We start from the raw sequence: 72,089 nt of genomic DNA, 5'->3' as shown, positions 1-72,089 counted from the left end.
CTAGGTTTCACTGTAGAGATGGGTTACGATACATTTCGAAGCTTCGACACATTTGCTTCGACAGTTTTAGTGTTTCAGACTCGCTCTGCCCACCACTAAGGCAAGGATCTAAAGGCATGGTAAGACTAGACAAAAAAAAAAAAACGCTTCGCAATGTTACAGGTAAACATACAACAAGACTCAGCATTGTGTGTATGAGAGGTGTATATATAGTCCATGTAATCAGTTTATGAGACGCTTCCGGCTGTGTGTGTGCAATCAAGGAGAGAACTGGAGCTGGTGTGTGTGTAAGGTGGATGATGGGATTTGAAGTCCAGTTCCATGGCAGAGTTCTCCAGAGATCTGCAGCTGCTAGATCACTGGTGATTGGGACAAAAACAGTGGGAAATTCATAATTACTTTCTAAGGCTCTGTTTATGTCTCATAAATGTTTTTGTTAATTCAATTAAAAGAGGGCAATGCTTTTCGTCGATATCTCGAATGCGGTTCACTTTTCACAGCCTCGCAATTTCACAGATTTTTTTTGTGCAATTTGACATGCCTTTTTTCTACAGCACATTGTGTTCTGTATCCTGATTGGCTGTAGACCATTGTCAATCAATCTCCTCCTTGCAGTGTCTCCTGTACAGTATAGAATTTTTGCCAAATTTACATCAATCTTTGATTGCTAGCAGTGTGACTCTGAAGTGCTGTACTGTATGTTTGCAAGCTTTTCTCCCCATAATGTTGATGAAACGTTCTACACTGTCAAAGGCACCTGTAATTGCACCCAAAATGCAGAGGAAGATGCTAAACATCACACAAAAAGTTGGACTTCTGGACATGCTACAGGAAGGTAGAAGTTACGCAGCTGTAGGACGCCATTACGGAATAAATTAATGAAGATCAAATGATTTTGATCTTCGGTTTCATTCTATTATATTGGACTTATTTTTCTACGAAGGTTTGAACTTTGAGAGTGTTTAAACAAGAGAGAAAAGTGTGAAGATGTTAATGCCTGTCTAAGAAAAGTGCATAAAGTGTGTAGTGTAGTGAGGGCTCTACAGCTTTAAAACCTCCTGCCTGTTGTGCTGAATATGTCCTACTAAATGAAGTATTGTAATGTTACTTTTTACTTACATTAATTAATTCATATACAGTAGTATTTTTAATTGATTTATCAGTAACTTAATATTTATTAATTGTAAAAATGTTCAAAAAAATTATCAAAAGCGTTTATTAGTAAGCTTCCACAAAATTATATTTAAAAAAAAAATCTGAAAATGCCTCTATAAACACTTGCCCATATAAAACGCAAGAGGGCTTTCTTTTAAGGTACAGTATTTAAATTGTGTCTTTCAGAAAAGTGGTTTTAAGTGAACAAAAGAAATGGACTGAAATAGTGTCTATTTGAGAGCCGATCAACCACAAAGCATCTTAAGACCAGGTGTAAACCAGACGTTTGTCTTGTTCACTTAGGGCACTATTTCAGTATGCGGTGCTATGGGTACTATTTCAGGAAAGTGACAAATGACATACACGGTTTCAGAGACAGTTTGTTGCACACATGCCAGAATTAGAAGTATCGCATGCATATTATGTGTTTTTATTAGGGCTGTCATATTGAAAGCATTAATAATGTGTTAACACAAATTTATTTCATGGCACTAAGTATGTGCAATCAACGCAACATGTCTTTTCTGTTTGACCAATGGACTTGCAGGTTGTTGGAAAAATATTCAGGCAGTAAAAGATGGAGCACCAATTGGAAATGTTGGATGATTAAATAGTTACAAAAAGCTGTCGTATTTAAAATATCAATTAATGACGAAGCATATAGCTAAAGCTAAGGTCACACCGGGCTTTGTGTGTGCGAAAATCTGTCATGCGGCGCTGCGAAAAGGGGCGGGATTAAACAAGATGATTAGACATTAAAAAAAGCAAGTGAACGCTCCATGTTTTTAATTTCTGCCCAGAGAGGTCCTGTTTTGATCCTCGATTGGTCTCATGCAGTCAAGTGATGCGATTTCGCAGGTTAGAGTTCACCAAGCTTGAACTTTGCACCGCAGCAACATGCGAAACTTGACGCATGACCCTGCGTTTCCGGTCTGACGCATTCGCGTGCATATGAATGGAAGTCTATGGGAAGAAATGTCAAGTGTGACCGCAGCTTTATGCAGAGAACGCTTTTCTGTTTCCATGGACAACTCCACATGCAATAATGCTAGGATCACACTCAGCTTCTTTAAACTTCTGCCTAGAATTTTCATTTTGGTGCATCCCAATGAAAAAAACTATGTTTCAGTTTTTTTGTTGAGTCCATGATGTTGTTATGCAGTTTCAAAATGCAACTTTATATTAATTTAAAGAGCACCTATGATGAAAATCATCTTTTGTAAGATGTTTGGACAGAACTGTGAGCAGGTATAGTGTGTCCACAGTCATATTGGGGTGACATAAACACAAAAAGTCTATTTTTTTAAACTTCCTGACGTAATAATAGGATCCAAATCCCTCTCATTTTGAGGCCCACCGCAACGTGACGTAGAAGTGCAGTTTCCCCACCCACCAAATTGATTGACAGATGCATATTAACATGTCTCCGTAGTAAAGCGCATAATCATATTAACAAGACAGGATGTGCCCAAAGCAACTGGGATTAAAAGATCTGTTCAGCTCTCTGTGATCATCTGCACCTCACAAATGAGTTTTACAAGTTTAAAACGTTGTAAAAACAGTGCATGTTTGTAATAAAGACAGTAAAATCGCTACGTAATTCAACGCCACAGCTACATAGTGTCAGTACAATTATAAAAGAAGAAGCTTCAATCACGGTTTGTGGATGTTAAATCAGGTTTATTTTATACATTAGCATAATGCATGTCTATACAGCAGTGTATATTAACATGTATCCTGTCACATTTGCCATGCAAAAACAGTGCAAAGCTAAATGTGTGTGCACACATGCGCGAACTTAATAACAACAATGTGACTCATCATTGCAGAAAGGCTTGAATTAACTCAACAACAAATACATTAAAAGAGTTGGGAAAGTTCTTACTGTAGTAAGGGACATCTGCTTCTGTACTGTTTATCTACCTGAAGGCTCCACACACCAGAGCAATGCAAACAGATCTTTGACACGCACGTGGGAAGGGTGGGCGGGGAGAGCCAGTTCATTTGCATTAAAGGCACAGGCAACAAAAACAGCTACAATGTCCTAACAGCTCAAATTTCTCCGATTCTGAAAGGTGTAATATATTATCTGATGAGTGTTTTGAACTGAATCTTTACAGACATATTCTTGAGACACAAAACACTTATCTTAAATCTTAAAAAAGGGGTAAAATAGATGCACTTTAAAATACATTATGGTACATTCATAATAGTTAAAATGTGTGGTTAATTTTTGTTTAATCATGACTTAACTCATGGCAATCGTGTGATTAATCACAATTAAAGAAAATGTAATCAATTAACAGCTATAATTTTATTAAATTGATTAGTTGACTTTACTTAAAAAAAGATGAGTAAAGCTGTTGCTTTAAAGTGAGGCCTATAATGCCACTTGTGATGTAGATGTAAGATAGGAGGTAAAATAAGTCTCTGATGCCCTTACAGTGTGTGTTTGTGAGTGAAGTTTCAGCTCAAAATATTACACAAATAATGTAACTGCCCCTTTTAGGCTTTGATTCAAGCTGTGCCGTTTTGGTAACTGTCGCTTTAAATTCAAATGAGATTTTGCTCTTTTCAAAAGAAGGTGGAGCTGCAAACACCTATGTGTCAGCATAGTGGCAGATTTAAAACTCTAATGTCGAAAGGCTGCTTTCACTCAGGGCTGTTTATGCTAATATGTCACTAATGGGCAGGAAGAATGTCACTTAAAGTGTATCTGCAGATTGTTTTTATGAAGTGTGATTATAAAAACTATTATTAATTAATTTTTATCATTAGAGGCTGGTTATATGTACACACTGTTGCCACACAACTGTATTTAAACCGCTTATAAATAAATTTTTGCATATTGTGCCTCTTTAAATCTGCCTTAAGCGAATTAAGTCAGCTTAATAGTTTCAAGTTACACTGACAAATAAAAGCTAAAAAACAGAAGCATTTATTCAGTGAATTCTTTTTATTTTTCCTGAACTTAATCAGCAAAGCTTCATTTCTTACATTTTAAGGCAACAGGAATTTCAAAATCCTGTGCTTTTCATAAGAGAAGTGAAATATGTGTGTTGTGTGGACTTAACAAGCGTTTTAAACGGGTTGTCTACAGGTTGTAAATTAGAGTGTTTCCTTAGTAGGTAGGATTAGCAGTAAATGAGACCACTTTGTATCAGCGCTTGTAGGGATGTGGTTTTCTCAGTTTTTTCTTTCTTTTTTTCTTATTGTCTTAAGATTAACACAAGCATGCCATACACTCGTGCACAGTTCTGTGAAAATGGCATCTCCTCATGCCCACCGATGAGCACATCTGTTCTGCAAACATCAACCGCATATCGGTGGTGTGAATCTGCTCTGCTCTGTCTGAGTGTCTGATACTGGTTTCAAAACCTGAATGAGATGGAACTGAACAACAACAAATGATCACACGCAATCATGAATGGCAAACAATTCCAAGAAATTACAGACTTTGTGGTGTGTGACATTATGTATTTCAATAAATAATATTTTTTGCATTTTTTATCTGAAATTGTGATTCTAAAAAAATTATACTAGTATTTTTTTATTATTTCAGTGCAATATATATATATTTTTTTTATTAATAATTATTATAAATAAAAGTGTTCTTGTTATTATACAATTATTATTCTAAATAATCTTAAATGTAACTGGGAAACAATGTTAAGACAACTAGAGTGATATGCTAAGATCATTTAAGAAATCTTTTGCTTGAATATTAATTTGATATATTAATTTGATATATTTTGATATATATATATATATATATATATATATATATATATATATATATATATATATATATATATATATATATATATATATATATATATATATATAATTTATTGTACAGCTGCCTATATTAATAATCTCTGCTTTTATGTAAAATTTTATATTATAGTACAGGGCGCTTTTAATTCTTGAATGTTTGGGCTCCACACAGGGGCGTTGCTAGACATAAAGCTCAACTGGGGAACGCACCCCCTTCCACCCCTAAATACACTATATATATATATATATTTATTATTATTTTTTTTTAATAAATATTTATTATAAATAAAAGTGTTCTTGTTATTATACAATTATTATTCTAAATAATCTTAAATGTAACTGGGAAACAATGTTAAGACAACTAGAGTGATATGCTAAGATCATTTAAGAAATCTTTTGCTTGAATATTAATTTGATTTGAATAAACTTCTATAGACAATTCAATAAAATACAAAAAAAGTAGCGTTTTTTTTTTGGCGCGCATGTTAACTACCGGGACTCGCACCCGCAGAAGAGCAGCGTGTGCGAGAGGCGCACGGGTTCTCTGCGCACACACGAAGATGCGTCAGTTTGCTTTTTTGATTACACTGCTTTCACCAGCGTTGGTTCAGTTGCACATAGAGAATAACGTCTTTATTTCAGAATTACCACTCTTAATAAATACACTTGCATATGAAGTAAATCATTTCTCAATGCATTTACTGGGGCACTGGAGATTTTTACTGGGGCACGTGCCCCAGTAAATTGGGTCTAGCGACGCCTCTGGTTCCACACAATCAAAGTTAAACAAAACAATTAAGTTGTTGCAAAAAAAAAAAACTAAAGAATAGTGTTGTTTCAGCTTAATTTTAATATGTAGTTTGAACAAACAGCGCAATGTCATTATTTAAATGCAGGGCAACTGGAGTCTGGAACACTTCTGAAAAAATGCAAAGCAGATATTTGTCTGACTGATTCCTGCAAAGACCCCAATGACAGGCAGATTTCTACACTGATCCCGTCTGTTAGTCTGAACACCCACCCAGTGACCTACTTGGACCTAGACCTTGACCATGACAGATGCTCATCGTTCTCAAGCCCTCCGATGTCCAGACTGCAGACCCAGCAAAAATTTTGTGTTTAATTGACATCTAATAGACATCTAAACGTAGACAGTTTGACTAAAACAAGGCTAAACTTGGGCTGTCAGCGAAAATCTACTAGATATCTAAGAATAAGCCAAAATAGTCAAATAGACAGATTAGACAGACTTTATAGGTGTAGTCATTCATTTCTGTTTATTTGATTTGATTTGATGTTTTGGTCTATTCTTAGTATTTTCACTGACAGCCCAAATCTAACATTGTTTTAGCCAAGATGACTATGCTTAGAAGTCTTTTAGACATCTATTAGACATCTTTTAAAAACAAAAATGCGTGCTGGGGATCTACACAAATTGTTTGGCCAGAGGAGAACTGATGATCCTGGCTGAGCCGCCTGGTTTCTCCCAAGGTTTGTTTCCCATTTCCATCAATTCAGTCAACTTGATTCTGCCTTAAAGGGGAAGTGAAGCAGTCAGTCAAGTTTACATTATTACAGTAAATTGGTTTCCATTTAAATAAAAATATATTAAACAAACTCGATTACTGTAACCATTTTGAAGAAAAGGGCATGTTTTACTATAGCTTTTAGTGCAAGGGAGCCGCCATATTGGAATATTGCTGTGTCTGACATCACAGGGTTGGTTCTGTTCCCTCAGCTGAACAGATACAGAGGAAATAACAGACCGAACACGGAGACTAGACAGCCTAATTTAACACAATGCGTGTAGTTGTGGATGTGCATCACAGAGCTGGAGCAAATACAATCATCATTGGTTGTGCCTAATATATACAGTACAAAATATTTATGCGTTTTCTATTTGTCTTTTTTAAACTTGTTTGAGGCTCTTTGGTCCATTCTCTCACTCTGGTGCAGCACTGCCTGATGAGGGGATTTACATTTGGACCAAGGCCCCGTTTACACTAATACGTTTTTGTTTTAAAACGCATAAGTTTTGCTATGGTTACGCCACCCATCCAGACTACGCCGGAGTTTTCGAGCGCCGAAAACAGAGCGTTTTGGAAACACTGAAGAGGCCGTTTTCATTTTGAAACGCTGCTGCTCTGTCTCAGAGTGGATGGGGAAAAACGGAGACAACTGAAAATGAAGGCGTAGCTGCAGACATTCACCTCTCGGATTGGGGCTTTTCCTGAATATTAGCCTACACACAGTTCAGTCTTGCATTTTTTCCTTGTAAATTCAGACTTCGCAAGTTTGATAAGAAAAACAAACTCCCGAGGACATGTCGGGTAAATCTTCAAAGGGAAACGTGTACTTCATAACCAGCATTCACATCACCCTGACTACATTGTTTCACTATCTTAAGAATAAAATGAAAACATGATATAAGGAACTGCCTATTTTCATTTTGATATTACCTTAACAGACACCAAAAATGTTGAAGCGTCGTGTAGCTACTTATTTATTTGATCGTCATCTTCACTGTATGCATATTTATAACAAAACAGAGCCTATAACATTACTGCCTCCTTTCATTTTCATTGAAAATACAAAACATACCCTGTTTCTTTCACTGAATATCAGTTTTAATAATCAATAATGGCCATTATAAAAGTATAACGTATAATAAGTTTATACAATACAATGCGCTCATCCTAAACAAGTTACTTGAGAATTACCTGTAATTCATTCAAAAGACCAAAGTCAGGGAATATGTCGTTAGAAATAGACAACAAGATGAATTCAATATCACGTTTAACAAATATAGTGAGAGTAGATCCAGCGGTAGATCATTGATGAACAGTCCGACGAGCACAGCTCTCATCTGGGTAGATATGCTGCAGCACATGCTAGAGTGTGTGTGTGTGTGGTCACGTGATGTGCGTTTTTAGTGGTGTGGTGTAGACGGAGAGTTTTTCAGAAACGCTGGATGAATCGCTAGTGTGGACGTGGATTGTTTTTATTTTAAAAGCCGTTTTAAAACTAAATTGTACTAGTGTAAATGAGGCCTAAAGATGCAATTATTAAAATGATACAAGATGCTTTACTAGGTCACGTCTTTGTGGATTATGTCAAGGCATATTCCGTTTTCAAGTTGATAAACTAAATCTCTCAACATGTACATGAAGGACGTAAAAACCTGCCATGTGAAAAAAACATGCCGATTTTAGTTCAAGAGTTCACAGTTAGCTCACGATTTATACATAGCTTGTTTGGCGTGCTGTCCTGGGAGAGAGCCCTGAGCTCAAGGGATCCTCGAGCCCAGGGCTCCCTCCTTTCACAGGGCGAGGGAGATTGAGCTCAGGTCGATCTGAAACTCCCCCGCTGCTGAGGCCAAGGTGAACTTCTTGAGAGTAAGACATTAGAAAAAAAGATTTAGGCTTATTTTATCTATAATATAGAGCACAATTGGATGGTGGGAGGAAACCGGGGAACCCGGAGGAAACCCACGTGGACACGGGGAGAACATGCAAACTCTGCACAGAAATACAAGATGGCCCAGTGAAGATCCAACGCCATTGGTATTCTTGCTGTGAGGCAACAGTGCTAGTCACTGGGCCACCGTGCCGCCCATTCTGGATAAATGTGGAAGAAGGGGAGGAGGAGGGTTTCTTCCAGACGTAGATAGTTGTAGAGAGGAAATGAGGATATATATAGTGACTTGGGATCCTTTGATTGGAGGATCATGATTAGCTAATGTGGACCAGCTGGGTCAATTATAAGCACATGCTCCTCTCGAAATTAGTTTAAAATTAAACTTCACTTTGCAAGAATAGCTTAGATGTAGCTAAGCTACTTTTGCTGAGTAGCTTTTAGCTTAGCTTGCTACATTTGCCAGAGGGTAGCTTTTAGTGTAGTAAAGCTACATTTTAAGAAGAGTAGCTAATAGCTTTTCAGGTAGCTTGCTGAAACCATGGTTAAAAAACCAGACAGGCATTCAGGTAGCTTAATACAGAGAGTGGACCAAAGTGAATCAAACAATAGGTAATCTCTCTCAAAGAGAAAATAGAAAAGACATTTATATATCTGATGCTTGTATTTGCACCAGCTCCCCATCCACAACTACACGCATTGTGTTAAATTAGGCCGTTTAGTCTCCGTGTTCAGTCCATTACTTCCACTGTATCTGTTCAGCTGAGGGAACAGAACCAACTCTATGACATCAGACAGAGCGTTAATCCAAGATGGTGGCACCCTAGCTTTAAAAACTATAGTAAAACATGCCCTTTTCTTCAAAGTGGTTACATTACTGGAGTTTTTATTTATTTTTTTATTAAAGTGGAAACCAATATACAAAATAATGTAAACTTGCTTGACTGCTTCACTTCCACTTTAAGGCTCAGTCATGCAGAATTCATCTTTGCTTCTAAGAACACAGGACGCAGAAAAAAGCGCAGCTTAGGTACATGAGATGCGATATTATGAACGTGATGTAATAACAACAATAACAGACCCATTAAACAGTGGAATATGTTATGATAAGTACTTGAAGGTACAACATATAACTCATATATGGATATGTAAACAAAGCAGCAATGAGCACCTTCTCCGGCATAAAATAACGGTAAATAAATCAGTTGTCATGCCACCTTTTTTACCATAAACAGAAGCTTACAACATTTACCCCACCTCTGAGCTCTACAAGTTTAGTTCAATTTAGTGGCCTTGTTTACTTTCTGCTGTCCAATTCAGTTCATCTTTATTTCTATAGCATTTTTACTATGTAGATTGTGTCAAAGCAGTGTAACAGAAGTTCTAGTAAATTGAAACTGTGTCAGTCCAGTTTTCAGATTTAAGTTCAGTTTAGTTCAGTTCAGTGTGGTTTAGTTTTCACTGCTGAAAGTCCAAACATTGAAGAGCAAATCCATTGATGCGCAGCTCCACAAGTCCTAAACCAAGCAAGACAGTGGCGAGAAACAAACTTCACCAAATGACGAAAGTGAAGAAAAAAAAAACATTGAGAGAAGCCAGGCTCAGTTGGGGATGACCATTTCTCCTCTGGCCAAACTTCTTGTGCAGCGCTTCAGTCTACGCACCGGAGGCTGGAGAATGCTGGACGTCCATTGTGGAGAACTGCAGGTGTGCATGAGCACAGGCGGGTGTTCAGGCTGGTCCACGGAATCAATGCATGCTCTCCACTCCTCCAACATGGCTGACTGATGACACATCATGAAAACAATCTATAATTTAAAAGCTCATTACAATTATTCCATACTTTAATAGAGGGCAAGTCCTTAAAAAATTATAAGTGAACTATCGTGTTCAATGGCAATAAGTTTTAATAACTCATTATATCATTAATAATAAGTTCTGTTAAATGGCATCGATTCAAACAATCAACCAATGACATTCAGAGTTTATGGTAAATTCAGAGAGATACTGTCATCAAAACAGGTTTTTCATGCACCTTTCAATTTTGAGATTCATTAATATTTCTTCAGCTAGTCCCTTTATTTATCAGGGGTTGCCACAGTGGAATGAACCACCAATTTATCCAGCATATGTTTCACAAAGTGGATACCCTTTCAGCTGCAACCCAGTACTGGGAAACACCCCTACACTCATTCACACACACACACACACACACACACACACACTCATCCACTACGGTCAATTTAGTTCACCTAATTCACCTATAGCGCATGTCTTTGGACTGTGGGGGAAACCGGAGAACACATAGAAAACCCACGCCAACATGGGGAGAACATCCAAACTCCACACAGAAATGCTAGCTGACCCAGCTGGGACTCAAAACAGCAAACAACAGTGATTTTTCAGTGTAGTGTATTATAATAGCACTTTATCAATTCGTGCAAAGTATAGTGCATATAAAAAATTTTTAAAGGCCCTATTTTGCATCTTAGCAATTTAGACATTACATTTCTTAACATAATCAATCACATCTGGGGAAGTATGATGATAGTTATTAGTTATTTTAAGCTTATTCACCTGCAGTGTGCCTTGAATTTAATTGAAACCTTTTAAATTCTAGTATACCATATCGCAATTTTTGGAGTGACCTTTTTTGAACTGTTTTGCATGTGAGAGTTATTGGATATGAGTGGCGTTGTGACTGTTGGCTGATCCCAAAAGCATATGACAGTGGATCTTGATCTTATTTCAGGTGTTTTTATGCATTATAGCATCTGCTTATGAGCTGTGATCAAAGGCGTCTGTGAGGATGAGATGCAGGTGGCCTGTCCTAAAGTGTACAGACGACAGAGAGCTGATAGCTTGTTTTTTTGAAACACTAGCTTCTTGTCACAAAAACATCTAAAAATGAGGATTTGAGAAACACGCTGGATGTAGTAATGGAAAAAGAAAAACAATCCATGATACTTCAAAGGAACACTCTGCTTTTTTTGGAATTGTGCACATTTTACAAGTCCCCCAGAGTTAAATTGTTGAGTTTTACCATTTTTATATCCATTCAGCTGATCTCCTGAACTGGCGGGAGCACTTTTAGCTTAGCTTAGCATAGATTATTAAATCGGATTAGACCATAAGCATCTTGCTCAAAATTTTCAAGAGTTTCTATAATTTTCCTATCTAAAGCTCGACGCTTCTGTCATTAGATCGTGTACTAAGACTGATGGAGAATTAAAAGTTGCAATTTTTAGGTCGATATGGATAGGAACTATACTCTCATTTTTGGTGTAATAATCAAGGAACTTTGCTGCTGTACCATGCCTGCAGTAGGGGCAATGATATTATGCAGCACCTGAAAATAAGCCCCAGCTAGGTAACTAGCTATCAACGCTGCGTAATATCATTGTGTCTGCGGCAGCCAAGCTTTAAACAAGAAAATTATCTAAACTCTGTTTTAAGTTTTTAATCGAGATGCTAATGGTCTAATCTGATTCAATTATTTATGCTAAGCTAAGCTAAAAATGCTCTGCCAGACCCAGCGTTCGGCTCAATCGATTCACAAATGATAAAACCCAACTGTTTAACTCTAGGGGCTTGACAAATAAGCATATCGCAATTTTTTTTATTTTGCGTTCAACTGAAGAAACTTAAACAGGTTTGGATCTAGTGAAAGGGGTAAGTAAATAATGACAGAATTGTCTTTTTGGGTGAACTATCCCTTTAAATAATGACTGATCAATCAGAAGCAGCATCATATCTTGCACATAAAGGATATAAAGTAAAGCTGCTTCCATAATGTCCAAACTTGACATGCCTGACATTGAGTTTATGGGCCCGGAGGAGCAGCCTGTCCCGGTAATGAGAGGACAGGATTGGAGCGCCAACGTCTTTGATCTTGGAGCTGGTGTTATACCATACCAGTTAAAACAGAGTACACACACATCAAACGCTGCGTTATATCAGCACTGAGTCAATTTCAGGGTCAGTTCTGTGTTGTGGTTTGGCAGAGACTAAAAGGAAAAGAGAGAGAAAGGTATGATAATGACAATACAACAATGAATGGGGTTGTGAAGGGAACATTCCTGCCTTACCCATAAACGCCTGTAAACCTTTTGACCTTTGAACCCACAGCTCTTACTAGTGTCATTTAGATAATGCAGTACATGTTAGCATACTTAGATTTTAGTCTGTCTCTGTCCTGTAGTTTACTTTGGTGTGCTTAAATTCACAAAATGCCCTCATCACTTTGTTTTCTCTCTTTCAGCTTTTTCTTTCATCTCAGGTTTTCCTGTTCACTGAACAGACAGGTTATGGAAGTAAAACCTACATTCGTTTTCTTCTAAATGAAATGAAACTTTTAAAGGGGTGGTCCAGAGTGTATTTTTAAGGCTTGGTTGTGTTTAAGCAAACTATGTGTGTGCTTATGCTTTATTTGTAGATAATCACATTATTTTGATTATATACAGCCACTCAGCCACATGAAAATTACTGTCATATTTCCTAGTTCCACTGAAAAGCCCACCCTCAAGAGGCTCTGATTGGTCAGCTAACATAATGTGTTGTGATTCGTGGATCAGCTCAGTAAATACTGTCTATCAGAGTAGCTGTTAACAGTATCAGTTTGAGCCTGTATCAGATTCAGAGTACACAGCTGAACTTCACGCCTGCTCTCTAAAATAAAATCTGACAAGTGATTATAAGATTCGGGTTATAAGTATGTGTAAGTAATATGAAATGTTCACATATCTGTTGCGAGTTTGTAAGAGAGACACTGCAGCGCTGGTGAAGACTTGTCAGTGTTTACATCAGTTTGATGGATAAATATGAATTTGTAGCTAAAATGTTAGCCGTGCCAAACAGCATTTCCCGTTGGTTACATCCTTGAAGTCCTTGCTACAACATACTGTTAAAGCTAGAAACTATGCATGCAAAAGATATATTTTAGAAAATAAAAATACTTACAGTTTGTGACTCACAGTCCATAGCTTCATCTATTATGGTTGGAGGAGATTTAGCCGAATTCAGCACTGAAATGGGAGAGATTCTGGAAGCTCTCCTTTGTCAAACGCTAGCTATATATTTTTTAAAATTTCTCTGGAGCATAATTAAAATTGAACTGTAAGCACTTCTGTCTTTGTGCCGTGTCCTTTAGAAGCCCAAATACAGAAACAGAAGAAATAGCAGCGTTTGAACGGCATTTTAGCTTTCTCTGCAATAACATTACATCGCCTCTGGCCACGCCCCTTCACTGCGCATGATGTATACGCTAGGTGAATGCTTGTAACCTGAAGCATTTGTGATCTCACTAAAAAGGATGTTTTTGTTTTTTTTTGTAATTAAAATATGATATCGTAGTGGAGCACCCTTTAAACCTGGATGTAGATCAGTTGTATATGCTTTTTATATGCTTCAATAATTAAACTTATATGTTTGAAAAAATTGTGGTTCATAGCTGAATTTGTGCACATGAACTACATTACCCATGATGCTGTACATAAGATTCAACCAATCAGAAAACTGCAGAGAGCAAAGTGGACAGAAGAGATGTTTAGCTCCGCCCACTCCCATGAAGCACTGAAAATGGTGTCTTGTCTTTCAATGCTCTCAAAAGACTTTAATATAAATGCAAAGCTGGTTTGGATTTGAACTATATTATTTCTACAGATACAACCAACAATGTTAAATGAATATTTTTTTAAATTTCTCTGTTGTTTTTAGTTAATTTCTTCATTGTAGTAAATATTTCCCTTATTAAAGCCATTAAGTTCACAGTCTTGTATTTTTGTGCAATTATTATATTTCCTTTTTTTTTTTTTTTTTTTTTTGCATCAAAATTAAAGGTTGCAATGTTGTGATCCTGCTTGAAGCTGTATGATGTGCTTTATGATTTTAGTTATGACTTTTGATTTAATACCTTAATAAAATACGCTGTTTTCACATGATGTCATTGATGGTGCATGAATTTCAGATGGAGGGCAGGAAGTGAATCTTTTACATCAGAATCAAAATGTTTCTGTTTTATGTCATTTATAATTGTTTAAATATGCCAAAATAAGAAATCCTTAACAGCTTTTATAGACTTTCAAAAGTTTTTGCTCAGGGGAGGGGAGAGAGTTTAAGAAACTGGCTGAAAAAAGGGAGCTTGTAATAAACGTTTTTCCAATACATCCATGTGTACAAACTTTTTTGAATGCAATAATTCATTTCACAGCACTAATATAGATTATATACAGGCCATTATATACAGCTATGTGTATAAATATGTTCATGTCTTACATAAAAATCAGAAACAAACACTTATACAAAATCCAGGGGAATATAAATAACGCCCTGCCATGTAATCATTGCACCGAAATCTCCATCTTGTTTTGCAATAATACATGTTTTTAATGGCGTTTTGGCACAATAAACAACCGTAACGTTAAAGTCTATATGTGCAGCAGCGGTGAATGTTTGATGATGATAAGTTAATCGAACAAAACAAAACCCTTGCAACAAAACTAGATGGTTATTATTGTGGAGCATCTTTTCATCCTTACAAAAAATAAATGAATACTAATGTAGATGATGTGTCCACGATTTTGTATGCTTTCATTTGTTATTGTGACATCTGGAAGATATAACCCTATCCGCATGGGGAAAAAAACTATAGTATGTATAATAAACATGTTTTTGAACCACATTGTAAAGTGTATAATGTGTATAACTCTTTGTTAAAGTATGCTACCGAACACTGTAGCATAGTAAACTGAAGAACTGTAATAAATAGTGTAAACTGTGATGCATTTGTGATGATGTAGCGTAGAAAACTGAAGCCTATTGAATTTATTATTACAGTTGTACCACAGCAACAATATTATTACTACAACAGTTTAATTCAAGTAATTATCTGTAGCATGCTTCCAAACACTACAGTTACTATTTATTTATAGTATTTAATAGTACAGTATATCGTCTCAATGACAGGCAAATATATTTTAGTTCAGTAGAAAACTCGTCCCTCTTCATGATATAAGGATCATGCCCAACACATGTGCTTATTTTCTATTTATATCTCCTTTGAAATATGGTAATAAATTGCAAAAATACGGACTTTCCTCCATCTCTCCCATTCAGTTTTTTTACTTTCTGCCATCTATCTGAATTTCGTGTGTCACCAGAACCACATGATTGCAAACAACCTATATGGCTTCTGGAAAAGTGGGTAGTTACTAATGCACCCTATTGCATGAGTTGGGGGTAGTATTATCTTTTTGTCCAATCAATGAAAAGCAGGGGGAGTGTTCAGAAAACCTGTGTGAAAACAATAGTTGTTGTTAATAGTTATATTATATTATATTATATTATATTATATTATATTATATTATATTATATTATATTATATTATATTATATTATATTATATTATATTATATTATGGCAGCATGGTGGTGCAGTGGGTAGCACAATCACCTCACAGCAAGGAGGTCACTGGTTCAAGACCCGGCTGGGTCAGTTGGCATTTCTGTGTGGAGTTTGCATGTTCTCCCCGTGTTCGCGTGGGTTTCCTTCGGGTGCTCCAGTTTTTCTGTTCAGACTGTTTCTCTAAAGTACAAAAGTCTTCAGCCTTTAAATTGGCATTAGCCACTAACTTGCATTATATTAATCATGAAGGACCACGACTTTAGCTAAACATAATCTATTGCCTATAAGTAAGGTTAATAACTAAATAAAACACAATAGTAAAAGTAAATCTATTTTAATTGTAGTAAATTGCAAATGTCTTATAATTACAAACATATTTAAACACATATGATTTTCAATAGCAGCTACATTAAAATCTTGCTAAAGAAACTGATTACATTCATCAGTACTCTGGATTTTAGAGAGACAATGAAAATAGCTATGAAATTAAACATGAGTTGAAAGCATTTAGGTGCATCATAAAACCATGCTACGACAACTAATTGCGTATTATATCATTTTAAAGGGGACCCATTATGCCTCTTTTTTACAAGAAGTTACATGAAGCTCAAACAAAATAATGTTTTACTCCACAAATAATGTTTTATAACTCTTTGAAACTGCCCCGTTTAAGCGTTGGTTCAAATTGTGCATTTTTGGTTACTGTCACTTTAAATTCAAATGAAATTGTGCTCCCAGCAGTCTTTTTAAAAGAGGGTGGGCTACAGATCTCTATGTGTCAGCATAGTGGCAGATTCAAAAACAAAACTAATGTCCTATGCCAGGGCTGTTCAATTGGCGGCCCACGGGCCGAACCCAGTTCCCGAGGCAATTTGTTCCGGCCCTCCAAATAGTGTGACCAAGACATCAAAAATACATTTAGTCCAGTCAATACAGCATGAGCTGTAGTTAAAGGCTGCGCAGAGTGTGAGTCACCATAAGCGAGTGGTGTGGGCAGCCGAAAACATTTGGATGTGTTTGTAGAAAAGGCCTTTTGTACTATGCTTTGATATCATCAATATGAATGCAACAATTAGCCGATTTCACTATTAACTGCGCTTTAACTCGTCACAGTTAATTAATTATAAAGGCTTCTCTAAGCCACATTTCTGTTGCACAGAACAAAACGAAACTGCTGCGATTAGGCAAAGTTATGCCAAGTTGCCAACTGTGTGCTAATTTAAAGTTCCAAGTATGTACACCAAGGCTAATACGCACGCACCCCGGATTAACTATAGCAGCAGCCGTTCCAATATCACGTCTTTTCCGCTTGCAAGTTTGTTATTTCCAATGTAAGAATATATGACAATATGCACACCCAAGTGGAGCAACGTGCTTGCATCTTTCCGGGCTCATGCAGTAGAAAACATCTCATGGTGAGAGTTAAGCGTGGCTTTCAGTGCAATGTAAACAAAAGATATGTTAAACAAATTATTAATAAAATGATTATGTATGCATGAACGCAGATGGCAACAACAGTTTATCTATACTTACCTAATATAAAGCTTGAATTTACATTAGATGTGATAACCTTGAAACCATGATTATTCTTCAGACTATAATTGTACAACCAAAATCTATAATCGTTGCATCCCTAATTGTTATGCAGTTCAAAAAATAACATAGAATGTGTCTGAATGTAGAAAAAGTGCTATTGTACAATGCACTGATATTATGTAGTTTCAAAATACAATATATTAACATTTTAATGTAGAAAAAGCCAACGTGGGTGTCTTAAGGAAAAATACAGCAAATGGGCTCTTATATGCAGTTGTGTTATCTCTCATATAGCAAGTCATATCTCTCCGGCCCTTCGTTTAGGATGCTTTCCATGAACCGGCCCCCATGACAAACTAATTGAATAGCCCTGTACTATGCTAATGAGGGAGAGATTGTCATTAATGGGTGAGGCTTTTCCCCTCTCTTGATAGGTACAAGGGAGAATGTCAATCAAAGTGTTTCTGCTTTCTTTTTATGAAGTGTTATTATAAAAAATGTAATTAATACATTTTTACCATTATATTCACAGACTGTTGCCGTACAGCTGTGTTTAAACCCCTTATAAAAGTGATTTTTGCATAATAGGTCCCATTTAAACTACAAAACATGTTTATTTCATTTTTAAAATGTTGAATGGAGTATGTGAAAATATTACATGTGAAAACTTCAAACATTTTTATAGTTAGATTGCGAAATCAAAAGGTGCCAAATTTTTTCTAATAGAAAATGGGGGCCTCCTCATGCTCCTAAATACTCGTTTTAGACAACAACAAAAAAAATCCCACATCAGACTCACGCTGAATGCTATTCATCATCATGTGTCTTCTCAGCCTGTCATTAACACACACTTACAGTTTTAAGTGGAGTAAAGAGCATGTGTGTCCCCCTGTTACTGTCTGAGCAGGACAATGACCCTCAAAGATCACCTTTCTGGAAGCAAATGACAGACGAGGCCAAGACGTGTGTCATTAAAGAAAATGCCCTAAGCCTATAAAGATAAATCAAGACTGTAAAATCCCCACATTCTGTTTCTCTTTTTTTCTCTATCTCTCTCACGACCACAAACAAACACATTTTTAGCTCACAAACCTCCGTTGTCTCCTCTTATCTTACCATCTGGAGCCTGGAAGAGGGAAGATTACATGAGGAGAGACAGAACAACCAATACAGATACAGATAGATAGGTCTTGCTTTATGGATGGCCGATTTACTTACAGTAAATATACAACCAGTTCTTTTGGATTTTTTTTAATCTAACCAGTCCTCTGAATACTGTTTATGCAAAGGGAAAAATAGTAGAAAATGCTGTTCAGCAGATATGATGTTTTCTAAGATACACTTAGATAAACTACCAGTTTAAAGTGTGAATTCGGGTCTTTTTTATGTTTTTGAAAGGTTTATGATGTTTGAAATATGTCTTATTTGAGGTTTTATGCTTTTTATGCTCCACTGAAGAACAGAAAAGTACCAAAATAATGAGTATATAAATATTTTACCATGATTTACAGAAGGCATTCAGTGTGCATGTCATTGAGTGTAACAATATAGTTTAGTTACTAAATAATCTTATATAATTAAACTATTTAAAGAGCCCTTATGCATTATAAATGGTCATATTTTGGTTTTGGGGGTCTCCAACAACCGGCTGATATGCATGCAAGGTCAAAAAACACTTTCATTGTCTTATAATGTGCATACATTTTTACCTGATTATCCCAATGACTCCCATATGATTCGTTCAGTGATTCATTTGTTCTCAAACTCCTCCTTAATTGGTCCGATGACCCAATCTGTTGTGATTGGTCGACTGGATTCAGTGCGAGACAGAAACGCCTGTCATGACTATGAAATAGCGCACATGGAGAGCCCAGCCTGATCTCACGAGAAAACGTAAGTATTTTACGTTTTGCCAGTTTAGTGGCTAATTCGTACGAGTTCAGTCATAAAAAATTGTATGATTTTAAAAAGGAGGCACCTAACTCCACCCTTAAATCCAACCGTCATTGGGGGATCAGCAAATCGTACTAAGTTGTACGAATTAGATCATATGAATTCATACAAATTAGCCACTAAATCAAAAAGTCACGAATTGCCATGAGATTGTGTTGGGAGAGCCCAATACAGGAATGCAATAAAGCAATGCAGTTAAACACCAGCATATTTCTAAAGCTAACCCCAAGTAATAACAACGACACACGTTCAGTATTAATCTACACAGTGGCAAAAGTTGAACTATTTTGAAAATTGACCGCGCCGTGTTTGAGGAACAGCTGTTGGTGGCCATAGCAACAAACAGCAGAGGATCGGGAGCTCAAAAACAAATTTAAATCGGTAAAGGAAGAAGCACGCATCGCATTTTCAACGTGGTTTTGGACACAATATGTAAACAGCCTCGTAAAGATTTAACCTGAGAGATACAGTACAAGCACTGATCTATAATAGATAAGTGATTACAAGGCGCGTGGAGCAATTACAAGTTACAAAAGGCAGCGATTCCAACGTTGAGGCGTAGGTTATTGTATCAAAAATCTGAAAAATGACAGGAACAAACACAGCACATGGTTGGCTATACTGTGGTGTTTTTGTGAAAATGAACTTTAACCCTTTATTCCCCGCAGCCAAATCTCCATCTGTCAGTGATTATCATCTTCGCGTCATCATCAGTCCCGTGATCCCCATGCTCAGCTGGCATGTAAACGTGTTCAGGTCAGGACTCTTATCAAACGTGTAAATTTTGAGGCAGATCGGACAATGCATGCCTGAGTTATAACAAATTCCTGTTTCATGGTGAATCGCCAAAGTTTGAAAGGCCGCCATGGATACACCCTTTACGAAAACTCTAGATATTTGCAATTTAATATCGCCAAGGCCTTTAGAGGACAATAGCCAATTTTAGTGTTGATCTGATAAAATCTCTAGGAGTAGTTTGGTAAAGTACAACACCTGGAAATGGCAAAAACTGCCCTTTTTTGGCAGAGGAAGTTAATAATATCTGACCTCCTGTTGGGTTGAGATTTCGCTCCAAGAGACTTTTTTGTAGATATTGGCATCTTTGATGTGTTTGCCAATTTCGTACGTGTGCATGAAATGTAGCTCGGGAGCCAGTCCGTCAAATGTGCATAGCTGGCGCTGTCGAGTCATTTTGCCACACCCACTTACAAAACCTATACAAATGTACATTTTCACCACTTCTGTTGCGTGTGCAAAGTTTCGGGAGTTTTCGGGCATGTTTAGACCCTCAAAATCGCGATTCACTCCCGAGAAGAAGAAGACGAAGAAAAAGAAGAAACGGAGCAATTCCAATAGGGCCTATGCACCGTTTCCATGCTTGGTCCCTAATAAACACCATCTTATTGTTATTCGAGAAGTCAACATGTATTCAGGTGTACATTAAATGAATAATCAAACGTAAAATAATACTGTGTAGTCTTCGTTTTATAAACAATTCAATCAAATTTATTATTAATTTTTCAAAAGTTACAAATGGAACAATTTTTTTACACTTGAATGCTTTTATAACCCCCATACAACACAGGCCTCAAAAACACTTGCAAAATGATCAGTTATAATCCAGACCCATTGCGAACATTCGCGCTGTGACTATTGCAAATGATCACATTGCGATATCAATGCTGAAACAATATATTGTGCAGCCCTACCCTGAAATTCATTTCAGTAGGGTCATCGTGCTGTCAAACATCATCGTCCAAACTTACAGGCTCACAGATGTGTTTGGACCAGAGATGTATAGTAACGAAGTAGAACTACTTCACTACTGTACTTAAGTACTAAAAGGCAGTATCTGTACTTTACTGGAGTATTGTTTTTTTCTCCTACTTCCACTTTTACTTAAGTACATATTTTCGATGAGTTTAATACTTTTACTCCGATAGATTTTTTATGAGCTGCATCATTACTCGTTACTAGAGGTGTCAAAATGGTCGATATCGGTTCAGTAATAGATCATAACGGGTTATTACGTACTGACGTCATTTATCTCCTATGTGCGGTGTCGCAATACTATGGCGAAGGACGGAGGCGCGAGGGCGAGTGAAGGCGGCACAGCACACGAGCCGCTATTTCACTACTACAGAGAAATGTTGTGAGACTCCATCTATGTCTCTCTCACTTTGGACATTTGACCCGCTGGCCTGTTTGTGAGGTAACTTTTCATCTCCTCTTGGCTGTTAAAGCGATACTTGTGGATCCAGACCTGGGCGTGTATGAGGTGCAAGTTTTCTCCACTTTGTCTATTATAGATTACCTGTGATAACCGCGTATTATACATACATAGACTGTAACCGCGGCTGTTCTTCCCGCCATCAGTGAACAACGCTTTCATTTCTAAAGCCGATAGCAGCCCTTTCTGTTGAGAAGGTGAAGACAATAACCAATCAAAGGGGTGTAAGACCTCGCCTGTCAGCGTTTAAAAAGCAGGCGGGAGAATATTTACATTAGTTTATTTGCTATAAATGCTCATGCTGTCTTTTGTGCATGAGTTTTGTTTGATACATTCAGAAAGAGTGTTTTCTTTGAGCGGGTCAAATTAAGGGTACAGTTCATATATATTACTGCTGTATTAAAGGACACAATTTTATTACAAGTAACTATTTAACTGTCACACCAAGAAAAAAAACCAATAGAATTTTTTATTTATTGCATTTCTTAACTCCTAATGTCGCTAGTTAACACAATCAATACATTTTCCCCCAACACATCCCATAATTTCTAAAATATCAGCCTCTACCAAATGGTTGAGATGTTGGTTTATGTTAAAAGTACCAGAATGAATAAATATACTATAAAAATATGAAAAATATGAAGTTTAAGACCAATTTAATTAAAACATAATCAAAATGAAACATTTTTGAATACTAAATCATAGCCATAAGCCATAAAATATTTCAGATTTTATTTAACACAGTAATATACACGTTTTCTTTTTTTTTACAATAAAATCTAAATCAAGTGAATTAGAACGTTCGTTTACAGCGTTCACAACCAGTAAATTGTGCTCCGAAAATGGGTTTCAATAGCGTTTTGAGTGGATTATGGACTGTTTTTGTGACACAACTTTGAAAGGTGTGTGTTATAGCTGTTATAATCTGTCAAATCTGTGGTTCAAGCGTGAGAGAAAAACAGTATTGTAAGTCATGTTTCTTTTCGATTTGCTTAATGACGTGCCCCCAAAAAAGAGATTTAAAATAAACAAAACAATATGATGTCTTTTGACTGCATTCTTTAATAACTACATTACACAATACTTGTACTTTTACTTTAAGTACTTAAGTATTCAACATTTTTTGTACTGTAGTATTGCAAGTAGTTTATTTCAAAATTTACTACTCTAGTACTTCCACTTAAGTATGGTGCTTAAAGAGCACTTTTACTTCTACTCAAGTCACTTTTTGATAGAGTACTTGTACTTTTACTTAAGTCTGGGTCTCTAGTATTTTATACATCTCTGGTTTGGACACACTCTCACAAACTGTGATCATTATCCAGTTTTTTATAAACCTGAATGAATGCACTTCTCTCACTGTTTCCATTCACTCATTCATTGATTCACAGTTAAAGCATGATTGTAGATAAACATCAGCTATCTGATTGCTCAAGGCTCCAACGTGAGGTGAAGATGTTATCATGCATCATTTTAGCACAAAGGTATCACTGTGTTTCACTAACACACCTCAGACGTTTTTCTGATTGACTTTTTATCTGCAAGGTTAGACTTCCTGTTTAGCAAATTTCATTTATAAACTACTGAAACATTCTATAAACATAAATTGGATTTGTAAAGCGTCTAAAGATTATTAACGTTTCCAAAATCTTGATGTTAAATTATATATATGGCTAAATTATTAAGTTTTTCCACAAATTTTTTTGTTACTTAAATTGTTAGTTTAAGATTGCTTGCAATATTATATTATATTATATTATATTATATTATATTATATTATATTATATTATATTATATTATATTATATTATATTATATTATATTATATTATATTATACAGTTCTGTCTGTTTCTTAAATCTGATTGGCTGATAGCCGTGTGACATTCTGCAAATGACAGCACTCATCCAGCCTCTTCACCCTTCACCCTTGTGTAATACTCTACCCACATACAGCAACAAGCAGAGGAAACTCTACAGTTTGACGGATATTGCAGCTGTTGGACAACATAATGTATTTTTGAGGCTTTTTTAGTCGAGAACGTAGTTGTTTATATTGCAACTGTGCAGTTTATTTTAAGAATAGTGCCTATTTTAAATATTTATAATTTCTGAGAGCACGTCAGTGGCCATCAGCCTGTCATTGAGCAGAGCAAAGATGGTTCACGTTGTCCATCCACAAGATGGCGACAGAAACCGCATAATAAGCTGTTGGTAGAGAAAAACTGCGTAATTTCTAACTACAGCTGATCAAATCTTTATTAAACAGGTGAATGACTTTCTAAGTTGATCTCCCTTTTTTGTATGTTGTAGTGCTGTATTTATACCATTGTAATTGTAGTGTATTGAGTGAGATGGGACTCACACATCAGGAATGTATGTATTTTGTGTTGGCCACTCTTTCTATAACCCTGAATTACTTTTTAATTGGCCATCTGTTTGTTTCTGATGAGTTTACTGCAGTAATTAAAGATAGGAGAAATGCCCACATTTGTTTAGCGTTTTTCCTTATCACAAACACAACAGTAATCTTGTAGTGTTTGCGCTGCTCTGGCTTTTTTGGGGGGGGAGTAATTATTGCGATCTCCTGCTTGCAACAGAGAAATACTGGGAAACCTCTGTAGACTGATGGCATTTCATGTCGTTCAGCCTTATAATCTTAAAATGTGGGAAAAATCACCTGTTTTGTCATCTCTTTAGATATTACGCAAGAGAATCATTCAAATACTAGCTGTAAAGTAAAGTGAAGTAGCAATGGTTTCTGCTGTTCTGACGTCAGCTGCAGATGTGAAGGAATGGCGGAAGAAAGTAGTTCCTCATTCAAAAGGGTTTTTAGACTCTCGTTGTTTGATTTTCTTTTTTATATACACAATTATGCCGTTGAACTGTTGTACAAACTAGGCATGGGACGATAACGGTTTTTTTAAGGTATACTGCAGTTTGGAAAAGTCAGAGTTTGCTGTAATACCGTCTCTAAGGTATGTGTAAGATTTTTTATTTAAATTTTTTGTTTGTTTTTTAGAACAACATTATCTCCAGCAGAAAAAATATCCAAAGATGCCGTTTTAAATACAATGATTCGAAGTCAATGATTCAGTGTTTGAAGTCAATGATTCATTTGAATTATTTAGCCTGACGAGCTTACTGCTCCAAAATATCATAAATCTTTCAAAAAATAGAATATATTTTTATCAATGGGAAAAAAGGGTTTGTTTTTTACTCAGACATTTAAAAAGAATATATTTTAGAGCAGTAAGCACAATACCATGATATTTTTATCCAAGGTTATCATTCCGTTAGATTCTTATACCGGCCCATTCCTAGTATAAACCCAATACCACACTCGTAGCAGTGTGATATGGCTGTATATCATCACTAGTGGGGCACTAAGACACTCAGCCTGCAGCCAGCACATGCCTCCCACCAGTGCCGATATACAGCCATATTGCACTGCTATGAGTGTGATTTATATTATATTATATTATATTATATTATATTATATTATATTATATTATATTATATTATATTATATTATATCATGCAAAAATGGCATACAGAATGGCATACAGATTTTAAAGTACATTATGAAGGTTAAGACTATCCAATTTCTAAAAATTAAATGCTTTAAATCATTATATCTGTCTCTTTACATGAGCTTTTCTCCTGACCTGATCCGCTGCCATTGCCGCTCTCAGGTGAGAGTTACACACATCTGCAATCTACTTCAGCACAAAGACTCTCTGTAGGATGAATACAGTCTCTCTAATGAGTGGGTGTGGATAATGAGAGAGACCTGCTGTTGCTGGCAACTTAAACACACACGGGTATTAATGGCAACGGCCACTCTAATCTCAACAGGCCACATTAACAGTGCCCCAATGGCCTTTAAATAGGCAACGGTAAAGGACCAGCATGTGCTGTGTGCCAGATTGTGTGTGTGTGCATGTGTGCTTCAACAAGAACAAAAGAGCATGTAGAAATTAATATTAGGGCAAGAGGTTTTCTGAATCCCTAATATTTAAGATGGCAGATGGTTATAAATATGTTCTTGCAGCGCCTTATGGACAATTAAATGATATAAAATCATTTCCTTTATTGTTTGGATGGAGAATTGTCCAGGGTAAAGTGGCTGAAAGGGCTTTTTTTTGCTTTAGATGGCAGAAGTTTTGAAGCTATTTGCATGGTTGCATAGATATTAAATGCATGCAGAGAAATGCTATTATGTGCAAATATATATATACATATATTGCCTTATTATGTCAATTTTGTTAGAGGAGTCAAACAGTAAATGGCATTTTGATGCTCAGTTGGTTTTAGCTGCCTCAGTTCAAGCGGAATTCATCTCTCTAATCATCTCTTTGACTTCATTACTATTTATAGCCCAAAATACACATGAAGGAGCATTGAAGAGTGTTGAAAGATACATCTAGTTAAATTGCATCTTTTAACATATCGTTGAATGTTTATTCATGTGAATATTAGCTCTTATATAAGTTTCAAAACAGTCTTTTAACATTTTTCACAGCAGAAAGAGGACCGTTAATACTCACGAGGGGTATTCTAAACTAAAGTATTAAAAAAATTATCTGAAATATAAAAGGTAAAAGATAATTTATTAATAAATTAATTTATTTTCTTAAGTTTTTAATTTTAAAATAATTGTAACCTAACATAATAATTTAATTTAAATTGAATATATAAATCCAGGCTTTGTGAAGAATAAAAATGAATGAATGGATAGATTGATTAAAATATAATATATAATAATGTTATATTTATTCATTTTAATATAACTAATATTTCTACTACTATAATAGTAATAATAATAATAATATTAAACAAACACAACAATAAATAAATAAAAATAATAATAAACAAACAAACAACAAACAAATAAATAACTGTAAAAAATATATAAAATAAACAAACAATTAATAATAATAATAATAATAATTATAATAATAATAATAATAATAATAATAATAACAATTAATAAAAAATTAATTCACTAATTCATTACTAAATAAATAAAAAATATAATAAATAAACAAATAAATAAAATAATAATTAATTGATGAATTGATTGACAGGTCTCTCTCATTATCCACACTTACTCATTAAATAATTAATTAACAACAAAACGATAATAAATAAATAAATAAATAAATAAATAAATAAATACAAATTGATTAATTAATGAATCAAGATTATAACACATAATTAAAAAATAATAATAATAAATAAACAAATTAATTAAATAAATAATTAATAAAAAGTATATTAAATAAACAAACAAATTAATTATAATAAATAAACAAATGAATAAATGAAAAAAATAATAATAATTAAATAATTAATTAATAAAAATTATAATAAATAAACAAACAAAAAATTATTTAAAAAAATCAAAATTATAATAATAAATAAACAAAATAATTATTTAATTAATTAATTAATTAATTAATAAAGTGTATAATAAATAAACAAACAATTTAATTAATTATAATGAACAAATAAATAAATAAAAATAGTAATAAATAAATAATCAAACAAATAAACAAACAATAATAATAATTTAAATTAATTAATTAATTAGGATTATATTAAATAAAATAACAAACAAATAAATAAATATAATAATAAATAAATAAATAAATAAATAAATTAATTAATTAATTAAAATAATAAATAAACAATCAAATAAATAAATAAATGAAAATAATGATAAATAAATAATTAAACAAATAATAATAATAATAATAACAATAATAATAATAATAATGATAATAATAATAAACAAATGAATAAATAAACAAACAAACAAATGAATTAAATAATTAATTAAATAATTAATACAAATTCTAATAAAAAACAAACAACTAAATAAATAAATAAATAAATATAATTTATGTATTTTTTAATCTTGATTACAAACCTTTGGCCTGAAGTGTATATGAACAGAATGAAATTTCTCTACAATGCATTAAACTCATTATTCTTGTTAAAAATGATTTTTAAAATATTGGCAAAGTTCACATACTGTATTCTGTTGTTACTGTAACTCTTGAAAGCTACTTGTTGAAAAGCTCAGTCAAGTTCTATTATTATCCATGGATAAAAACCAGACTACGCAAATTTCCCCTAATTCTAATCCAGATGGTGTGAATGAGTAGTTTTGTCGATGGGATTACTGAGTATGTGGCATGTGCCACTGGCTTTGTAAGAAAAGCTGATCTAAAATACCCTCAAAGCCCCCCGACCAGCTCAGCAGGGGGAAACACATGGTGATGATGTCATTGAGACATGACGACAATAATGAGCTGCAAGGTGGAATCACATCCCAATCCGATTGTTCAGTTGTGACGTGTGGAATACTGTTTACAGGTCCAAGCCTCAAACCAATCTCAAAAGTGGTTTATGACCACTGTTTAGTCATCTCACTCATTAAATTTGTCATTAAACATTCATTTAAAACCTCTTTTAACACATTTTAATCTGTCTTTAATCATTTTTTTGGTTATACTTGTTTCTTCTATTCTTGTTTATGTAAAGCACTTTGAATTGTGTATGAAATGTGCTATATTAATAAACTTGCCTTGCCTAAATAGAATCTTCACTAAAGTCTCTGGACACTACTATTATAAATACAGTGCATCCAGAAAGTGGTCACAGCTCTTCACTTTTTACACATTTTGATATGTTACAGCAGGGGTGCCCAAACTCTGTCCTTGAGGGCCGGTGTCCTATATAGTTTAGCTCCAACTTCCTTTGCCTGTAAGTTTCTAGTTTCTAGCTTGATTAGCTGGTTCAGGTGTGTCTAATTGGGGTTGGAACTAAAATATGCACACCGGCCCTTCAGAACCGAGTTTGGGCACCCCTGTGGTACAGTCTTACTTACAGAATTGAAAAATTCCCTCAAAATTATATAAGCAACACCCCATAATGATAACATTAAAGAAGTTGTCTGTCTGACCATGATTAGGCAATGGATATAAACCTTTCGGTTTTGATTATTAATAGTATTATTTTATTTTAGTAACATTTGTTTTTGACATTTATTTGGTGTTGCAGTGCTTTTTTAGTCAAATGTGCATCACAGTCGCATTTTCAGTATGTGGGGTGTGAATTCAAGGGTTCACACTTAGCTATTGCTTGATGCTAATAGCAGGTTTGACATGCTGTCCCGGGAAAAAGCCCTGAGCTTGGAGATACTTGAGCCCAGGGCTCCTGCCTGGTCATATAGCATAGAAAGGGGTCCCAGATCAGGTAGGTCTTGAGAGCTCCCCCTGGTAAAGGAGGAATGGGGAGATGGGGTGCATGGGAGGTAAAACAAACTGGGCTATTTATTGGAGGCTTGGATTCATCTGATTGGTTTGTCGATGATTGTTTATGCGGGACCAGCCACGATCAATCATAGCATGTGATCCTCTTGAAATTAGTTGAATGACTTAAATACAGCTGAAAAAAAGCAAAACAATATCCCACTATAGAGCTGCGATCACACTGCACTTTTTTCCCATAGACTTCCATTCATACGCACACGAATGTGACAGACCGGAAACACAAGCTCGTGCGACAAGATGCAAAGTTCAAGCTTGGTGAACTCTGACCTGCGAAATCGCATCACGTGAGACCAATTGAAGATCAAAACATGACCTCTCTGTTCAAAAATTATAAATATGGACCAATCACTCGCTTTTTTTAATGTCTAATCATCTTGTTTAATCCCGCTTCTTTTGGCTCCGCTGAATTTTTCATGCATCAACTCTAGTGTGACTGCATGACTGTGACTGTGTGATTTTCTGCTGTAAACATACTTGAAAGTTGCAATGGTTGTTGATAAATGAGTAATAAATTATTAATTTAACTCATGTTATTATCATTATGTCTCCATATGACCCTAATATTCGAGTTGTCTGGAACCCTGCATCAAGTGAAATCACATCCAATCCACTTCTTAAAGGTGCTGTTTTATCATTCTAAATACATTTTAGGGTTCTGTTATAATTCTGCTCTGCACAATCTTTTACCGTTTCCCTGTTTTCTGTAAAACCAAACCAAACTCAACCCAGGCTTATTCTGAAAACTTACCCCTATATACATTTCTGGAGAGTGCCAGATACGTCCTATGAGCTACGTTTTTTGCTGTTTTTGTTTTCGAGAATCCACCAGAGGCTACTGTGCATGCTTTTTGAGATATTAAATTTCTCTCACAAGTGCCATTCGTGCCTGCTGTTCTCACATAAATCCACCAGAGGCTGCTGTCGACTTTGACCGATCGACTGACCCACACTGATTTTTATCACGTTTTTAGATTTTACCACAATCTCACCATGTTATTTACTTTTTTATTTTATTTTTTGGCTTTTGTTTTTGTCTTATCTGCTTTCTGAAACCATTCTTCGCATTTGGTCAACTCCTCTCTGCGTATCAGGTCTACCAATGTACATGGCGAGTTACTGGACAAACCTGTGACAGCTGAAAAGCCGTCCACATGGAGGTAAGCGGTCAGCTGGTAAATGCGAAAAGGAACAGCGCCTCGTGGCGTTTGTTTTGCAGACGAAATACAGCCATACATTCCTCTGGCTACATAATTCGGGATCTCCAGAAATGTATATAAGGCTAGATTTTCAGAGACTATGTTGAAAATGAGGGTGTGATGTCATTAGCTTAAAGACACAGGACACAGATTATGTCACTAGGTAAAATTGCTTATTTCTCTGGATTTGAACATTCTTTGAAACATTTGGAAAAACATAAGTTCATAAAATAACAAAATATATATCACTGTCCATGTTTTTTGGATATTTTGATCCAAAATCCAATATATTGGGCTTTTAAGGCTTTAAGTCTAATCCTCTACTCATTTTAATTAAGACAACTCGATTTCAATAGTCATTTATGACCACTGTTTGCACATTAAAAAACTCACACATTCAAGAGAATCTTTTAGAAAATCATGGTGGTCGCTACAATCTCTGGACTTTATTAAGGTCTGCGTACAGTGCAATATGGATAGCCCTCAAAATGAACAGAGTTTGCAAAGACGATTTCTCCCAGTGGTATTTTATCATCCAGGAAATGCGTATACTGTCCTTTATAAACAAAATACCACATACAGGGTTAACGTTACTGAAATAAATAAAAATAAACGAAACAGTACATTACTCTCACATACAGTTGAAGTCAGAATTATTAGCCCCCCTTTGATTTTGTTTTTCTTTTTTAAATATTTCCCAAATGATGTCTAACAGATCAAGTAAAATTTTCACAGTATGCCTGATAATATTTTTTCTTCTGGAGAAAGTCTTATTTGTTTTATTTCAGCTAGAATAAAAGCAGTTTCAAATTTTTTAGAAACCATTTTAGGTTCAAAATTATTAGCCCCTTTAAGTTATATATTTTTTCGATAGTCTACAGAACAACCATCGCTATACAATAACTTGCCTAATTACCCTAACCTGCCTAGTTAACCTAATTAACCTAGTTAAACCTTTAAATGTCACTTTAAGCTGTATAGAAGTGTCTTGAAAAATATCTAGTAAAATATTATTAACTGGCATCATGGTAAAGAAAAAATCAACCCAGGCTCATTCTAAAAACATACCTGTACAGACGTTTCTGGAAACCATGAAATAGTTTTTGTTTTCGCGAATCCACAAGAGTTTACGCTTTTGAGATCTTAAATTTCCTTCGCGAGTGCCATTCGCGCCTGCTGTTCTCGTGTAAACCCACCAGAGGCCGCTGTTGACTGACTTTTTGTCAGACTGAGCGAATGATCGACTGACCCACTCACCCCCTTCCCTAAACCCAACCAAATTTTATCGATTGACCACCCACCCACTTCCTTAAACCCAACCAACACGTTTCAAAAATAAAAGCCCTCGTCTGATTTTTTTTTTTTTTTTACCACGTTTTTAGATTTTACCACATTCTCACCCAGCTATTTACTTGTTTGTTTTATTTTTTGGGACCTGTTTTTGTCTTACCTGCTTTCTGGAACTGCTCTTCACCGGACTTGAACCCCGTTGTCATGGTCCGCCGGCGAGTTAAGGGGACAAAATGGTTGCAGCCGGAATACCATCCATACGGAGGTAAACGGTCAGCTGGTAAGCGCGCAACGGAACGGCATCACACCAACCCGTAGCGTTCCTTTAAAAAAAGAAATGCAGCATTACGTACCTCTGGCTACGTAATCCACGGTCTCCAGAAACATCTGTAGGGCTACGTTTTCAGAATGAGCCTGGGTTGGGAAAAATAAATCAGTTATTAGAAATGAGTTATTAAAACTATCATGTTTAGAAATGTGTTGAAAAAAAATCTTCTCTCTGTTAAACAGAAATTGGGGAAAAAATAAACAGGGTGGCTAATAATTCTTACTTCAACTGTACATGCAGGGCTTGTGTCTAATGCAACCATAGCAACAACACAAAAATATTATGCATGCTCTTAAAGGGGTCATACACCTTCTTACTACCTACAACTCACTGTATCCTGGACACCAATATTTAAATGATTTATAAAAGATGACGGTTATTAGGCAAGAATATAAGCATTATGATCATGATTTTTAATAATGAGATAATGATGAAATCGCATTGAGCTTTTGGACCCATAAACTGATGAGTGAAGTCAGACTTAACAAGTGGGTCCCATCTCTAGACATCTGACGGATGATTTACACGTAATGTGTGTATGACAGGAATCAAAGCTCTGGTATGCTGGGAATCACCCTCACCGGTTCAAAGCCCTAAATTTAGATGACAGACAGGGAGGAAATCCCGACATGTGTCCAACGACTCTCCAACGACTCCAGGATTGGTGTCAATGGCACACACACTGAAGGATTTTTCCGTGATCCTCTTGCTAAGTCTGTCTGATCCAAATGGCAAGTGGTCTAAAAATGGCCTGGCGTTTTCAAAAACAACCTAAAAATACCATCATGTATGATTATTGTGTTGCGAAAATGTGACGTTGATTTACGTTCCTGCACGTCGTACAACAGACTGCAGATTGATGCAGTGTGTGGGAAGAGTAAGTGTGTGTGTGTGTGTGTGTGTGTGTGTGTGTGTGTGTGTGTGTGTGTGTGTGTGTGTGTGTGTGTGTGTGTGTGTGTGGTGTGTGTGTGTGTGTGTGTGTGTGTGTGTGGTGTGTGTGTGCGTGTGTGTGTGTGTGTGTTTGTGTGTGTTGTAAATCTGGTATGGAATGGCAAGTTAAGAGGATTTTCCTGTCTATTATTGAGCATGATTAATGTAGTGAACCCACTCACTGTAAAACAAGGGTACGTTTATGCTTTATCAGGCAAAACATGTCTGAAGGGGACATTTGACGATGTCGTCAAAGGTAAACATGATTCATTTCATGAAAGTCATTTCGTTTTAAAATGAAAAAGTTTTCTTTTAGCAATTAGTGTAGTGTTTTATGAAACACAAGTTGTTTCAAATCAGGTTCACTTAAAAGGAAGATAATAATCATGATCATGAATCGATTGATTGATTGATTGATTGATTGATTGATTGATTGATTGATTGATTGATTGATTGATCGAACTTATCTTGACAACCATATAGTTAAGTTAAGTTGTAATGTGCTTAATAATTGTACTTTCATTCTTTGTTAATGATTTATTTTTCAATACTAAATGAAGTACTGCATTATTTACAAAACAGCTATTTAAGCAAAGTTGGTTGTTTTTAAGATCATTCCGACTGAGTTAGTAAATGCTTAATAAACTATTCAAATTACCTTTATAATTTTTATTATTCAGGCATATATTAATAGTTAATTTGTATGTTAATAAATGCTTTATTAACTCAACTTCATCCAGTTTTTGTGACCTAATCTAAAGATTAGATCTAAAGATAAGATTGCAAAGATAAGATTGCAAAGATTATTGTTCACATGATACTGAGCCTTTAGTTGTCATTTATAAGGGATTTAATAAAGCATAAATAGTCTTCACTTTAGAGTAGGTCACAAAACTGCATGAAGTTGAGTTAATAAAGCATTTATTAACATACAGAGTAAGCATAACTATATGCCTGAATAATAAGATATATAAATGTTAATTTCAATAGCTTATCAATAATTTACTAACTCATTCTAAATGATCTTAAAAACCTCCAACTACTCTTAAATACAAATGGTTTGTAAATAATGTAATACTTCATGTAGTAATGAAAAATCAACCAGTCACAAAGTATGAAAGTACAATTATTAAGCACATTTTAAGTGTGGTTATAAGTCAAGAATACAGCATTTGTAGCTGCAGTTATAAACTGCTTACTAACATTTATTAATGTAGCGTTAAAGCTTAACAAAAAATTAATTCACTAGATGCTAATGCTTACTAAATTCTTCACAATGTGTAGTTATTATAAAGTGTTACCATTTTTTCTTCTTGAGTAAGTCTTATTTGTTTTATTTCAGCTAGAATAAAAGCAGTTTTTAATTTTTTATGGACCATTTTAAGGTCAAAATTATTAGCCACTTTAAGCTGCATTTTTTTTTCGATAGTCTACAGAACAAACCATCATAATACAATAGCTTGCCTTATTACCCTAACCTGCCTAGTTAACCTAATTAACCTAGTTAAGCCTTTAAATGTCACTTTAAGCTGTATAGAAGAGTCTTGAAAAATATCTAGTCAAATATTATTTACTCTCATCATGGCAAAGATCAAATTAGTCCGTTCAACAGAAATTGGGGAAAAAAATAAACAGGGGGGGGGTAATAATTTTGACTTCAACTGTATATTTGTATTAACGAACTTCTTGAGCTGATGATAATAATGTGCGCGTGATTATTGAAGTGCTTCTGACATCCGATTCTTTCCGAAATGGACAAACGCGTGACTGAACAAAGGAGAAAAACAAAGGAGAAGCCGGAAAAAAACAAAGAACAAATGATTCTTGCAGCAACCTAAATTATGAACAAACTGTCATGTTTACCTATTATCATCACCTTTTGGACTATTATGAACTAGGAATGACGGAATTACTTTTTAACAAGAGGTTACATGTGCTGCTGAAGATTAAAGACACAGATGAGAGGTTGGAACTGAATGTGGGCTTTATTTCATGTTGTTTTTGAACTCAATTAAGGCTTAAATGTATGCTGTGTGTAGTTATTCTGAAATTGGTAACATATCAGAGACTGTAAGGGTCTGTATATGTTCATGCTGCATTTATAACATTAGGTTATAAATAAGGTTAGCAATGAACATTGATACAGAAGTATTTATGTGTATAAAGCATCTGTTTTGTGAGAAGTGCTTCTCATATTATATGTGAACAACCTGTACAGCTTTACTTTGAACTTTCCTCGAGCGAAAATGACGTCAACTGATACTTTCTGTCATACACCACGTCCACCATTGGTACCCTTTTGGCAGTGGAAACGCAAGCCTGATAAAGGTGACCCATACCAGACTATACTGTACCACTCAGTACATTTACATTTAGTCATTTAGCAGACGCTTTTCAAAACGACTTACAAATGAGGACAAGGAAGCAATTTACACAACTATAAGAGCAACAGTGAATAAGTGCTGTAAGTTTCAGGTGTGTAAAGTCTAAGAAGCAAAGCATTAGTAATGTAATTTTTTTTTGTAGAAACTGGCCATAAGATTTAGTCCCAGGGAGACCCCTCAGCTGAAGCATTACAGAAAATACAAGAACGTCATGCTTTCATGCTAACCAGAGGTCTCATAAAAAGTGATCTGAAGTCATAATTGTTTGAGAAGTCAGTTGTTTGGCAGTATGCAGAGAATGCAGTGAATACAGGCACATGCAGATGTGTGGAGATCCCCAGCTGAGGCTCGTAAGCTGTAATAATGAGCAGCACCAGCTATTCAAGCAATCACCGCAATTATAGCCCTCAACTCATTACAGCTCTGCCTTACAACTGAGTGTGTGTATGTGTGTGTACTTGTACCTGTTGTGTATTCTGAGAACTGAGCTGTATTTTGTAATGTACTCAGTTATTGATGGCACTGAATAAAACCATAATGGCATATTTTATGGACGTGCTTTCGAACAGAGTGTAGTTCCTCGTGTTCATTTCTTGACGTACAGTATGTTTGTGATTAGCATTTCTGTGTTTATCGCCAAAGCTCTTCCACCCCTTTGGCCCGTCGTAGGGGTTCGTGACCCTGATGTTTTATGTGGAATACAGTGGGGTCCAAATGTGTAAGAGCATACTGACAATCTGGGATTCAAAGTCTGAAAATGAACAAAATATGACTCTTGGTCATCAAATCATCATGATTTCTGATATTGTAGGAATAAATACAATTTTAAAATGTCATTTAAATATGAAAACAGCTTAAATAAATACAAATGTGATTCTAATGAGGACTAGAAAACTATAAGCCTAATATATAAATATTCATTAATTTTCCTTCAGCTTAGTCCCTTATTTATCAGGGGTCACTACTGTGGAATGAACCTCCAACTATCCCGGCATATGTTTTACACAGCGGATGCCCTTCCAGCTACAACCCAGTACTGTGAAACACCTATGAACTCTTGCATTCACATACTCATACCAATTTAGTTTATCCAATCGACCCACACGGCATGTCTCAGGAATGAGAGGGAAACTGGAGCACCCGGAGGAAACCCACGCCAACACCGGGAGAATTTGCAAACTCCACACAGAAATGCCAACTGACCCAGCCAGAACTCAAACCAACGACCTTCTTGCTGTGAGGCGACAGCGCTAACCACTAGATTGGAAAAGTTTTGGGACATCAGCCTTTACATGCACATGGACTTTAATGACATCCATAAGGATTTAATATGGAGCCATATAATTGACAGCAATAACAGTTTCAATTCGACTTTTCCACAAGTGCCTGAAGTCACAAATGCACTACTAGAAAAATGTTTAATCTTAAAATGCCTTTTTTAAGGGTTGAAAGAAAAAATTCTTTGTAAATGAGTATGAATTTGTCACGATTACCAGCGATCATACTTTATAGGTCGCTGGATCTTACACACAAACACGCATGGACTACAAATCCGCCATTGTTGGACTACACTTTCATACATGCACTTCGCTCACACACACACATGCTTCCTTATTCTGACTGATTACACTCGCACCACCTGAGGATTGTCAAAGACTGATTACACACACTATTTAAGCAGCACACACACTCACTTCCATTGCCGAGTCTTGTTACCTGCTACAGTGACATTGCAATGCGGTTTTCCTTGTCTTGTTTTCCTGTGTTTTGACCTTAGCCTAGTTTTTGTCCCTGTCTGCCGCCTGCCTTTCGACCTCTTGCCTGATACTTTTGACTACGATTCTGGACTGCCTTTATACATCAGTTTGCACCAGTGTTGACCATTGCTTGCCTGACCATTCGAATAAACCTGCATGTGGATTTGAACCAAGTTGTCTCTTCTCCTGTTACAGAATTTAAGAGAATATGCTATTTCTGATCCATCCTTTACCATTCGTATTCATGTTCAACTGGCTTTGTCATTGAGACTGCTCTTAGTTGATTGAATGTACTCCCATGTGTGATTTTGCATACCTAAAAGTAAATAAGGATAAGTTAACTTTGCTTTCTGGAATGCCACCAATAAAAGATTCATAAATATAAATATAAATATATAAATATGACAAGAACAAGACAAGATCTAAAACAGATCTAAAACCATAAGGATTAAGCCAAAGGAAGGCTGTATAATTTTTATGCACAAACCTACTTTTTCTCTCACAGATTTTGCTCCCCGGAGCTTCTGACATGTACCTCACTCTGAAAATGCGTTAGGGCTTCCCCTACCGTAATACACCTAAAACACGGATTTCCGTAAAACTCATCGCAGGGAAGCATTTTGGTTTTCTCTCATAAACTGCAGGGAATGAACTAAACTAAATCCCTTATCGATTTCATGAACATCATAATACGTGTAAAGCACAAATAATGTCTTTCATTTCGGTCACATCCAGCGGCCACCATGCTTGAACCAGACTCCATCATTGTAAGCTGCTTGCTGTTCTATCTGGTTCTTTGCTCCATTTTTTAGATGTTTGCTCATGCTTTGTTTCACAATCTGAAGCATGTCAAACACACAAAACGGCCAATTAGCACCACAGGAAATCTAATCGCATCTTTGTATTGACTCCACATGTAAATCGCTCGCACTTCATCTGCGTCTGCTTACTGTACAGGCTGCACAACACCCCCGCCCCCATGTAATGTATGTGATGGCACAAGTGAGACGTCATTTTTTGAGACACTCAAATGCATCACATACTCTGCGTATGCAACATCTATAAGTCATATAAAACATTTAATTGCAAACTGAAATAAATATATTTTGATTAAATGGTTTGCAGTGGTGTAACTAACTAATTACTAAGTAACTAATTACAAATACTCAAATTACTGTAATTGAGTAGTTTTTCTCAGGAATTGTACTTTACTAAGTAGTTTTAAAAATGTGTACTTTTACTTTCCCTTGAGTACATTTTAGAGCAGTATTGACAATTTTACTCGACTACTTTCCTTCAACCTGCAGTCACTACTTTATTTTTCTTGTCTGTGGAGATTAGAAAAATCAGTCCTGTGATTCCTGTCCAATCAAATCGGACATAGAAGGTAAATCACATCATAATGAACTACCTCAAGACATGGGCAATTTATAAATGCAACAAACCATTTGCAAGCATTAAAAGTGGCCAAGAAGATGTCCAAAATCTTTTGACCCAGAGACTGTTTAGATGCATGTCACTGATGAGAAGATGATTGATGTTTACTGTATGATGACTGAAATGGCCTTCAATGCCCAGCAGGCACAAGCCGTCAACATGACGTCAGATTGATGTTATACCCCAACGTCATAGGGATGTTGCATTTTGTTTGTAAATAAAAATCGGGTTGACGTCAGAACCCAATGTCAGGTCGGCGTCAATGTCCAACCTAAAATCAACCAAATATCAACGTCTAATAATGATACAGCTTGACGTGTGGACATTACCACTATGACGTCTATCAGATGTTTGATTTTGGTTGCCATACCTGACGAATAAATGTCTGTATTTGACGTCAATATGATGTTGGTTTAAGATGTTAGCTCGACGTTGGATTTTGGTCCCTTTTTTAACACAACCCAAAATCACCCAAATATCAACGTCATTTGATGTTGTTATTGGGCGTCAAAAAAACGTTGTCCTTAGACGCTGGCTAGACATTGAATTTTGGTGACCTGACATCACAACCTAAATCTAACCTAATATAAACGTCTTATGATGTTGTGTGCCTGCTGGGTAATAACTACAGTAAATGCTCTACAGAATGTTACGTTTACACACATCCCCGAATTACATGTAAATGCATCAGCTTTTTACAGCATAATACTCACTACTTACTACTCTTGAGTACTTTTAAAAGGGCTACTTTTTACTCATACTTTAAATAATATTTACAACAGATACTTTTACTCTTCTTGCACTACATTTTTAGGCAAGTATTAGTACTTTTACTTGAGTATGATTTTTCTGTACTCTTTCCACCACTGATGGTTTGGAATTTGATGTTTTATTAGATTATTTATATTTTTTGCGATTAGTGAAGTTTCACAAACTAATTTTGTCTCTCATCTTCAGTCATTAGCTAACCAATCAGATTAATCCAAATTTACTATAAGTAGCCTAGCTAAAATTACTCCCTTATCTTCGTTTTCCAAAAAAAACTCTCCATCCACCCCTTCTCCCCCCTTTCTTCCTTTACCATAGGGAGCTCTCGAGAACTACCTGATCTTGTACTCCCCTTACATGCTCCATCGACCAGGCGGGAGCCCTGGGCTCAATTGTCTCTGAGCTCAGGGTTTTCTCCCAGGACAGCATGCCAAACCTGCTAACATTGTCAAACAATATCTAAGTGTGAACTCTTGAATTTTGTATTTAATTGAGGATTTTGCAGCATTTGCGACTTTTTGTTGATTTTGTGTTGGATTCACCGGTCGTGGAATCACGAAAAACTAGGGGGTCTGATTATATTATATAGCTGTTAAATAATGTTTTGCAACACACTGATCTGTCAGCAATGTGAAACAGAAGCATTTTACTCTCAGACTTTTGTAATCCATGGTATATATACATCATGCTTCTATAATTTTTTGTCCTCTTTACTCTTCTGATCTTCAACCCTTTCCATTTCTCAACTGCTGCCATTGTTGTGAACTTGGCAGGAATGGAGGGAAAGGTTTTTGGCGTAACTCTTATCCAATTTCATCCTCATCAACAGAAGCCAGCCAGCGCACTCATTCTGCACCTCCACAGTATAAAACACATCCAATCAAACTAAGACTTTAAAATAGAAGCACAATATAAAAATTTGCCTTGGACTTGTGCAAAGTTCCCCTGCTTTTACCTTCTTTTTCTGCTTTCACCTTCTGTGATGGGTTGCAATTGCCAGGAACATGCACATGTCTATGTGTGTGTGTGTGTGTGTGTGCCCTAAAACACCTGGGGTCTGTTCTTCGTACGTGGATTACTCCGCTGGATTTGGTTATTGACGATTTGACACGATACAGGAACGTTTCGTTCTTCAAAACTGATCCGAGAGTTGTTGTCATAGCAACAGTTCTGGTAGATCAAATCTGCTATGAAGCAGACTCATTTCATATAAACAGGATTAGATTGGTTCAGTTAAAGCAAAGATAGTACTGAAAGTATGTACCAAATTTGGTTATTAATAAAACTTATGCAATCTGCACTCCAAAATAAAAGTACAAAGACTGCCACCTGGTGATTTAAAGAGAATATTTATTGATTTGAACTTTTTAGATCACTTTAGTGCAATTTGTGTGTAATAGACATGCACAATATGCGACTTAAAAAAAAAAAAAAGCAATAATACATATGCAGTCATGAACATGTTTTGACAGCTAATATGACGGTGATTTGATCCTTCACAAAACTTGCAGACACCTTTACCAATATTAAATTGCTTTTGTAAACATCCAGTTATTCTTCACACCGATTAAGAAACCGGCTACAATAATACTACTATGGCTACTATAATAAAGAAAATCCTCTCTAACTGTAAAACAAAATAAATTGTTAAATACTCTTGACACATGAAAGTGTAAAGCCTGTAGCCCACAACAAAGGTGGAAAGTTATTGCGTATCATATTTAACAAACCGTTTCCCAGAGATGGGTTGCAGCTGGAAGGGCATCTGCTGCATAAAAACGTGCTGGATAAGTTGGCTATTCATTCCGCTGTGGCGACCCAGAATATTTAACAAACCATTTCTTATGAATTATATGTAATTTTGCTCACATGAATAATTGAATATTAATCAGATGATATCTATGCTGCAGTGCCGCCAGCCAATCGCTGCATTGCCGATCATGATTTCGATGATTGATAGATCTGTCCTTCACAACATACACTGAGATCTCAGATCAGTTTATCCAGATATTTTAATCTGATTCACAAACTTGTTTGAAGAACCAAATTAGCCAGAGATCAGTTATCAAGATTAAAAGATCCAGGATCTGCCAAATCATCTTAGATCATTTAAGCGAGGTACGAAGAATGGACCCCTTAACTGCTCACCTTCAACCTAAACTGTGAGATTGGCTGTGAGACTAAAGAATGTGATGGTTTTGTGTGTGTGTGTGTTGTGATGAAGTAAAACATTCCTCCTCTGATAAAAAACCTTCCCCAGACACTCTGAGTCATCTGCGTTTCCGATGGGAAAAGAGAATTGGAAAGGAAAAGCCGCTTTGTTTGCCTAGAAAAAATGACAAGGAGTTGTACAAATAAGCAATTCAGTCTACATAAGCACTGAAGTGGGTTTCATGGTCAACTGCCTGAGTTTCAATGCTTAACATATTGCCTTCAGGCAGATGTTGCCCATGGGACGTCATTTAAGGTAAAGAGCGAATACGTCTCACACACACACACGGGTTACTCAGCTATAATTGCACTAGCATTCTTATAAAAATATACACTTAAATGCATGAAAATGTTAAAAAACTATATGTAGTAATTAGCTTATATTGAACTTTAACACATGCTAAGAGAAGCCTTTTAAAAGCTTTTGATGAATGATTTATATAAGACTGGTTATGTTTGGAAGTGAACAAAGTATTTATGTTTAGGTTTACCAGAGGGATTCAAGATTTGTGTTACAAACAAAATCGAAACAGCTAGCTGCAAAATTTGCTTTGCTATTACTGTATGTACAGTGTGTTGTGCAATTGGCATTGTTGTGCAACTAACAAAAAGGTGACTACATTTTTCAGATCATAGTCATTTTAAAGTTAGCAAACTACTTGTAAACATTTGTATTTTCCAACAAGTTCTTGTGTTCACTCTTAAAGGTTCTTTATTGTCATTGAGGGATCTAAAAAGAGCTGTCCACTAGGGGTATGATGAGAGGCTTACTCCACGAGAACAAGACGAGATTTTTAAAGTATTTTTAAGAAATCTTCAATGATGAAATACATTCATGGAAAATATTTTATTCAACTGGGAGAAAAAAATCACAAACTGCAAAACTATTTAGGTGCTTGTAGTTGTAGTGAATTTTATTTTACGTCTATTTTAATGAATTCTATGCAGTAAAGAACTTGCAAACATTGCTAAATCATTTGCTAATATATAGATTTTTAATCAACTGCAGAAAAATCACAAAATGTAAAACAATTCAGGTGCTTTATTAAATCACTTGTAATGAATGTTCTTTTACATTTATTTTAATGAATTGTGCCATAACAAACATGCAAACACTGCTAAATATAATATTTAGCAATAAACTCTACTGACTGGCTTTTTCCCTGTGCAATTTCACCATGAGAATCGATCTCCTTTCCACAAATTGAACTTTTAAAAAAATGTAAGTAATCATGTCATTTTTGGTTTTTAATTTTTCAACAGTTTCACTTTCATTCAGCAACAGCTTCCATTTCTTTCCGGACAGCATAAACGTGTGTTCGTGATGATGATAAAGATGACGATGGGTGTACGTGTCTTCAGGAGTTCATTGTGTGTGTGTGCGCACTCGGAGGAGATGTGTGTCTGTGGTCCTTTATTGACTCGATGGGTGCAGAGAAGTGTCAAACAGCTGAGTGTGTATGGCTTACAGTATCTTGTTGCAAAACATGGCTAAAAGTCCTACACAACAATAATAGTTTGATTACATCATTTAAATGATGTGCAACTCAGAGGCTAGCCTGTCAGGTGTGTGCAAAGAACTTGATGTGCGGTTCTAATCCATCATAACATCACAACTCACGAGACAACGTTTCACCTCGATGAGCAATCTCGTCACGATTTAGCTCGCGAGATCTCGTAGCCCGAGATCTCATCACATTCCTACTGTCCCCCTAAGAATATTTCCATTCAACAAAAGTTTCCTAATAGAAAAGAATTCTTTAGATTTTAAAATGTTCTTCGCAGTAAGAAAACAGTGGTTATTTTAAGAACTTTTTGAGAAACGTTTTTTTGGAAACCAAATTTGTCATCAAAAGTTTTTAATCTAAATATGTCTGACAAGATTTTAGTAGGTCAAAATGTATAGTCAATGTTCTCTGGATGGGTGGCACCAGTGCTTAATTTGGGCCGGATCTTGCCGGATCCTGTTCCTGTGAATACCTAAGAGTGTGTGAGTGTGTGAGTGTGTGTGTGTGTGTGTGTGTGTGTGTGTGTGTGTGTGTGTGTGTGTGTGTGTGTGTGTGTGTGTGTGTGTGAGAGAGAGAGAGAGAGAGAGAGAGAGAGAGAGAGAGAGAGAGAGAGAGAGAGAGAGAGAGAGAGAGAGAGAGAGAGAGAGAGAGAGAGAGAGAGAGAGAGAGAGAAAGAGAAAGTGAATGAGTGCAAGCGAAGTGTGGATTGTGTCTGCACAACGGTAGTCACCATACGCAAGTTAAAGCAAAAGTCAAGTTTAACTATTTGCCATCAACAATATCTTCAGCCAATCCTCTTTTTTACGTTTACAATCACTCTCATTCATTGGTGATTGTTGTTTCGCGCACTGGGAGCATCGAAAATAAATAATGGCATAATGGCCAATCTAAATAATATATGTATTTTCAAAATGGCAGAGGCATTTTTTAAAACCAAGAGTAAATCTGATAATGAGCCTGATCAAAAGAGATCTCGAGAAGATGAAACTGTGCGAACGGATCAGGATAGCGGGAGACAGAAGCAAAGCGATCTCAAGTCAGCCAGAAAACATGACAGAAATAACTGTGGGCTTTTCTTGAAAATTAGACTGAGACTTTTCTTCTTTTTTTTCACTTGGCACATGACAGTGAAGTGAACTGTATTGTGATTGTTCATACGATTTATGTTTGTACATGTTTTTATTATATGACCTAAACATTATATGGCACGAAATAATTAAAGAGAGAAATTAAGTTCAAAAATGATGCTCTTTTTTTTGCGCCATTTATTCACCATTTAATGATGTCATGTTCTGGGAAACTGAAATTGTGTGGTGGATGTCGGTCACGGTAACTTTTATTTCCTGCTTTTGTTCCGGGAATTATTCATTTACAAATTAAGCACTGGGCGGCACAGTGGCTCAGTGGTTAGCACTGTTGCTTCACAGCAAGAAGGTCGCTGGTTCAAGTCCCGGCTAGGCCATTTGGCATTTCTGTGTGGAGTTTGCATGTTCTCCTTCAGTCCAAAGACATGTGTTATAGGTAAATTGGGTAAACCAAAATGTCCGTAGTGTATGTGTGTGAATGAGTGTGTGTGGGTGTTTCCCAGTACTCGGTTTGTGCAAGAAGGGCATCCGTTGTGTAAAACATATGCTGGAGTAGTTGGTGGTTCATTCTGCTGTGGCAACCTCTGAAATAGAAACTAAGCCGAAGGAAAATGAATGAATGAATGAATGAATGTTCTTTGAATTGAATTAGCTACCTTTTGTCAATAGTTTTTAGTTGACTGTAGTTAAACCCTTAGTAACTGAAAAGTACTCTTTAATTTACTATTAAGATGGATTCATGCACTTTTGGAAGCTTCAAGAAAGGTCACAATCCAACATGATTATTGTTATGATCATCTAGCTCTTGCAGATTGCAGGAGTACACTCCACCAACCATTCAGCAGGACTACACATACCTTCATGCTTTGCATCTCACAGCTGAAACAGATTACCAATGGTCACTAGCTGTTTCCATCCAAAGATAAATTTATGTGCAAAACAGGAATATCGCATACAAGACATGCAAATAAAGCAGCATTTCCATCCAAGTAGTCAAAGAGAACAAAATCGTCACTTCCTGATTAACTGCCGCTAAATATCAAAAGTAAAAGCGGAATTTGTTGTGGTAGAAAAAGCTGCATGAATTTGTTCTTTATTTTAAAAATTACTTGCACCTCAGAAGACAAATGCTGACATGTAATGAACATGTTGTGGCGTTTGATGGCATAAGAAATGGAGCACAGGCGCTCTTGACAATTCTGGAGGTCGTTAATACTATAATAACACTAATACTGAAATGGTTAGTGCTCAGCCTGCTGGTTTGTCCATTCACACACATTTTTATCATCACATGATCTCTTGGTTCAGAATCGGCTTGGTCCAGAATTATGGAAACCTTGGGATCATCTCTTCACAGGTCTTGGATCGCTTCAGTGGCACTCGGACATTATAAGGAAGGCTATTCCAGAGTTTAGGAGCTATAAATGAGAAGGCTCAACCTCCTTTACATGACTTTGCAGTCCGAGGTACTACTAGAAGCCCTGAGTTTTGAGATCCTAAAGAGCGGGTTGGATTGTAGCGAGACAGAAGGTGGGCTAGATAAACAGGAGCTAGATTATTAAAAGATTTATAGGTAAGAAGCGATATTTTAAATTCAATACAAAACTTAACGGGCAGCCAGTGTAAGGAGGATAAAATTGGGGTGATGTGATCATATTTTCTAGACCTGGTAGGAACTCTGGCAGCTGCATTTTGTACTAGCTGTAGTTTGTTAATAGAGGATGCTGGGCAACAAGCAAACAGAAAATTACAGTCATCCAGCCTAGAAGTCATAAAAGCATGAACTAGCTTTTTTTGCATCTGAAATGGATAGCATACTTGTTGTGAGGCGACAGTTCTAACATTACAACCATCCCTATCCAAGTAAATAGCTGCATTTGGAACTTTTACCCCATTGTGTGGTATTGTACCTTACAATTATACAGCATGGAAGAGCCTGAATAAATTGTAAAACTACTCTGACTGTGTTCATCTGAAAGAAGAAAGTCAATTACATAGAGGATGACTTAAGGGTGAGTAAAATTAATTTTGTTAGAGATACTCATATGCTTTGCATATTTGTTTATATACAGTACCTGCTATTTTCATTTATAACACTTCAGTTTTGCATAAATATTTAATATCTCTTGAACAGAAGCTACAGTAATTAATTTCTTTGTTCTCTATTTCCACCTTGGGGATACTCATGCCGAGGCCTCTAGAGATTGAGCAGCACCATTGATGTGATCCAAGACATGTGAAGAGATGATGCCAACCATAGAGGACTTCTAGAGGTCACCATAATCCTGGACCAGGCTGTATCCTGAACAGATGCTGTGGTGGTCATGGAGGAGAGTAGAGCGTGAGACTGATCCCTGAAAGACCCCAGTGACAGACGAGTCTCCTCATTGATCTCGTGGGCCAGCCTGAACACCCACCGGTGACCTACACACACCTGCAGCTTCAGCGTTCTCCAGCCTCCAGCGCCTAGGCTGCAGCTCTGCACGAGAAGATTAGCCAGAGGAAAAATGTTCATCCTCAACTGAGCCTGGTTTCTCTCTAGGTTTCTTTTCTTTCACTTTCGTAAATTGAGGAAGTTTGTTGCTCTCCATTGTGGTTTGGGACTTGTGGAGCTGCACATCGATGTATTCGCTCTTCAGTGTTTGGACTTGCAGCAGTGAAAATTAAACCACACTGAACTGAACTGAACTAAGTGAAGTTTCACAAACTAATTTCGAGAAGAGCATGTGATAGGATTGACTACAGCTGATCCATATCACTAATCACTAACTAGCCAATCGGATCATTCTAAATTTATTATAAATATCCAGTCTAAAACTCCATTTCTCATCTTCGTTTTGGACCCCCACCCCCATCAATCTCTTCTCCATCCTCCTCAATTTTAAGTTCGGGCGACACGGTGGCTCAGCGGCTAGCGCTGTTGCCCCACAGCAAGGGGGACTTTGGTTAAAACTCTAGCTGAGCCAGTCGACACTCTCTGAGTTTGCATGTTCTCCCCGTATTCGCGTTGGTTTTCCCCTGGTGCTCCAGTTTCCTCCCACACTCAAAAAACATGCATCAAAAGTTAAAGACACAAGCACCTACTATGTACAAACTGGCACAGTTAGCGGTCTACTCTTGGAAGGTTATCGAGAACTACCTGATCTCGTATCCCTCCTTATGCTTATTGACCAGGCGGGAGCCTTGGGCTCATCTATCTCCGAGCTCAGAGTTCTCTCCCGGGACAGCATGTCAAACCTGCTAAAATAGTCAAGCATTATCTAAGTGTGAACTCTTGAAACTGAACTTAAACTCTGAAAACTGGACTAACACAGTTTCAATTTACTAGAACAGCTATGTTACAGTGCTTTGACACAATCTACATTGTAAAAGTGTAAAATAAAGATGAATTAAATTGAGTTGAATGAACTATCAGGTAATTTTCATTCTCAGGTGAACAGTCTGCAGATTCAAAGTAGTAGCTTTTATGCAAATCAAATGAGCAGTACTTTAGCTGTAATTTCTTAATCACATCTCCAAATGTTCAACCTTGCGTAAAAGTAAGAGAAATGTTAAACGAATTCCTCTGTGTTTTGCTGAACAATCTTGCAACCCCACTGGAAACACCACACCCTCTCTTATTCTCCTCTTTTATCACCGCTTGCTTTATGATCTTGAATATAATTGATCGCTCCCCGAGAGTCTGCCTGAAATCACTCCGAGGACATAAACAACTAATAAAGTAAAACGTGCTCGCCTCTCCTCCTCCTAAAACCGCACCAAACCCTGCCATGTCATGTGATTCTATGGACGCCAGCCAGGAAACAACACACACGCACGTGCACAGGCCTGCAACACACAAACGCTGCAGATGTGTGCAAATAAAAACACTCGTGAGTAAGTCAGAACCAAATGTTCTGTCTCAACCTCCTCATTCTCAGGCTTTTTCCAGCCATCTCTCTTCCTCTCACACATACATACACTCAGTGCCAGGAGGACCATGCTGTTTTCATTAGTACCCTGTGTGTTTTATTGCCCAAATCGCTCTGCTGTGGTCAGGAACCTGATCCAAGCCCCAAACAGAAACCATAGCAACCCGTTTTTGTGGGAATTCTTTTGCTTGCCCTCTGTACATACAAAAACATCACACACACACTTAAAGAGAGAGAGAGAGAGAGAGAGAGAGAGAGAAAGAGGGACAGAAACATTCACACTCACTCAGTCACACATAGACAGACAAAAACACATACTCCCACACACACACACACTCATAGAAGTGACTTCATATATTTTCCTTGACCTATTGTTGGGCAAATATTCATAATGACGAACTATTTTTTAGATATCCAAACACAGAATACACAAGTTCGCTCTTACATCATCCATTTTCATCTGCAAAATCAATTGCAATGACTACATACTGAAAGTTTTTGGTGCAATTAGTTATACGGTAACTAGGTACTGTAATTAATTAACTGAAAATGTAATGTGAGGGGTTACTGTTCAACTAATTAGTTACTTACAATCACCGGCCACTTTATTGGGTACAGTACTAGTACTGGGTTTTACCCCATTTTGGCTTCAGAACTGTCTTAATCCTTGATGATATAGATTCAACAAGGTACTGGAAATATTCCTCCGAGATTTCACTCCATATTGACATGATAGATTTATCGGCTGCTCATCCATGATGCAAATCTCCCATTCCACCACATCCCAAAGGTGCTCTATTGGATTGAGTTATGGTGACTGGGGAGGCCATTTAAGTACAGTGAACTCATTGTCATGTTCAAGAAACCAGTCTGAGATGATTCGCGCTTTATGACATGGCGCGTTATCCTGCTGGAAGTAGCCATCAGAAGATGGGTACACAGCATGGATGGATCCATGCTTTCATGTTGCTGACACCAAATTCTGACCCTACCATCCGAATGTCGCAGCAGAAATCAAGACTCATCAGACCAGGCAACATTTTTCCAATCTTCTATTGTCCAATTTTAGTGAGCCTGTGTGAATTGTAGCCTCAGTTTCCTGTTCTTAGCTGAGAGGAGTGGCACCCGGTGTGGTCTTCTGCTGCTGTAGCCGATTAACCTCAGGGTTGTACGTGTTGTGCGTTCGGAGATGCTCTTCTGCATACCTCGGTCTGGCCATTCTCCTCTGACATCAACAAGGCATTTGCACCTACAGAACTGCCGCTCACTGGATATTTTCTCTTTTTCAGACCCTTCTCTGTAAACCCTAGAAATGGTTACGAGTGAAAATTCCAGTAGATCAGCAGTTTCTGAAATACTCAGACCAGCGCCTCTGGCACTAACAACCATGCCACGTTCAAAGTCACCTAAATCACCTTTCTTCCCCATTCTGATGCTCGGTTTGAACTGCAGCAGATCGTCTTGACCATGTCTACATGCCTAAATGCATTGAGTTGCCATGTGATTGGCTGAAATTTGCGTTAAAAGCAGTTGGACAGGTGTACCTAAAAAAGTGGCCGGAGAGTGTATAATGTACTTGCTTTAAATACTGCAAATAAATTCAAAATCTCTCAAGTATAAAGCAATTCAAAGAAGCAGAATTGTATTTTTTTTTCAAAATCATTTTTTTAATTTGTGTTTTTAATTTAAAATTGAAAGCATTTTACATTTTATTTAGCATAATAGCATTTAGCATAATATGGTCAAGCAAGTATACTTTTAAAGAATATATTCATTCATTTTCTTTTCGGCTTAGTCCTTTTATTCATCAGGGGTCGCCACAGCGGAATGAACCGCCAACTTCTCCAGCATATGTTTTACGCAGCGGGTGCCCTTCCAGCTGCAACCCATTACTGGGAAACATCCATACACACACACACTACGGACAATTTATCTTACCCAATTCACCTATACCACATGTTTTTGTACTTGTGGGGGAAACCGGAGCCCCCGGAGGAAATCCACGCGAACGCGGGGAGAACTCCACACAGAAATGCCACCTGACCCTGCCGGGGCTCGAACCAGCTACCTTCTTGCTGTGAGGCGATTGTGCTACCCACTGCTACCCCTTTTATAAAATAACAACACTTTAAAAAAATAGGCTAATTTTATCACTGCAAATGTAAGGTTTATGTCTGAGTTGAGGAGAAAACGGCATTCAAAACGTACTGTAATTGTAGGTTGATTGATAAAGTGTGTGAAAAGAAATACTTAAACATGTATTTTGGGTGTTTTTAGATTAGACTGAAAAAAAATCTAGTTTCACAATTAGATTTTTTTTATTCATTCATTCATTTTTGCCACAGTAAAAATGAAACCCTATTTTATTCTATTTTATTTTATTTAGTTTTTGCTATTTTCCTGATCGGTCCAGTACTTCAAAAAGTCCAAAAGCCTTAGACAGTCAGCGTTGTGCTAATGTGATTATGTTTGGTGGCCTTGATCCTTTTCTCTCACTCATATCTGCTAAATCACTTGTGGCTTGTATGAGTTTGACCTGGCCCATAATAACAGCCATTTCAAGGGACAGAAATGGCTGTTTTTGGGTAATATGTGATGCTCGTTTGCGATGTATATGCGAGTATTCTACCACACGCCATTTTTCTTTATGCCTATGAATTTCAATACTGCCAAATATACTGTAACAAATCACTTCATCTGCTTGTCAAGGGGATTTTCATTATCCATATGGTTTTTTCATCCCACTTTTGTGGTTTATAGGATATATTTTGTGGTAAAATCCGCTGCCATTGCTTAAGGAGTATATATATATATATATATATATATATATATATATATATATATATATATATATATATATATATATATATATATATATATATATATATATATATATATATATATTCGGATCATTATTGTAGGATGAAGCTCAACTTTAGTATTAAAGTCTAAAGTTGAGCTTCATCCTACAATAATGATCCGTTTCCAGATGATTTTTATACTGAATTAGGTCAGATTTTGATAGTTAATGATCTCAAATGTGCCTGATGAGTGTCTCAGACAATAAAACAACAAGGGAGGACACTGTAAATGTGCTGTTTACTGTATATATATAAACACTGCAGAAGACCTATTGGAACTCACATGGACCCAAGACTCTCATGGAAATCAGTCAAGTTTGCTAAGGAAAAATCATGGTTTGGGGTTACATTCAGTATGGGGGCGTGCGAGAGATCTGCAGAGTTAATGGCAACCTCGACAACCCGGAGGTATCAAGATATTTGTGCCGCCCATTACATTACAAGCCACAGGAGAGGGCAAATTCTTCAGCAGGATAGCGCTCCTCATACTTCAGCCTCCACATCAAAGTACCTGAAAGTAAAGAAGGTCAAGGCTTCAGGATTGGCCAGCCCAGTCACCAAACATGAACATTATTGAGCATGTCTGGGGTAAGATGACGGAGGCATTGAAGATGAATCCAAAGAATCTTGATGAACTCTGGGAGTCCTGCAAGAACGATTTCTTAACAAAGTTAAGTGGATTGAACATAAAACAACTAAGTTGTCCTAAAAAGAACCTTTTTAAAAAAGTAGTTTAAACAAGCAGCAAAAAAAAAATGTTTTTGAGTGTACATTCGTCAATATTTCTGACTTTATTTTCCACACAAGAATGTCAGGTATACCGAGGGTGATTCATGATCGCAGAATTGCCATTTTTGGCTGAACCGCCCCTTTAAGACTAGAAGCTGACTCATAATTAAAGCGTTCTGGAAAATTCTACTCAGAGTTCCCTCCAAAAACATAAAAGTAATCAGACCTCCAGAGGGAGAGACGGATCACAGTGAGTGAAGGATGCACTTGATCATGCGAGGTGTTTTACTTTTGCAGGTTCAGTAAAGAGCTGTGAAACTGTACCTGAATCATCAGTCATGGAAGTGTTTGTGTGTAACTGTGTTGACAAAACGCACAGTCTGAGACCCTTTGGCTGTGACTTTCCCCAGCTTAGTTATTACTTTTCCAAAATAAATCAGCCACCCATTGCATATAACCTGAGTAATGAAAGTAGTCATGACAAATTAAAAAATCTTTCTTACCCAGACCGCACACACACACACACACACACATACACAGACGTCACACACCACCACAAGCCATTTCTCAGGCTGAGCGCAAATGGCACACATCTATAATCATGACAAAGAGAGGCCTGCCATTAAAACCAGACTTCAAACAGGAACATTAGCGCACAGAAAGGCGGAGAGAGAGACCAGAGGGCCTGGAAAGGATCTTCATTATGCCTATTTCATTATATAGTGTCTAGATTTTACTGAACAAAGAGAAGCATACTGATATTTAATGAAAAAAACGCCGCTGGTTCTGCACCGAGAGTGATTGGAGGCACTTTAGGGCTGATTCAGTACAATAAGTTAAATGAATTAATAAAATGGCAAGTGCTGCAGTGTATAATGTGATATAAAAAGGCAAATATATAAATCAAAACCAAATTTAGAATAATCCTATACCATGTGGAAATGCATTAAATTAAATCCACGCAGCTGCATTAATACAGCTATTCTTCTCAGCTTTATGAAGGAAATTCCGCTAAGCTAGTTAGCTAAAATGTTGACATGTATACAACCAGCCTGATCTTACAAGAAACGTAACTATGTAGGGGTCTATCTATTAGTCCTATGACGGAACTAACAGTATGGTTGAACGTTAAATGCATGTGAGCCTTTTCAGCACATGTGAAATAAATATTTTTATTTGTCAAAGTTAATTTTAATTTGTTTCCAACTCCAAATTTAATTTGACCCCAATTTATAATAATTTAAATTTAGATTCATTCAATTCAAGCTGATTATCTTACAGGTTGTGATTTTGTCTAATTTAGATCGATTAACCTAATAAATCCTTATTTTCAGTTAATGGTTCATCGTTTACCCAAAGTAGCTTAGAGTCAGTATGCTGGCCATGTTACATCTGCTCACGGTCACATCCTCACCAGTTCTGGTTCTTAGATAGAGGATATGACTGTAAACTAATTTCCTTTAAGTAATATTAGGCTGCCCCATGCTTTCTCACACGTAAAGAAAGTTTGATTTAGCAACTAAATTATATCACACATACTAAGTCAGTGATTGTCGAAAATCAACAGGTCTCTAATGCTGTGCCTATGCTCCATCCATTGACAGTGGCAGTTTTAGATCAGAGTAACTGGGGGGGCCACTTGTACATTTGGGGGGCACATTTTAACAAACATCACAAACTACTGAAACAATTATTTAAAGTCTTTTTTTTCATGCATCACTCTGCAGTCTTCATAAACAAAATAATTAAATAACTTAAACTCAAAATAATCTTCCTTGTTAATTTATTTGACAAGTATCTTTGTATTGGTGTAGGATCACACAAGGCACATTGTTGCACCTGTAAACTTTAACAGATAGGCCTACAATTGGTCAATTTATTTTGCCCTCCCATTCATTTAAAATAATGTTTACCAAGTGATTAACAAACCAAGAAATTTTTCACAGTGTTTCCTTGAAAAAAGAATGATTCTGGGGTCATAATAAGTCATATTTCGTATTGTTTATTTCTTGAATAAATAAATTTTTAAGATCAGTATTATTAGCCTCCTTAAGAAATATTTAAAGTATATTTTTTGATATACACAACAAATCAGTTACACAATAATTTGACTAATTATTCCAACTTTCGTAGTTAACATAACCTAATTAGGTCTTTAAATTACACTTTAATCTGAATCAAAAACTATAAAACACTTTAAGGGACTTTGTCTGAATACAAGTCTTGCAAATTAACTAGTAAAATGTTATGCACTGACTGTCACCATGGGGAAGGTAAAAAAGTAGTTATTAGAAATTAGTTAGTTAAACTATTATGTTTAAAAATGTGTTGTAAATAAATCATGTGTTGAAGACTCGTGCTGACGGAATTAATGTCATGACGGAATTAAAAAATGAATGAAGGCACAACGAAACGAGTTGACTATTAATTTTACATGAGCGTGAGCGTGACTGAAAACTATATTTGATCAATGTGTTGCATCTGTTCTCCGGTACTTGCCGACTGTTTGTAAATTCACGACTGCATTTCCTAACGTAAAACTATGTACACTCAATTTCTGATTAATAATGGCCTCTGCATAGTGTTAAAATCGCTATTGAAAACAGAAGTCTAATATAATCAACGTGGACATTTTGATAGAGTTGCACAACATGAATATGATTGAAGTTGAATATTATTACCTGTGTCAAATTGAGGGTTAATTTCTGACGAATGAGGGGAACTGATGCGTGCAGCACCGTCACTGACAGAAAGGGCAAGTGCACATGAAAGCAGAGGGAGAGAGTGCCCGAGTGAGTGAGTGCACGTGACACCCAGAGCGCGCGAGAGAGGCCTCAGTCAAATCTCCTCAGTCTGACACCGATGGCTGATCTCGCTTCTCCGTGGCGTTTTGACACAAAAATATGCATCCAAATTTAGGGGGGCCAAGCATGTTGACACGGGGGCACCGCCAGCCGCCCCTACCCCCTTCGCCCCCTAGAACCGCCACTGTCCATTGAGCCTGAATGTATGACTAATCCTGGTCGTAGGCTGCGGAAACATCAACAACAATCGGAACAATTGCGGAACAATCTACTAAATTTAAATGATTTCAGTAGATATTAAACAAGAATTTTACATTTATTTGTCAGGCAAAGACTTTCCATTCCAATTCACATAATTAAACAAAATAAGCCAATGCAGATTGCACAACATCAATTACTCAAACAGTTAGAGAATAATACCTGACCATGTACAAATACATTGCAGCATATAAGTCCTGATGCAGAGCTCAGAGACTCACACACTGCAACGAGGTATCCTGGCTACAGAATCCCCCAGACACTTCTGCACCTTTTGCCTAAATACTCAAATAATCATAAATTCAAGACAATAAAAGCGTCACCAAGACCCTTGCCTGGTCATGAGTTGATGTGAAGGCCATTTTTCCTGGAGTGGAGCACCTGGCAAAAATCTTATCAAAGTCAAAACCCAAATTAACTGATATAAGGGAGATTGTAAAATATTACAGTGAAATTAAGATCATTTTACACACATTTAAAATGACACCCAACATGAATATAGAGCCACAAGATACACCATATTAAAACTTAGACATTCTGTGTGGAGCTGCTCTGGTGGAGAAGGTAAAGTCCAGGGCAAAGAGGGGGGATCAGGATGCATGATCGAGACAACCTGAACAACTGGTTTCCTAGCTGATCTTCTTTTCAGATTAGAAAGTTTATTGTTTTAGTGCCTGACCATCCTCATGGTCTTATCTCGTGTGGAGTTCCATAACAGTTCTCAGGGTTTAATATTGTGGAGAGAGATAGCCATCCTTACAACTATTTTGATTTGTATTGCCAGAAAAACGCCTAATTTGTGCAGTTTTACAAAATTTCATTGGTATGAAAAAGGAGGTGAGCCCCCGAACCCCACCAAAACCTTATTGAGATTCTAATGGTCTAATCTAATTCAATGATTTATGCTAAGCTAAGCTAAAAGTGAATTGCTCAGAACCCGAAGATCAGCTGTATGGTTTTTAAAATGGTAAAACTCAACAATTTAACTCTAGGGACAGTCTTTTGGGCTCAGCAAAATAGCAAACTTAACGAGACACTACAGGCATAAAATATAATAATAAAAAATAATAAAATAATGATGACGCAGTGGCGCAGTAGGTAGTGCTGTGGCCTCACAGGAAGAAGGTCGCTTAGTTCGAGCCTCGGCTGGGTCAGATGGCATTTCTGTGTGGAGTTTTTATGTTCTCCCCGTGTTCATGTGGGTTTCCTCTGGGTGCTCCGGTTTCCCCCACAAGTCCAAAGACATGGTATAGGTGAATTGGGTAAGCTAAATTGTCCATAGTGTATGTGTGTGAATGAGTGTGTGTGGATGTTTCCCAGTGATGGGTTGCGGCTGGAAGAGCATCCGCGTTGTAAAACATGTGCTGGATAAGTTTTAGTCAGTCAGTATTAATTAACAGTATTAAATGTCAAAATTCAATCGTTCTGTTGTAGTTCTGTTTAATTGAGATTTGTGCATATGTGTGTTCATTTCTTTAAAAATGAAGCAGATTATTCTGGCCTGTAATTATTAATGGTATAAAAGAAGCATAACAATATTTATTTTAAATGATTTATTTTCTTGCCGAAATAAATGTATGAAACTTGGTGATTTTGAATGATGATGTGAAAGAATACAAATTAAAAATGACAACGAATTGCTATTTTAGGCCTGTGCCATTATATAAAATTGTTTCTTTTATTACATTTGTTTTGGTATTGGTGACGTGGTGGCGCAGTGGGTAGCATGTTCGCCTCACAGCAAGAAGGTCGCTGGTTCGAGCCTCGGCTGGGTCAGTTGGCATTTCTGTGTGGAGTTTGCATGTTCTCCCCGTGTTTGTGTGGGTTTCCCTTTGGGTGCTCCGGTTTCTCCTACAAGTCCAAAGACGTGGTACAGCTGATTTGGGTCAGCTAAATTGTCCGTAGTGGATGAGCGTGTATGGATGTTTCCCAGTGATGGGTTGCAGCTGAAAGGGCATCCACTGCGTAAAACATATGCTGGATAAGTTGGTGGTTCATTCCGCTGTGGCGACCCCAGATTAATAAAGGGACTAGCCGAAAAGAAAATGAATGAATAAATGAATGAATGTACTCAGTATGATAATATAAGAGTCACTTTTAAATAGATTATCAATAGCGAAAAAAGAAGCACTTTTATTTTTTGTTTTTGTTTGGTTGTTTGCTTGTTTTTTTTTTGTTTAGTTTTAATATACAAATATCCTTTTATTTTTTGTAAAATTTGTAAATGAAGCAAGGTTATTTTTGTATATAAATGTTGTAGATTAATGTGTACAAACTAAAAATAAAAATTCTAAATATTATGGCTAAAATTATATATAAAATATATATAAAATAGTCAGTTCAATCCACTGTGGTGAAAATGAATTAATTCGTAATTTTAACAAAAAAAATAAAAAAATCTACCTGTGAAATTTGAGGAGGTGGGGGTCTAATGTAATCTAATGTAAAAACACCCAAAATACATGTTTAAGTATTTATTTTGACACACTTATTCAATCTATCAATTATGTCTGTAGATTTTAATTATAGTACAATTTAATGGCCGTTTTCCTTAAATACACAATACTGCTTTATCGTATCTATCTTAAGGTTTTTATAGAGGGATTTCTTCCAGGGACGTGCAGTCAGTGCCTCATTTGTCATCATTCTCACCTGCCATCATGAGATGTATACTAATGAAAAAATATTTTTTGTCCACTTATCTGTGCTATAAATGTAAATTCTGTATATGATTCAAAAAATTTCAATCATTTTTATAATGAAAATCATTGAATTTTGCAGATCTTAAAAACCCGAGCTGCAATTAGAAAGATGCAAAGTTAGCGTTAGCTCTACTTTAAAAGATCTGGGCGTTATATTAGACAGCAACTTACCTTTTGAAAATCATATGTCCCATGTCACAAAAACTTCCTTCCTTCATCTGAGAAATATCGCTAAGTTACGAAGTATGCTATTCATCTCAGATGCAAAAAAGCTAGCCCATGCTTTTATTACTTCTAGGCTGGATGACTGTAATGCTCTGTTCTTACCAGGTCTAGAAAATATGATCACATCACCCCAATTTTATCCTCCTTACACTGGCTGTCTGTTAATTTTCGGATTGATTTTAAAATATTGCTTCTTACCTATAAAGCTTTAAATAATCTAGCTCCTGTTTATCTAACCAACCTTCTGTCTCGCAACAATCCAACCTGCTCTTTAAGATCTCAAAGCTCTGGGCATCTAGTAGTACCTCAAACAGCAAAGTCGAGTAAAGGAGGTCGAGCCTTCTCATTTATGGCTCCTAAACTCTGGAATAGCCTTCCTGATAATGTCCGAGGCTCAGACACACTCTCTCAGATTCAAAACTAGATTAAAAACCTATCTTTTTAGTAAAGCATACAGTCAGTGCATCACTTAGCGGTATGATACATGAATGTGCTCCACGCAGGTTTTTACATCTCATTTATATACACTATGAACAGCAGCTACGTTAATTATTCACTTTATTGATTTTTATTTGCTCAATTGGTACTTATGGGCCCAAAGTGTGCCAAGAAAATATCCCCAACACCATTACACCACCAACAGCAGCTTGAACCATTGATACAAGGCAGCATACATCCATGCTTTCATGTTGTTGATGCCAAATTCTGACTCTACCACCCGAATGTCACAGCAGAAATCAAGACCAGGCAACATTTTTCCAATCTTCTATTGTCCAATTTTGGTGAGCCTGTGTGAATTGTAGCCTCAGTTTCATGTTCTTAGCTAACAGGAGTGGTACCCAGTGTGTTTTTCTGCTGCTGTATCCCATCCGCCCCAAGGTTGAACGTGTTGTGCATTCAGAGATGCTCTTCTGCATACTCAGTTGTAACAAGTGGTTATTTGAGTTACTGTTGCCTTTCTACCAGCTGGAACCAGTCTGGCCATTCTCCTCTGAACTCTGGCATCAACAGGGCATTTATGCCCACAGAACTGCCACTCACTGCATATTTTCTCTTTTTCGAATCAATCTCTGTAAACCCTAGAGATGGTTGAGCATGAAAAGTTTCTGAAATACTCAGACCAGCCCGTCTGGCAACCACGCCACATCCAAAGTCACTTAAATCACCTTTCTTCCCCATTCTGATGCTCGGTTTCAACTGCAGCAGATCATTTTGACCATGTCTACATGCCTAAATGCATTGAGTTGCTGTCATGTGATTGGCTGATTAAAAATCTGCGTTAACAAGCAGGTGTGGACAGGTGTACCTATGTATGCCGGTGAGTATATATGCAGTTAAGTGCGTATTTAATTGAAATGTGCCTCATTTGCATAATTAAACATAATGTTTTAGAAAAAAGTAATATATAAAATGTTTGCAATTTTTAAAGTAATCAGTAAACTTGATAATTATTGATAATTATTAATTAATTTGTAACCCTTTTAACCTCCACTATGTTCCCTTAAAGAGACAGTTTACCCAAAAATTTTAATTCTGCCATCCTTTACTTAAACCATCTTGATATATTGAATAATGTTGGAGGAAAATCAGCTATTGAGCCCATAGTAGGAAAAACAAAATCTATAGAAGTCAATGGTTACAAGTTTCTAACATTCTTCAAAATATTTTCTTTTGTGTTTAACAGAGCAAAAGAAACTCAAACAGGTTTGGAACACGTGAAGGGGTAAATGATGACAAAATTTTTAGTTAAACTGTACCTTTAAGTCACAGAGTTTTGAACTTCCAATGACAAACATAACAAATTATTGTTAATAATCAATATGGTTCTAAATGTAGTTATGGATAATTTCTCGCTATACCCTTCTGGCCGCGCATTAATATTGACGTGGCAATAATGGCGTATAGTGTTTTTTTTTTTCTGTCGATGTGTGCAATAACCAACAATCACCTTTTGAGTGCTTGATACATCATTTCCCACAACGATTGGGATTACTGGTTAAAAGCACCATTCGCTGTATAAATGACTGGCCATTTGGCTGGTAATGTTATTAGGAAGTGCATGGTAATGCATGGTTTATATTGCAGGAGCGATATCTGACCCTCGCTGATTTTACATGAGTGACGTGATCCAATCAAATCAAAGATGATCTGCTGAGGTGTAATAATGATGTGAGCAGATCTTCATCTGATATATTTGGATGTGAAGATGTTGTCTGCTATTGGGTATTTTTAGAAGACAGCAATTTTCTTATTGAAGAAACTGTTATTTTAGTAGTATTTATCATCTAATAGTATAATATTTATATATTTTTCTTATTTTATAATTTTTTGAGTATTATTTTGTAATTATAATATTTTTCTCTTGTCATTTTTATTATCTTTTGTTTATTTTATTTTTTTTTGTTTGTTTTTATTTTAGGTAACACTAATGTCAATTTGTTCTATTATGTTATATATGTATTTGCTAACGTGAACAAACAATGAACAATACGTTATCGCAGTATTTATGCATTGATTCATGTTAACAAGCACATTGCTGAATATTATTAATAATAATGCATAAGTAAATGTTGAACTATGATTAATAAATGCTGCATTATTCATTTTAAGTTCATGTTATTTATTCATTCATTTTCCTTCGGCTTAGTCCCTTATTTATCAGGGGTCACCACAGCGGAATGAACCGCCAACATATCCAGCATATGTTTTACACAGCGGATGCCCTTCCAGCTGCAACCCAGTACTGGAAAACACCCATATACTCTCACATTCACTCATATACTACAGACAATTTAGTTTACCCAATTCACCTATAGAGCATGTGTTTCGACTGTGCTGTCGATGTGTTTCGACTGGGAAATCGGAGCACCCGAAGGAAACCCACACGAACATGGGGAGAACATTCAAACTCCACACAGAAATGCCAACTGGCCCAGCCGGGACTCAAACCAGCGACCTTCTTGTTGTAAGGCAACAGTACTAACGTGCAGCCAAGATCATGTTAACTAATTTTAACTAATATACAGTGTTGTGGAGTAACTAGTTACATGTAACGGCATTACGTAATTTAATTACAAAATAAAAGTAACAGTAATTTGTTACAATTACTGAGAAAAAATGTGTAATTAAATTAGTTACTTAAGAAAATGTTAAAGATTAAAAATGGGGTTACATCCAAATATGTTGAATAATATTAATCTGTTGCTTTGCCTGTTTCTGAACAGCAAGATGCCTTCTGCTAAGGCCATTTATTAAAGCGGTGCTATTCTGATGCTTTTGATTGGTTTTCCGGTTTGATTGCGGTGCACCACATCTACCAGTTACGTTAATCCTCTCTGCCGCTGAAAGCATTAGGCTAATACAATCAGTCTGAGAGCTGCAAGTACTGATGCTACAAGTAGTGACACTACTAGCTTAACTACATGTCTCAGTAGCGTGGCGGTAGCGTCGCTACTTCATAAATCAAAAAGCTTTTCAGAAGCGAAACTATTTTATTAGTGCAGTAGCGTCAACACAAGCTACATTTATTGCGGATATTTTAGTGAGGGCACTAACATTCAACGAGCTGGGCCCTTAAGTTTATGATCACACAGGTGTGATCAGCCTTGGCTGGTCTTTGAAGCATACGATCACACCAGTGTGATCAGCCTTGGCTGGGCCCTGAAGTGTACAATCACACCGGTTAGACATTTAGAGCGCACATCATCAACTGCTAAAATTTAAATCTGACAGCACTGAGGCACAGAAAGAGGTGTGCAGCACTTGTCATAAATTACAATTTATCCATGCTTTTAAACAAATAACATTTATTTTAGGTTTCAGACATTCCCTTCCAGCTGCAACCCATCACTGGGAAACACCTATACACTATGGACAAGGCTGATTACTCTGGTGTGATTGTACGTTTCAGGGACAAACGAAGTCTGCCACTAACATTCAACGAGCTGAGGCCGGTGTCTAGCCAATGAAAGTAAATCCTTATGATGGCGAGAATTACAATCTTCTTCTTTCTGTTTTTTGGTGGTCGACAACAAACTTTTTGGTGCGTTACTGCCACCTCTCGCTCTGGTCGTTGACGTTGCCAACCAATTAGGCTAACACGAGAAATTTCCTTGATGGAAAGATGACTGAGAGAGAGGTCTATATATATAGTTTACTGTGGTAAAGGCTAAAGTATACTATGGTAATTACTATTAGTTCACGATAGTTACCAATGATACTACATTATGTAGTGTAATTTATTAATGAAGAGTTGTAAATATATATACAACATAATGCTCATTCCTAAATATTTCCCTTTAATATAAATTACTGTAGTATTTTAAAAGTGCAACCTGGTTTTATTGGATGTTTTGTTTTTGCTGTTTTATACCATAATTTGTTTCTGTTTAGTACAGCATATTATTGACAGTAAATAACTGAACTGAACAATTCTGCCTCATATGTTTCATTGACATGTTTATTGATCACTAAGATATGATTGACTTGGATTTAAGTTGCTTTGATTTAAAAATAAAAATAGCTAAAATAGCTTAGATGTATTTTTTATTGCAAATGCCACAAAAATCACCCTGCATAACTAAAATTTTGATTTTGTAACAACAGTAAACATTTTTTTTTTGTTATAAGGTCTGGTTTTCAAATTCAAGTGATGAGAGATTTGAAATTGTAACAGTAAACAGAGAGCTACCCGTTCACACCTGCTTGGTATAAATGCTTGAAATGATTTAGTTGAAAATATCCATTAGAAACTTAAAAGTAATCAAAAAGTAATCAGATGTAATCAGTTACTTTACTTTTATAAAGTGATTGAAAAGGTACACTACTTATTACATTTTAAATAGGGTAATTTGTTATCTGTAATCTATTACATATATTTTCAAAGTAACATCCCCAACACTGCTAATATAACAGTATTTTACTGTGATTATAAAGTAAAGTAAAAACATTTATTATGATGACCATCCAGAAAAAAATATGTACAGCATATATTTCTTCTTGGTTGTTTTTTTGAATATCATGAAGTATTAATTCATAAAAAGTACATTTATTGAGGGGTAACATTTTACAGATTAACCCAGATAAAAAATAAATGTGTTCTAAAAAGATTTGGCCTAATGCTCTTAGTTTTACACATAAAAAAAAAACATCCTGTGGACATTCAAACGTTCAAAATTCAATTTTACAATTTTTAGTTTTCTGAACATTCAATACAAGTAGTAAACGACATCAACAAACTTGTCAGTTGTCCAATTGTTTCTGAAAACATTTCATGCTAATTGTTAAAATAACACCAAAATGTTGCAGCCATTATAATTAAAGACTAGTCAGTTAAATTAACGTTAACTGTGTGTCTAGTGCTAACATGGAATTTTTTTTCATGTCCTGTAAAAAATATTCATAAACTATCAGTTTTCCATATTTTGTGATTTATGTTTTTTTATTTTCACCCCTTTATTTCTTCTTTTGAATTGTATCATGGGTCCTTGATCTTTCTTCCAACAACTTTTAACCTCGAAGAGTTTGAAAAAGTGACTTTTATTAACATTTTTAATAGTTTAAAGTGATATATTGTCTGAGTTGGCATTGTATATTACGCTACGAAATCCTGCCAGTACATTTTCTGTTAATTTACAGACTTTCTCTATGTATTATTTCTTTTACATTATATTATTTCAAATGACTAAAATGTCAATAGAAGTCCTTTTGTTAAACTGTAAAGTTGAATTTTTAACATCAAAAGTTGACAGAGCAGAGATCAAGGTCCCATACTGCAATTAACCCACAACCGTAAATAAACAAAAAAATTTACATATATAATTAACTAATTATTAATTAACATATATATTTTACAGTGTACCTTTAAGAAACTCCTGACATAAAATGCTAAAGTTCTAAGGATATTCCTTGTCAGCTAGAACCTGATCCTGTCTTTGCGTACATCAAATACTTTAAGAGACACATACGCTACCTTTCCATCCACCTATTTTTATGCGGACTTTGTATATGCGCATAAAAAAACTGTTGTTGGAAACGCCATGATGCGCATACATTTTCAAAATGTGCACAAAAAATGTATGCGCATAACTGAGTAGGATGAACTTTTTATTTTAAGAAAAGATGAGCATAAACTTCGATGGAAACATTTTCAAAGAACAAATTCCATGTGCATTAAAAAAGGTCATGTGATTTTGTTATAAGAGATCAGGTGATGATCAAAATGTGTGTGAATTGACAAACCAGCACACCGAGCACATTGTAAAACATCTGAAATGTTGTTTTGGTCATTCTAAAACGCCTTAACCATTTCAGTATTAGTGTTATTACATTATTAACGACCTCCAGAATTGTCAAGAGCATCTGTGCTCCACGTCGTCCACGTGTCAGGATTTAGTCATTTAGTAAATAAAGAAAAGATTACCGCAGCTTCTCCTACCGCAGCAAATTCAGTTTTACTGTTGATATTTGGCGCCAGATAATCAGGTAGTGATGATTTTGTTCACTTTGACTCGTTGGACGGAATGCTTTATTCGCAAGTCTTTTATGCAATAATCCATTCCCATTTTTGAATGGAAACATATCTATTTGCACACCCTTAAAAATCGATAGCGTTTTTTTCTATAATATCATGCAAAATTAAGATTGCCTCCTTTTTGTACAGTAGAATCACCTTATAAGCACAAAAACTCTGAATATTGTATACTAAGGTGTTTAAGCTATGGTAGAATTATCAAAATCTCCTTTCTGTGCCCTTTGTCTATCAGATAAATAGTAGATGAGAGTGTGAGAGGGTCTTCAGGGAGCGGGCTCTCTCCTGCTGACTGATATGTGATACCAGCTGACATCTGGCACCCTGTCAGATTGACGTCCCCACATACACACTTAAAGAGCGTTACTACTCGCACTTCACCACTAGATGCTCTCTCTTAAGTACAGCTCCCAATAGACCAGACTCAATGACCTGCTGGCACCAACAAACACAAACACACACACAAGAAGACATAGCTATCTTTATAATAACTTTCCACAGATGTAATGATTTTTTATACTGTATAATCTGGATGTTCTGTGCCCATACCGCAACTTTACCCCTAAACCAAACCCTGATAGAACAATCTGTTAACACTTTCAAAATACTTCATTCATTGTGATTTAAGAGGAAAAACTCATGAGGACCAAAAAAAATTGTCCTCACAAGGTCAAAATTTAATGGTATTGCTATACTTGTAAGGACATTTTAACATCAGGAAAGGTACACACACACACACACACACGCACACACACACGCACACACACACGCACACACACGCGCACACACACACACACACACACACACACACACACACACACACACAGAGTGCTCGTCCCTCATGCAGCACTGGCTAGACAGTGGTTATTCTGGGACAGTGGAGCATGTAGTGCCCCCTTAGGAGTCACACTATGGAGACTGTCGGACTGACTCTTTTCAGTGTGTGTGTGTGTGTGTATAAAATGTCTGTCATTGTCAGTCACTCCTCAACTATTCTTCATCTGTGATATACAAATAAACTATTTTGGGGTCAACAAAAAAACTTTCAGTGAACTGTTTTAACAGAATTACCTTTTTAAACCTGGATAAAAAGGACAATAATAATAATAAATAAAAATGTTTGTTCAATTTAAAGGCACGGTATGTTTTTTTTTTCTTTAAAATATAAAAATAAAACAGAACAGATTTTTTTTGTAAGTACATGCATTATCCTATTTGTTTCAAAGAGTGATAAAATCCAGAGAATAAAGCAAATTAACTATTTCACGCATACAATCACAACAGTGTGATCAGCCTTGGCGGGGCCCTGAAGCGAACGATCATACTGGTATGATCAGATTTGGTTTGTCCCTGAATTGTACGATCACACCAGTGTGATCAGCCTTGGCTGGGCCCTGAAGCGTGCGATCACATAGGTGTGATCAGCCTTGGCTGGTCTTTGAAGCATACAATCACACCGGTGTGATCAGCCTTGGGTGGGCCCTGAAGTGTATTATCACACTAGTGTGATCAGCGTTGGCGTTGGCAAATAACATTTATTTTAGGTTTCAGACATTCAAATACACATAACTACAAGCAAAACATACCATTTAAGGTTTATAAAATACCACGCTGCATGAGAGGGTGAAGTCTAGATGGGATATAGCTGAGGATCCTCATTTCAATATAGCATAATTTCAGTGAACTGTTTTAACAGAATTACCTTTTTAAACCTGGATAAAAAGGACAATAATAATAAATAAAAATGTTTGTTCAATTTAAAGGCACGGTATGTTTTTTCATTAAAATATAAAAATAAAACAGAACAGATTTTTCTTTGTAAGTACATGCATTATGCCATTTGTTTCAAAGAGTGATAAAATCCAGAGAATGAAGAAAATTAACCATTTTACGCATACAATCACAATGGTGTGATCAGCCTTGGCTGGTTGAAGCGTACAATCACACCTGTGCGATCAGCCTTGGTTTATCCCTGAAGCATACGATCACACTGTTGTGATCAGACTTGGTTTGTCCCTGAATTGTACGATCACACCAGTGTGATCAGCCTTAGCTGGGCCCTAAAATTTACGATCACACAGGTGTGATCAGCCTTGGCTGGTCTTTGAAGCATACGATCACACCGGTGTGATCAGCCTTGGCTGGGCCCTTAAGTGTAGTACAGAACAGATTTTTTTGTATGTATATGCATTATCCCATTTGTTTCAAAGAGTGATAAAATCCAAAGATTGAAAAAAATTAACCATTTCACGCATACGATCACAATGGTGTGATCAGCCTTGGCTGGGCTCTAAAGCGTAAGATCACACCAGTGTGATCCAACTTCGTTTGTCCCTGAAACGTACGATCACACTAGTGTGATCAGCCTTAGCTGGGCCCTAAAGTTTATGATCATACAGGTGTGATCAGCCTTGGCTGGTCTTTGAAGCATATGATCACACCAGTGTGATCAGCCTTGGCTGGGCCCTGAAGCATACGATCACACCGGTGTGATCAGTGTCGGTTTGTCCCTAAAGCATACAATCACACCGGTGTAATCAGCCTTGGCAGGGCTCTGAAGCGTACGATCACAACGGTGTGATTAGACATTTAGAGTGCACGTCATCAACTGCTAAAATTTTAATCTGACAGCACTGAGGCACAGAAAGAGGAGTGCAGCACTTGTCATAAATTACAATGTATCCATGCTTTCAAACAAATTACATTTATTTTAGGTTTCAGACATTCCCTTCCAGCTGCAACCCATCACTGGGAAACACCTATACACTACGGACAATTTTTAGCTTACCCAATTCACCTATACCGCATGTCTTTGGACTTGTGGGGGAAGCCGGAGCACCCGGAGAAAACCCATGTGAACACGGGGAGAACATGTAAATTCCACACAGAAATGCCAGCTGTGAACCAGTGAGCTTATTGCTATGAGGCAACAGTGCTACCCACTGCACCACTGTGCTGCCCCAGTTTTTGTGACACTGTGCAACAAATAATATTTTTACATTACTGTAAACTAGAGATCTGCACGGGGCTGAAATTTTTCTACCCGACCCGACCGTTCCCATTAAAATTAGATCTGGTTATTAAAATCTCACATTAAAATTGAACACTACCAAAAGAGAGAGATAACAGATAAAAGTGTAGGTTGTCCAAGGATTGTATGCTAAATGTCAGTTTTGTTTGCCCCTTTGAGATGAGACATGAGCACAATGTCTATGAATGAAGCGGCGCGAGTTGAGTAGTTTGTGCGATTGACGCGTGTATTGCGTGTTCGTGCGAAACGCTCGAGTGGGAAAATCTGAACTTCAGCGGGCATCTGCGCCATGTTAACAAATCAGGAGCTTGCTCTTGTGGGGGCGTGATTATGACGTAGCGCCTGTTGTTGGTGTCCTGGGGGAAACTCCTCCTGCCTACACCGACAACAGTTCATTAAACTGGGCTCAGCTCAGTCAGAAGCACCGCTGAATGCTTCCATCATCCAGGTTATGTTTCTGGAGAAGTTTACGAGCTTACAGACCTGGGTGCACCTCTGAAAGGATCTATTGGACTCAGACACGGCTCCAAACAAATCAAGCTGTTTTTCAGCCTTCAGAAAGCACATAAACACAGTTATTTTCTCAATAAAATCCATGTTAGCCATTTAGCAATGAAGTTAGAGTCACCAGGCAGACAGAAGCCCTGCCCATGACACGAATACGCCGAATACACCGAATCCGCGTCTATTGCTCAGTGAATTTGATGCACAAATGAAGCGGATTTGACGCACGAATGAAGCAAGTAAACTCAAAATGTTCCCACATCTATTTACGCACGAATAGTGTGATTTATCTGGGAATTCCGCGTCTGGTGTGAACACAGCATTAGACCACCCGCTCCAGTTCAAATTACACCACAGTTTCTGACCGCTACCATGTTTTATTCGGAAATGTATTCCCGTGCTGCAAGAAAACTGGTCGGGCAAAATGCAGACCTCTAGTTTGAGGGTTGGGTTTAGGATTGAGGTAGGGGTAGATGCTAATAAATTAATGCATAATTTAATGAATACTATAAAAACTTCTTATTAACATCTGATCGCAGCTGTATCCCTTCTAGCAACAACAGCTGCGCCCATTACCCGTCATATAACAAATAATACGGTCATTATTAAGCTGTTTAAAAGACAAAATATACGTTCTATCACATATTTGAGAATAAGAGTATCAGAAAATTCACAACATAATAAGATAATTTCTCAATATTTACAGAAAAAAACTAAATACAATATAATGCACCCTCTAGTGGTGAAAATTACATACTGCCTCATAATATCATTGATCCGTTTTTAGTCACAAATTATAAAAAGGGAAAAAATTCTGTCAAGCTTGGTAACTTGTATTGAACCTTGCCACATTGACAGATATTTTCAAAATGAACAATATAATTAGCAAAGATAAAATTTCTATAGCCTGCGCTTTAATGAACCACACAATTCATGTTCTGTGTATGGATATATAATCTTTGCAAATAACATTATTACTTACACAAGACTTCTTCAAGCATTCAATAGTACTTGCAAATCACATTGCTTTTAAATGGGTGAGCTGGATTCAGCCTAAAGGTCAGTCTGTAACCTTAAGATGCTTGATTGGTCAAATGTCTATCTCTTATGCAAATTCAAGAAAGAGTTTACCGGTCGTGAAGAGAAGACTTCTTCGCATGAGCGTTTCTGGTCTCCCATGTTTACCTGCGTATGAATGGAAGTAAATGAAGCGTGAAGACTAGTGCAACCGTGGCTTAATGGCTCGACGAAAACTTGCATAAAACATTTTTCTGTCCATCAATCATGGCTTATTATCCATGAAGATCAACTAGTCAAATGAAGCATGGTAATGATCAAGTGAGATTTGAACCAAGTTCTTTTAAAAGTGTATTTCAGGGGTGTTTATTTACACTTTATTTCAGTTTTATTGACTTTTTTAATAGTTTTAAACTAATATTGTTTGGTTGGTCGTGGATGTTGTGGTACAAACTTAGGATCAGTAGCTAACAGTACTTTTTTCTGCTATTCACAGATCTAATTTTATATATACAAATAATTTTGGTTATAGAGCTTATTTTTTAACATCAACAATGTCAGTGTCAAGATCAAGGTCCCATAATGCAATTCAAAAGAGTAAATTAACAATCTATTGGGGAACCAACAGTTTTTTTTCCGTACAGATAAATTCAATTTTGTCTTTCTGATTCTTTAATGTGTTTATATATCATCCACTATAGTAATCAAAACATAACATACTTATAAAATAAACAGTACAATTCACATTATTAATATACAGTTGACATCAGAATAATTAACCCCCTTTTGAATTTTTTTTTCTTATTTAAATATTTGCCAAATGATGTTTAAAAGAGCAAGGAAATTTTCACACTATATCTGATAATATTTTTTCTTCTTGAGTAAGTCTTATTTGTTTTATTTCGGCTAGAATAAAAGCTGTTTTTAAATTTTAAAAGCCATTTTACAGTCGAAATGATCTATCTATCTGTCTGTCTGTCTGTCTGTCTGTCTATCTATCTATCTATATCTGTCTGTCTATCTATCAATCTATCGGTCTGTCTATCTATCTATCTATCTATCTATCTATCTATCTATCTATCTATCTATCTATCTATCTATCTATCTATCTGTCTGTCTGTCTGTCTGTCTGTCTGTCTATCTATCTATCTACATTGTCTTTTGGGCCTCTGAAGATCTGTCAGTTGGGGATCCCTAATATTGTAAATTTTCACCACAGTGAACTGCTACTGCCATCTAGTGTTTACTTGTTCTTTGCAAAAACAGTTTCACACATGTAAATTTATATTTTCAAAAGAAATACATTTTAAAAAGTTCCTTGATTACCAGGACAGTTGCGGCGGATGTAAGTAATGCCATCGGCTCGTCCGGTCCCGTATCCCTTCAAACGCATGCCGTCTGAGTTTACCGGACAGCGAGGGGAATCCCTGTCTGTTTACGGCATTCTTCTGGAGGGAGGGAAAGAGCCAGAGGAAATCTGTCCTCTTCTGTGAAGCACAAGAGCATCTGGTGCTCTCCGTCGAGCCGCATAACTTCTTCCTGACCTTCACCCTGTTATTCGAGCTGCTGCAGTATCGCGGCTGAATAGTTGTGGAAACCCAAAGCCCGCGCGCTCCACCTGCTCCAGAGCCGAGGAACAGAGCACTCCTGCCGGACACCCGGGAGTCAGGCCTCTGGGTCAATCATTTACTCCCATAAGTGCCCGTGTGGGAACATTTTTCAGTTTTTAATGGACAAACGGAATGCTTGTGATAACAAGGCGTTCTTTCATGCCTCATTGACACCCGGCGCTGCTGTTTGTACAGTTTCTGAATTCCATGACATTTTTTGGGGGTCAATCAACAAGGTTTGAAACTCTAACAACATACCAGATAAGCTCTGAAAGGAAAAGCCCCCCTTCTATTCTTTATTTTATAATAACACAATAACACTCGTGATCTTCGTTATCTGGAGGCTGCCCCAAAACCCGAGCAAAGCATCTTTCATGGTAAGTAAAATAAAATGAAATTTAATTTAATTAAAAAAATAAATAAAAAATAAAATAAAATACTTTAGAAATAAGATAAATTAAAAAAAGTATATAAAATAAATATTAAACTATAAAATAAATATTAAATTTAAAGTAAAAAAAAACGTAAAATAAAATAAAGCATTTAATTTTTTTTAAATAATCTAATTTAAAAGATAAAACAAATGATAAACCTAAACAAAATAAAAAGTAAAATAAAAGAATGCATTTCATATACAAGATAAATAAACCTTCTGAGATGCAATTCAAATATAATATAATTATAGTTATTGAAATAAAAAGTAAATATAATATTATCATCTAATTTTATCAGATAAAATAAATGTTAAATAATTATAAATAATAAAATAAAGAATACACCTTTTTGACACAAAATAAGATATTTTGAAGAATGTTGTAAACCAGTAACCATTAACATCCACATTAAGGAAAACACATAGTAGCCTATCAATGGGATCTCAATTGTTAACGAGTTTCTCTTTGGTTTAGTAAACCTGTAAAATAAGACCTTTGAGAAATTCAATCTGAGATCTTATAGCGCCATCTATTGGGTATTAGATGTGGTGCAGGGAATTATCCGAGAACTGTTTACAATATAGGCTACTATTTTTTGGGGTCATTTCACCATACAGGGATGTACAACCGCAAATTTTAAACAATATTAAACGAGATTAAATCACGTATCAGATTTAGATTAGATTGTTTAGACATGGTAGAGTACATAAATAAATATTTGTATTTTTTTACTTATAAACTAAAGCCTCAATATGATTCTAAAAAATAGTTTAAATATATTTGCTTTTGCTCCCAAGAAAAATACTAAATATTAATACATAGTAATTTATAGTAATAACTACTGTGAGGCATACTATAGTAAATTACTTAAATTAATTTGTTGTTATTCTGTAGTTGCTATAAGAATTCAACTTTTGGCAATACAAATTACCCTACAAGTATAGCCTGTATATGTACCATACTACTATATATATATATATATATATATATATATATATATATATATATATATATATATATATATATATATATCAATTTACTTAATTTAACAATAATTGATATTTTTAATAGGAAGCCATCTAACAAAATATCATTTGATAACGTTCCAAAAACTAGTACACCCACATTTATATGTCAGTGGAAAAAATATTAAATACAAATTTTTAAGAGGAAAAATCAAGAGAAGCAAAAAAAAAAAATTCAATTGTATTTTCTTTCAGATGTTTGGTGACTAAAACATTATTTTAATAAATATATGTTTAATAAATCTGTTTTGTTTAAATGCACCGAAATACATTGCCTACTGACAAATGGATGAAAATATTAATTTTCAAAATGGGGTGTTCTTAATAATGCTGAGCACTGTATATAGTGCAATACACTTTACTGTATGGTAGTATGCAAATACTGTAGTATTTACTATAAGTAATAGTATATTTTCATGTGGGATGAATTTAGCATTAATTAAACCTTTTTCCAGTGATTGTTTGACACATTAAATAAATTTTTAATGCCTTTGCATGAAATGTTTTATTCAGTTTTAATAGCAAAACAAATGAAACTAAATGAAAAGTTTGTGTTGGCAGCTAGCAGAAAATTGACGTTTTCCAAAATATTTAAATTATTCAATAATCGTAGTATAGTTTTTGTGCTAATTACATTTTATGTTTAATTTTTAAACACTCCCACTTTGAAATTAACCAATAAAGATAATAAAGTGACATACATGAATCATTCATTCTTTCATTCATTTTCTTTTCGGCTTAGTCCCTTTA

General features: G+C 36.1%; 1 long non-coding RNA gene across 1 annotated transcript; it reads right to left on the bottom strand.

The window, feature by feature from the left end:
• Positions 1 to 31,457: 31,457 nt before the first annotated feature.
• On the bottom strand, positions 31,458 to 69,808 carry LOC130213577 (uncharacterized). Its single transcript, XR_008835480.1, has 3 exons — positions 69,597 to 69,808; positions 68,385 to 68,438; positions 31,458 to 31,705 (listed from the first exon to the last, which is right to left on the bottom strand). It is a non-coding gene; the product is annotated as an uncharacterized LOC130213577 (long non-coding RNA).
• Positions 69,809 to 72,089: the final 2,281 nt, after the last annotated feature.

This window comes from Danio aesculapii, chromosome 20, assembly GCF_903798145.1.
Source record: "Danio aesculapii chromosome 20, fDanAes4.1, whole genome shotgun sequence".
NCBI lineage: Eukaryota > Metazoa > Chordata > Actinopteri > Cypriniformes > Danionidae > Danio > Danio aesculapii.
This window is presented reverse-complemented; position numbering and strand designations above follow the sequence as displayed.